Consider the following 72,089-nt stretch of genomic DNA (forward strand, 5'->3'; position numbering starts at 1 on the left):
GAAGATGAGGAAGAAAGAGTGGAAATAAAAAAGAAAATAATGATGGAAGACTTTAAAGTTATTTTAAAGTTTAAGGCTGGACAAGATATGATTGGGGTAAGTCCTATCAATCTATCAAATGGATTAAAGAAAGTCATCGGAGATGTAGAACTAGCTAAAGTTTTAAGAGATGGGAGCCTGCTTATTATTTGTAAGAATGCTGAACAAAAGAATAAGGCAGTAAAACTACAAATGGTATGCAAAAAAGAAGTATTAGAAAGAAAGGTAGTGGGGGAAGAAAGAGGGGTGAAAGGGGTAATATCAGGGATCCCTGTTGGAGAAAATTTGGAAGAGCTTAAGAAAGTAATGAAAGGAGGAGAGATTATAGGCATCAAACGATTGCAAGCTTTTAGGAATGGGGAGAAAATGGACAGTACATCTATTCTATTAGATTTCAAAGATAAAGTTCTGCCTGATAAGGTGATGGTTGGTTACATGAGTTTTAATGTAAGAGCCTATATTCCACCGCCTCTCAGATGCTATAAGTGTCAAAGATATGGTCATACTGCGAATGTTTGTAAAGGGAAACAGAGATGTGGTAGATGTGGAGGTGAACATTCGTATGGTGAGTGTGGAAGTAACCCAGTTAAATGTTGTAATTGTGGAGGAAATCATACTGCAGCATATGCAGGATGTATGGTTAGAAAAGAAGCAGCCGAAATTCAAAAAGTTAAAATTGATAGGAGAATTACATATGCTGAAGCAGTGAAAGAGGTGAAAAATATTGGAAATGATCCAAAAAAAATTATGGAAAGGAAGAAGGGATTAATAAAAATCAGGGTAATGTCACGTTAGAAAAACTAATTCCTTTTCTTGCGTATATCATTAATTGCTCAGAACAAGCAAGAACTAAGACTGAAAAAATAAAAATTATAGTAAAGGCAGCTACAAAGTTTTTTAATGTCAAAGATCTGTCATGGGAAAAAATTCATGATGAACTTAGACATGGGGAAGGATCATCTGAAAATGAGGCTTCTCTAATTGTTGCATAATTCAAATTCTACAATGGAACGCTCGAAGTTTAATAGCTAATGGACAGGAATTTAAAGGTTTCATAAACAATTTAAATACAAAACCAGACATAATATGTATTCAAGAAACATGGCTTAAATCATCACTGCAATTTAATATTCATGGTTACTCAGTTTTACGTAAAGATAGAGTAAATGGGAATGGAGGAGGATGTGCCATATTTATAAAAGAAAATATTAAATTCATTCAGCTTCAAATAATAACAGACCTAGAAATTATTGCTGTAGAAATTTGGACAAATAATGGAAATATCAAAATAATAAATTATTATAATCCTTGTAAAAAATTGGAAAAATTAAAACTTGAAACAATCCTAAGACATTGGAGAGGGAAGATAATTTGGTGTGGGGATTTTAATGCACACAGTACTTTATGGGGAGAGCAAGATGATTATAATGGAGGAGTTTTAGAAGAAGTGATTGAAGAAAAAGAATTGGTAGTGTTAAATAATGGTGTAGGCACTCGGGTGGATTTGATCAGAGGGAAAGAATCAGTTATTGATCTGACTTTGGTGTCGCAATCTTTTGCGGAAAATTGCAGCTGGAGAATATGCAAAAAAAGTACAATAGGAAGTGATCATTATCCAATTTTTGTTGAGGTAGAAATTGATATAGAGGAAAACCAGATAAAAAGTGAGGGAAAATGGAGATTTGGGGATGCAAATTGGGAAAAATTTAGAATAATAAATGAGATTAATATGGTAAATATAGATACAAGTAAACCAATAAATGAATTGAATTTAGAAATTAGTAAAAGCATTATTAACGCAGCAAAAATAGCCATTCCTAGAAGTAATGGTACAAAAAAAAAAAAAATAGTTCCTTGGTGGACGTCAGAATGTTCAGGAGCAATTAAAATGCGGAATAAGGCTTTTAAAATTCTTAAAAAAATTATTTGTTTCCAAAATTTAATAAATTACAAAAGGAGACAGGCAGAAGTCAGGAAAGTTATAAGAAATGCTAAAAGGGATTATTGGAGGAAATATTGTGAGTCCTTAGGGAGAAATACTGCATTAGATAAGGTTTGGAATACTATTAAAAAAATGTCCGGTAAATCAAGAGAATATTTCTTTCCAGTATTAAAAGAGGATGATAAAATTATAGTAGATAGTAAAAGTAAAGCAGAATTATTAGCAAGAGTATTTACAAAGATACATAGCACGGAAAATCTAAATAGTAAAGAAAAAAAAGGACGTGAAATTACATTGCAGAATCAAAATGAATTATTGTATAATGATGAAGATAATGAGGACCTTATTAATATAAATTTTTCTTTAATAGAGTTGAATAAAGCATTGAAGAATTCCAGTAAATCAACTCCTGGGAATGATCAAATTAGTTACAGTATGCTAAGTAATCTTAGTGAATTGAGTAAAAAAATATTATTAGAATTATATAATAAGGTATGGAAGGAAGGAATATTACCTGACAAGTGGAAAGAAGCAATTGTTATACCTATTTGTAAACCTGGTAAAGATCCTCACTCAGCTGAGAGTTACAGGCCAATAGCTTTAACATCATGTATTGGTAAGATTATGGAAAAAATGGTAAATAATAGATTAATTTATTATTTAGAGTTGAAAGAGAAGATTAAATCTTATCAATTTGGTTTTAGAAAAGGTAGAAGTACAATAGATTCTGCATTATGTCTGGAATATGAAATTAGACGGGCTCAGATTAATAAGGAGAGTCTAATAGCAATTTTTTTAGATATAGAAAAAGCTTATGATATGTTATGGAAAGAAGGATTGTTAATTAAAATAAAACAAATGGGGATAAGGGGCAGAATATATAGATGGATTAAAAATTTTTTAACGGAAAGAAATATAAAAGTAAAGGTAGGTGGCGTTTTAAGTTCAAGGCATCAAGTCGAAAATGGCACTCCCCAAGGTAGTATAATAAGTCCTATGCTATTTATTATAATGATTAATGATATTTTTAATAATATAGATAAATCTTTTGGTGTTTCATTATTTGCAGATGATGGCCTTATCTGGAAGAGGGGAAGAAATATTGAATTTGTAAATAGGAAACTACAAGAGGCATTACATAGTGTAGAAGATTGGGCTTTAGAATGGGGATTTAGAATCTCAATATCTAAATCTAAAGTTGTTGTTTTTACAAATAGAAAGTTAAATATTATTACAAATCTGAAATTATATGAGAATGTTATTGAAAGGATAGATCAAATAAAATATTTAGGATTCTGGTTTGATAAAAAACTTACATGGAAGACTCATGTTAATAAAATAGTTGAAAAAAGTAAAAAAATCTTAAATATAATGAGGTGTTTAAGAGGAAAAGAATGGGGAGCTGATAGGAAAGCTTTAAAAACAATTTACATTGGTCTAATCAGGTCAGTTTTTGATTATGGATGTATTTTATATAATTCAGCTTCAAATAGTTTACTTAAAACCATAGATAGAATACAATATCAAGCATTAAGGCTTTGTTGTGGAGCGATGAAAAGTACCCCAATTTCAGCTCTACAAGTTGAGATGGGTGAGATGCCGTTGGAGCTCAGAAGGAAACAATTAGCAATAACTTACTGGGCAAATATTAAAGGACATAAAGAAAGTTATCCTCCATATATTATGTTACAATCTTGTCAAGAAAAAGAAAAAAAGCAAATTAATAGTTTTGGATGGTTTATAAAAAATGAAATAAGAGATATAGGAATAAATCATAGTTTAATTAGTCCTGTGATTGTTCTTCCTGTTATCCCACCATGGATAATTGAGATAGCGGAAGTTGATTTAAGTTTACTGGAAAAAGGTAAACAATTAGAAAAGAAAGAGGTGGAAAATTATATTGGAAATGAATATGCGGAATATATACAAATATATACAGATGCCTCTAAAATGTCAAATAATAATATAGGAATAGCTTTTATAATTCCGGACTTAGATATTATGAGAAATAAAAGAATAACAGACAAATTGACAGTATACACAGGTGAACTAATGGCTATTTTAATGGCTCTAGAATGGGTTGAGGAAACAAGAGAGAGAGCGGTTGTAATCTGTTCAGATTCAAGTAGTGCATTAGTAAGTATTGTAGAACAAAATTCAGAATCAAGGCAAGATATTATAGCTGATATTAATCATTTAATGTTTAGGATTAAAAGTTATGGATCTCTGGTTAAATTAGTTTGGGTTCCTGCTCACATTGGAGTAATAGGGAATGAGCTGGCAGATAATTTTGCTAAGAATGCAGCAAAAAAGTGTATTGTTGATTTAAATATTAAAATGAGTAAAAATGAGGTTAAAAATATTAGTAAAATGTATATTAAGGATAAATGGCAGGAACAGTGGGATAAAGGAAGCAATGCCAGATTTTATTATAGCATCCAAAGAAAAGTTGGAGAATTTAGGAAATGTAGCAGGAATAAAAAAGAAGAAGATATTATATCTAGATTAAGGTTTGGACATACAGGTTTAAACAGTACTCTTAAAATAATTAATAAACATGATACAGGTTTCTGTAGTTATTGTGGGAAATTAGAAACAATACAACATTGTTTTTTAGAATGTAGTAAGTATGTTCGAGAAAGGGAGGAATTAATTAGAAATTTAAATAGGAATAAAAATAAATTAGATATTAGAAGTTTGCTTCAAAGATCATCGGGGGACGTAGTTTTTAATAGTATTTTTAATTTTCTAAGGAGAACAGGTATTATGGGAAGATTATAGTGACTTTACATCTGATCCATACTCCAGTCTAGAAGGTGGCGGTAATGCACCTAAAAGTTGTTTGCCAACCGCCATAAAAAAAAAACAAGAAGAAGAAGAAGAGGCTGGCGACCATGGAGGCGACCGCAAACCCAACGGTGAGTTTAATGCTTTCATATTTCTGTAGTATATTTTATTTTGCGCATGAAGTTTGATACATTATCTTAAAGCTTGATTTAAAACACGGTTTTGGGCCGTTGTTAATCTTACACCATGTAGTGCTGGCATATTACTTCTCGCTACCTCCTAGTTCCCCCTCCCCGCTCTCCCACACCCAATTTTTCCTGTTTTATTTCAAAAAGAAATACCACTTGCGCCAAGTCTAGAATCTTGAAAGAGAACTGATGGGTGGCGACTGTCTGGGTTGGTTGATGTTGTCTTAGGTGAGACTGAGACAGGCAGTCTTAGTAAAGTCGTAATTTTTCAGGAGATGCTACCGCTAATGTACTAAGCTAATATGGCTGCCTTGTATGCTTCAAGGAGGGGCTGTGATACCTCACAATTCAGTTTTAATCTTAGCTCAAAATTCAAACAGTTGAATTGCATGCATGTTTGTGTATTTTCTCTGTGTAGTCTAGCTCTATCTTAACATGTGGTTCCAGAACTGATGTGGATTTTAATAAAAAGTACAACTGTCTTGAATATTTCCAGTTACTTTAGTCTTACAAACATACTAAGTTATCCATATGTTGCGGATATATGGTATATTAGAATTGAAAATGTGAATGTGGCTTTGTTCTCTTCCAAAGCCACACCACCTGAACTGAAAGACATGATCAAATTCTGGACCGGATGGGAAAATCTGCCATCAAGTCTGTCTGTGGAGATTGTTCATGGAAACTACCCAACAGCTGCCACATGCTACGAAACGCTAAGAATTCCTTGTCACTACAGGAGTTACAAATCTTTCAGTGGTGAGTTTTTAGCATGCATTTCCTCTACGCAAACTGGCTTTGGCTTGCTTTGAATGATCGACCTGTAAAAAAAAAAAATCTACATTTAAGCTGTAGCAGTTCTTTGTTTGTGAAGCAGCTTTGTTCAAATGAAAATTTTGTTGAAATGTAGAATCAATTCAATTTTCTGATTTTGTCAGATGATTACATATAATCATATGTATTGAACAAGTGATTCAATACATATGAATGTATTGAATTCATATTCATTGAATGTAAATTCAATACATTCATATGTAATGAATTCATATGAACGTATTCATACGAACTTATTGATATGTATTGAATATGAATTCAATACATATGAATGTATGTAATACATATGATACATTGTAATCATATGTATTACTCATTAGAGTAACATGTTACTCTAGTTCCTCTAGTTTTGTCAAATTCAAAACTAGAGGAACTAGAATGACACAATGTTCAGAGTAGGTATTTAATTTCTCTGAGTTAGTACTGTTTGTACACGCAGTTTTAAATATGAAACTGAAATTGTTTTTTATGCAAAATTTTATTGAATGTACTTAGATGAGTTCATATATGCTGGTATTAGAAAATAAATTACATAAGACAAACAAAACTTTTTCTGATTCTTATAATGCAAGAAATTTAAAGTCCTAGAACAATGTACAAATGTACCTACTAGGTTCCTTTTGAGTAAAGAAAAAACAATCAAATTACAAATTTAGAACATTTTAGTTCTTAAACATGTCTACAATAAAGACACTAAAATTCACCTTTGTGGTAACATGATCAGTATTTTGCTTTACATTTCATAAATGGTGAATTTTGAAACTGGTACGGAAGCTTATTGCTATAATCCAGTGGAAAAAAATTGAGCGCTATCACGTTATAACGTCATACGTATCTTATTAAAACGTGATAGTTATCTTGTTAAAACATGATACGCATCTTGTATAAACGTGATAATTTTATGTCCAGGAAGTGGTGGTATTATGCCAGGCTAGTACTGTGGCTAACAGGACTTGGTCAAGTTTCCCTTCATGTTTAGTCTAAAACACGGAGATACAGATGCTGCTTTGCACTGTGGTTGAAACCAATAATAGCATGCACACTCTGAGCAGGATCCTAAACAGAACGGGACTGCACAGAAGGAAACGTCAGTCCGATCCTCTAGCTGTGGCGGCGATCCTAACTGATTCTGGATCGAAGCTGAAGTTGGCTTTCGATTGTAGCTCCTAAGTCCTCTGGCCTGCAGAAGGGCCTTTACCATTCGGTACCCACTGGGCCGGATTTTAGCAGGGGCTTACCGGGGCTGCAGCCCGGGGCCCCGGCATTTCGGGTGCCCCGAAGGATGTTTTATATTTTTGTGAATGGATAGTGTCAGAATTTAATCAATGACTACGATGATTTTGACAGCACCGATGAAAAATGTTCCAATTTGTTCTGGCAAACGTCCATCTTGAATGCTTGCTTGTTATTGGTCCACTTTTGACGCATCTTACGCATTGGGGAAGAGGAGCGTCAAGGGAATATTATTTTACAATGGCGGACAACAGAAAATATGACAGCGGAGCGCAGAAAAGAAGGAAGAGAAAAGAAAAAGAGCATCCCGCCAAAGAGGCGACAAACAAAATGCCTAAACTGACAGGCTTTTTTAAACCTGTTAGCGGAGATGGAGCAGAAACATCATTATTCCCCGCTCCTCAAACCCTTAGCTATGCTAACACCGGCACTAAGATCCCGCCAGAACCTTTAACTGTGACTGAGTCGGTGGCTGGACTGGCGTCTGTGGAGTCAGAGTCGGTGGAAGCGGGATCTTCTTCCGCAGATGGAAAGACGACTGTGGATCCGTACAGTACCGATCCGGTGCATTGGGAGGAAATTGACGAGTCCGTGCGAGCTTACTGGGCTGAGCGAGGACCGGAGAGCTGTCAAAATATGAATGTTGGCTTTCAAGCATCAAAAGCGTCACTTCTCCAAATCTCACTTTAAACGCAAAATAATTTGAAAACAAACTTGGTCTTTTTTAAAGTTTATCTGCTAATTTAAAGTAAAAATTTAAATGATTGTAGATACAAAACAAAGATTGTGCATGTCTGCATTATAAGACAGGCTCAAAGTTTCAAACTTTTCAGGGTTGAGTATTGTTGTCTTATTTGGTTTGCGTTTGAGTAAATGTAGGTCATGTTTGTGGTTCGAGTTCCTACAAAGAAGTTGAATGCAAAAGTGACATTAATAAATGGAAATCTGTATTTTGTTCTTCATATTTTTCAAGATGTTCTCTGTAAAAACCTTGATCTAGAAGATGAAAATTGTTCATTTGCACCCACCTCTGCTTTTATTGAGAACCGGGGGCTGTAAAAAATCCTTCAGAGGGCAGCACTTTGGACTTACCTGGGTCAGGATATTTTCTGAAAACTACAGTATCCGATTTCTTTTTTCCAGAAGATATTGTTGAAATCCATGTTCTGTCTGACTGGCAGAGAAGCACTTTTTTGACATTTATTTCCTCCACTATTTATCAAGAACTTTAAAACCAAAGAAAAAGTTTGAGTTTTGATGTATTCCACTTGTACTTATATGGACTTGTAAATGCTGGGGATATTTGTATAAATATTGTTTTACTCACTTTGCTTTGTAAAAGTATATTTGAGCATTGCACTTTCTTGCACTCAATCTGTTTTATAGTTTGTGTTGAAGTCCAGGCAACAATAACTATTCAGTGATTTTATTTTGTGATGGAAGCATCATATTCTAGTTTCAACCCCAACATGTGGTTTAGTCTTTCTAGAAAAGAGTTCAGAGTTGTTTGTAGTTTGTGACAACTGGCTTATTAAAGTTGTAAGTTGTCAAAACTTACTGTTCGGTCATTTTCTGCTCATCCTCTAAAACAAAACAAACACATACAAATATATATATATATATATATATATTTTTTTTTTTTTTTTTGACTCTAGCCCAGGGGCCCCCATCCTCCTAAATCCGGCCCTGGGTACCCAGAGTGAGGCTGCCTGGATTTAATGTCTCTCACACATTGGTCTAAGTCATCATCTGACATGGTGGTGTATAATGCCCTCACTGAAAGACCAGATTCTGCCATCCGTCGATATACAGTCCGACTAGATATACCCAAGAATTTGGCGATGCATGGGACAGGGAGATGGAGCTCTAAAAGACTGCAAAGGTAGTCTGAGGATACGACCATCCGTTGTCGCCCAGCTGGTCCTTGCTCAATATGCACAACAGTTGTTTGTTGTTCTTCACTTTGTTTTTCTAAATTAATTAGTCTGTGCAAATGAGCCGACGCATCCAAAATATTTGAAGGAACATCTATCTGACAAGACATGGCATTTAAAAAAACTAGTTCTTGAGTGCAGATAAAGTCCAGGAAATCCAGATCCAGGGGCATACGTTCAAGGACATGCTCCGAACGATCACGGAGTCTATCAAAAATATGATCCAGCAAAAGTTCCTTTTGCACAGATCCATATAGTGCATGAGGAGCTCACGGGCTCCCATCTGCATAAACACTGCCAGAAGCTCCTGATACTCTCCCAGAGGTGTGAGATACTGCAGGATGAGCCTCTGCTCAATCTCTGGGGTCAAAAGGGTCCAGATGGTAGTTGTTGCCAATTAACCCAGGGACTCATCTCTGACCAGCTGCTGTTGGAAAGCTCGCTTGAAAAGAGAGAGAAAAGAAACATGTCAAAAAAATTGTCAGTAAAATAAAAAAGTATTTTGAAATCAGTAGGTCAGTATTGAGAAATCACAGTAATATAAATTAAATTATGATATTTAATCTAAAATAAGTTAAAGGATATACTTACAAGCATATATTTTTCTTGAAAATGAGTTAAAATCAATTGAAAAAAACAAAGGGAGTTGTTTATAGTGTTGCTAGGTAACAGAACGAGGTTTCATACCGCAAAGTAAAAAGAATGTAAATTAATATTGTATATCAACATTTGTCAGATAAGAGAAGCAGTATTTTGAATGATGTTTAATTTCTTAATTAATTCATAAATGAAGTCACCTGAACAATACAGTAGCTGAACAGAATGGGGTTGTGGTTATAATTAATGTCGGTAGTGTTCACAGCCCCTCCTTGAAGCATACAAGGCATACAAGGTGTTTTAAATCATTAGCGGTAGCATCTCCTGAAAAATTACGACTTTACTAAGACTGCCTGTCTCAGTCTCACCTAAGACAACATACAAACAACCCAGAAAGTCGCCACCCATCAGTTCTCTTTCAAGATTCTAGACTTGGCGCAAGTGGTATTTCTTTTTGAAATAAAACAGGAAAAATTGGGTGTGGGAGAGCGGGGAGGGACTGGGGGAACTAGGAGGTAGCGAGAAGTAATATGCCAGCACTACATGGTGTAAGATTAACAACGGCCCAAAACCGTGTTTTAAATCAAGCTTTAAGATAATGTATCAAACTTCATGCGCAAAATAAAATATACTACAGAAATATGAAAGCATTAAACTCACCGTTGGGTTTGCGGTCGCCTCCATGGTCGCCAGCCTCGGTGACGCTGGTATTTCTTCAATATGACAGTTGCGTCACGTGATTAGCTGGGTCCTGGAATCTGACATCCATTGCTAATGTCTGTGACCTGAAGTAACCTTGCCATGTTTACAGCGAATTTTTAGACGTTGAATTTGAGACAGCAAATTTGAGCAAGTTGAATTGGAGGACACTGAAAATATTGCATTTGAATTTTGAAAAGTTGAATTCTTTTATATGCTGAATTTTTTAACTGTGAAAATTTAAACTGTGAAAAATATGTATATTGAAAATTTGATCACTTCGAAATAGGAATGTGAATTTTTTTAATAAATGAAAATTGCAACCATGTACAAATAATGACACTGAATTTTTTTTAGGTTAAAAATATATTCTGAATTTATTTTAACACTGAAAAGGTAAGCACTAATATACAACATTCAAATTTCAGAGGCATTTTTTATTCAAATTCTGATGGCACATATATACTTCCATAGAAGGCCTTGCAGGCCCTGACGGCCCACCACTGAATAAATCATATGAAAAAAAAATCTTGAAAATTGATCAAATGTCAATTGAATCTGAAAGTTCAATCGACATTTGTCTGGAAAATATTCACAACACTTCACTTTTCAAATTTTGGTATGCTACTGACAGATTTTAAATAGTATTAAATTAACCTCTCCTCAAACTTCTACACTTAAATACCCCATTTTGAAAATGTGGACATTTTTTAAATGTTTGCAAATTTATTAAAAAAAAGTAAACCAAGAAATTATTTATAGCTTTTGCCATGAAACTCAAAATTGATCTGGTTCCTCTGATCATCTTTTGAGCTAATGGTACATCTTCAATGGAGTCCAGTTGTACCGAGTTCAGTCTGTTGGATCTGAAGGCAGGCAAATATCTTTGGAAAATCTAGATAAGGGATGTGGACTTTCTGACAAATTGTGACCGCTGATTGGTCAGTGTGCTGACAAATGCCCTGGAATGATTGGGGGAGGATTGCTCCACATCTGCTTGGGGACAAAGCCGGCATCATGTCAATTGTTTCTGGAAGTGATAATGATAATACGCATAGAGAAAGTTCAAATCCTCTTGCATGATGTTTTTTAACTCAGTATATAATCATTTATTTTTATTTTGTGTCTTTTGATGAAAATGCCACAACAGCTACATACAAGTAATGTTAAATGAGATGAAAAAAAACAACGACAAACTAAATCTAATATTTTCTGGGGGTGCTATGACTTTTCCAGAGGGGGCTATAGCACCCCCTAGAACTCCCCTAGCGTAGTACTTGAAAAGTGTTCAAAGTACTCCTGGAGGTGAGATTTAAAGCTCCATCTCACTGGGGACTCTGGGTTCCCAGCAGACCCTCATAATAAGTTTGGGTCTGCCAGGTCTGACCAGCATCCTCCCCCACCATCAGAGCCAACTCGCCAATAGGCATGTGGAGAGGTGCAACTCTGCACCTCTCCACATGCGTATGTTGAATAAACATACGTGCTTATTCCCTTATGCGTAAGGGCAATCCATGGCAAGCACATAAGTCAATCAACTAATTGGCTCCAATCAGCCAATTAAAACCCGGAGACGTGGCGTTCCTTCAGCCCTCAGCAGTGACTGACAGGCAGACAGAACCTTCCAAACTTCCTGAGGAGCGCCAGACTGGACTTGATGTTGGAGAACCAGGCCAGAACCATCTTACACTCAGCTTACACTACAACTTACACTCAAAGAAATGAATCATTGACTAACTTTTTTTTTGTCAACAGGTTCCACATAATTGTATTATGTTAATTGAAAGCAAAACAGATATAATAATCTGACATTATGGCTTTATGTTTAACTAAGATAAAACTAATGAATGAACCCTACAAATTCAAGTCACTTCAGATTGACAAATTAGAAAAAAAGATAGGGTTTGAATGGCTGGCAGAATGTTCTAGTCGCGGTTTGAGCGTTTTTTTAAGCCAGATCAGATTAAAGACTCAAGGTTGTGAAAAATTGCCCTTTAGCCATTTACTGAATCGTTAGCTAAATTTAGAAGCCATTAGCTTCATATACAAAACAAAGTCAGCTTATAAGGTTTTCTGTGTCAATATTTCATGATCAAATTAATTGCATGCCACTATGGACGAGTTTACAAAAACGGGTCTCTATACACTCTGCCGGACAAAGAGAACTTCCGGGTCAGACCGCTTGTCAAAAATGAAATCATGAAAATCAAAATTGAGCACACGTTATCCATGTTTTCCATTTCAATTTTATGTTATAAATGGGAAATCGGATAACAAGCTGAGCTGAGTTTGTTTTTCGTTTGAAATGAAAAATGAAAAAACAAAAATGGACAAATTTTTTCGTTTTTCGTTTATCAAATCAAAATTGAATAACGGCTCGGCTCGTTATCCGATTTCTCATTTAGTGCACAAAATGGAAAAAAACAGATAACGAGCGCTCAATTTTATGATTAAATTTTTTGACAAGTGGTCTGACCCTGAAGTTCTCTAATGGGTCACTGTGTAGAGACCCATTAGTGGCATGCAATTAATTTGATCATGACACCTTCACACAGAAAGCCTTATACTCTGACTTTGTTTTGTATATGAAGCTATTGGCTTATAAATGCAGCTAACAATTCAGTAAATGGCTAAAGGGCTAATCTGCCCAATCTGCTGTTTTTAAAAGACACTCAAACCACAACTAAAACATTCTGCCACTCTTGTGAAACCCTACAGTTTTTGTTCCAAGTTTTTTCTTTCTGAATAGCATTCGCATACCAAAAATAATCCGTTATCATGAACAAGCATGCAGAATAGGTTGATTATCCAAAATATACAATAAAAATATTTCTACCAGGTAGGAAATGTTTGAAATAATGTGCCAAATAGATTATTAAAAGAGTAACTAAATGCTACGGAAGAGGATTTGGGCCACAGAAAGGTCATCATTGTGACTTTAATCTCAGAATTCGAACTTTAATCAAAAAAAAATAATCATGCACACTTAGAAAACTGTTATGGGATCCTATAATCCTCAAGGTTTACTACCTTATAATTCACAATTTTATAAGTGAGGTATGACTGTCCACTATGAAATGAAAACCTTTGTCCTCTTCATGAGACTATTTACGTATAACTTATTAGTGTCTACTGACTAAACATAATGAACAACTTTTGTGTTGATGCTTTCCATTATTCCTTTGCTCAGGATGTAGAAGCAACACATTTTAAAAGAATTATTTCATATTTAATTTGTACCAACCTGTATATAGCCAGACATTTAACTGGATGATTTATTTACGATGCTTACTGGCCATATTTAATCTTATCAGATTGTAAACTCAAATCTTACGAAATAAACAGAGACAAAATGTTTTCATAAAAATGTATTTATTACAACAACATACAAGCAGATATTCAGCTGATGTTTGGGGAATCATGAAAAAATATTCCTATAATTTAAGTATATAAATTATGAGGAGACAGTGAAGAAGTGACAAACATTTTGTCTCTGTTTATTTTGTAAGATTTGAGTTTACAATCTGATAAGATTAAATATGGCCAGTAAGCATCGTAAATAAATCATCCAGTTAAATGTCTGGCTATATACAGGTTGGTACAAATTAAATATGAAATAATTCTTTTAAAATGTCCTCCTGACAATAATAATAATGCCAGGAGGAAGAATAGAATCACTGGGAGATTCTGGGAAGCTGCATCCAAACCTGGAGCTGTGGCCTCTCCTGAACAGCTGCCTGCCTGAAACAATAAAAAAATAAATATTTTCAAAAAAGTTCACCCTGCAAGTAAGAAGCCAATCGAAGGGAAAAATATATTTCACGCACACACACAAAAAATTATTTTACAAACTAAAAAAAAAAAACTAAAAACAAAGTTCAGAAGATAATATCTTCAGATGTATTGAACTCTCTAGAGAATATTATATTTTGATAAACCATGCACACGGTACATATAGCCTACAAACACATTAAACTCTTCATATCACACTTTGAGCCACTATGAACCGATAACAGGCAGCGGAAAACAACAGTGACATGCCAAAATTATGCCGCTGTTAGCGGAGCTATGCTGCTCCAAAAACTCCGGAGCACATTTCAGGGAAGCCTAATTTTGGATGAACTAAGTTAATAGACAAAGTTATAAGGACTACTTTTTGTGGCAAATAGGGTACTTACGCAGTTGCGCAGTGTAAAGAAAGCCATCTTGCTGGTCCAGAGAAGAGGGAGTTATAGTTGCAGGAAAGGAACGCCCCCGCGCTCTAGCTTTTCAAAATAAAAACTCAGGCTAACCATTTTTCTCGGAGGCCAGATGTCCGGTATTGTTTGTTTCTCACAGGAGCATTACTTATACTGACTTGCTGTTGGCAGAAAATACTACAGCGTGAAACGATCAAGATTGTGTCTCTGCAGCCTGTATAAAGTCTATATATGATACGGACCCTGTGAAAGCCAGACATAGAGAACTTCTGGGTCAGACCAGACCGCTTGTCAAAAATGTTATCATGAAAATCTAAATCAAACGCTCGTTATCTGTTTTTTCCATTTCCGTTTTGTGCACTAAATGGGAAATCGGATAATGAGCCGATTTCCGATTTTGGTTTAATAAACAAAAAAAAGAGTCTATTTTTGTTTTCTCATTTTTTCATTTCAAACAAAAAAACAAACTGCCTGAAAATAAACGGACCAAGCCGTTATCCGATTTCCGATTTTGGTTTGATAAACAAAAAGCGACTCTATTTTTTTTTTCATTTTTCATTTTTAATTTCAAACAAAAAAAACAAACTGCCTGAAAATAGGGTCCGTGTATTTTCACTCTTCAAAATAAGGGTTACCCCCAGTGTATTATAAGCCTGGCAGCCCGTGATGCTTTACTAGCCCCCACGCCAGGCTAAGCGTTTCTTGTTTATGTTTTTAGGAAAATAATAATAATAAAAAAAATCGCTTTTTGTTTAAAGCCGGATTGCAAGCGTCTCTGTTGCTCTGAGCATTTCACTTGAGGAGCAGGTTTATTCTTAAAGGATAAGTTTATAATAGATAGGTTTATAGCTTATGCATTTAAACTGGACCGCGTGGACCAATAACACCGCTGGTGCCTCTGCGCTTTGCCTCGTGCACTGCCACTGCTTTACCTCACTTTACCTAAGTGTGCGTGTGCCTCCTTTCACTCAAACTGGACACAGGCTGACCTGTATGGATATTTACATCGACTTACTGTGAGGAATTATGTCTCTTTGGAGAAATCAAAAAACCTGCCACGTTAGCTCTGGTTGCGCAGCTCTATGTGAACCGCAGGAATAGTAGTAGCGAATACAGATGTGAGTTGAGAACAATTTATCTTTGTGAACAAAGACTTATATGCGGCGTTTACACGCTGCCCAGCGTGTGGCTCTGTCCTCCCTGCAAAGTTTATGCACGTGTTCCCGGTCGACCAGAGCGTTAGTGGTTAACAAACCAGGGTTAAACCTCATCATGTAGGTTCAGCCCGATGAGGAACTTTCGCGCTCTCCTCTTAGTCACGCATCATGCTGGTTTTATATTATTTTATTATTAGTAGTAGTATTATTTTTCCGGTTACATGGTGCATCTCTGTGCAGTGCAGCGGATTTAACTCATCCTGCAGGGCCGGTCCAAGGCTGTATGAGGCCTTGAGCAGAATCTGACTTAGGGGCCCCTCTTGCTGCTAAAAACATCAGCACCTCTAACAGCTTCTGTGTTAGGTTTAATCTGGGAAAGACTGAGTAGTTTAATTGGCCAATCTAAAAAGCAATCAATTATAATTGCAGTTTACTAATTTGTATTTGTGAATGAACAGAGCTCAAACTCAAAGATTATACTCACAGCATCAGATTGTTGCTATGGTAACAAACCAATCTAACTATGAATATTGTTCTTTGAAGTTTTACAAAGTAAACTTGCCAACTCCTTAAAATCTTACATTTAAATGTTAAACAATTTAAAACCTTTTAATTATGCATGCTGAAACCATTAAATTAAATTAAATTTAGCAGCATTGATATTCTCAATAAATAAATGTTGCATTTATGTATCTGTGGTCTGTGTTAAAATATTAGTATTTATGGGCCCCTGAAGCCCTGGGGGGCCTTATGGAACTGCTGGCTTAATTTGGATTAAACAGAAGTGCAAATAATTGATATTAATTTTAATTGGATTTTTTGATTTATTGTATTTATGACTAGTTGTCATGAATGTTGTCATGGGTTTAGATAGCATTGATAAATGGCGTTTCCTATAACCTAATTAGTAATAATTTTACATTTCCTGTCAACTTAACATCTTTTAATACAAAAACAAGGTGAACCGCCTTGGCGACCCGACCATCGGGCTCAGCAAGCTTTCTGGAGGAAACTCTGAAAATAAAAGCACTAAATTCCAAAACCGGAGTCAACTAACAAAATAAAGCTAACAAGCACTAAAAAAGAACACAACAAATAAGGAGCCTAAAAGCTGGTGTTATTTACATTCCCATCAAAATTATAAGTGTTTGTTTAAATCAAACATGAAAACAAGAATGAATAAATTTCTATACGCAGTAACCATTTGTAGTTATTAGATTATGAACATTCTAGTATCAGAATTAGCTTTTGCACTGGGCGCTCCACAACAGAATTCTTACAAGAGCGTTGACCTTCATCATTCAGTTTCTTATCTCCAAAGGAGATTTTTACTCTTCTTACTAGTTGAATGGGTTCCATGTGCTGCACATACCCTGAATTTAGTTGGTGTTAATAGTGTTAACTGCTGTTTTGAGACAGCTGATTTTTTCCAGTTTGTGCAAAACTTGTTTAACTTCTGCTCTAAGTCGACAGCAAGATGGTGACAGATGGACTGCAGCCTAATGCAAACAAGCACATTGAAACATTGAAGTCCCTTTCAAACACTAGATGGGCTGCATATGCAAATGCCATGCAGGCAGTGCATATTAACTATGCAAACATTAAAATTTTTTTGAAGAATATTGTAAATGACACAAACCAAAATACAGCAATAAGAAATGGAGCAAGATCACTTGATAAAAAATGGACAAGCTTGAAACAGCTTTTATGTGTACATTTTGGCATTGCATTTTGCAGCGCTTTGAAAAAGCAAGTGTAGCTTTGCAGTTTATGGAACTGGACTTGCGTAAAGCTGTGGATTTCGTAGGATCCTTGCGGGAGTACATTGGAGGTCTGAGAGATCAGTTTGATAGGTTTGAGTCTCAACCAAAGAAGTTGTCTCCAACAGTTTCACAGGTTTGCAGAGTTACTACTCAAAGACCAAAGACTCAAAAAAAAATTTTGGAGAGAGTGCCACAGCTGATAAGGTTGAGTTATCAGCTCAACAAAAGTTCTCCACCATTGTTTTTTTGGTGGTTGTTGACAGATTGCTCTCTGAAATTGCTCGCCAGTATGCTGCATAAAATAATCTTAACAACACTTTTGGCTTCCTGAACAATTTTTCTGATGTTACTGTCCCAGAGCTAAGAAACAAAGCATCTCATCTCCAAAGTAAATATTCAGCTGACTTGGAGATGGACTTTGTAGAGGAAATTGTCCAGTTTAAAGATTTTATTCATTATAAAGGCATCACATCTGGTCCATTGCTTTTACAATTCATTAGGGGAAAGAAACTGCAGGACATCTTTCCAAATGTGGATATGGCATTCAGGCTTTACCTGACATTTCCTGTCACAAATGCAAGTAGTGCACAATCATTCTCCAAGCTTAAAATAGTTAAGAATAGACTCAGATCCACAATGGGACAGGAAAGACTGAACCATTTGACTCCTGTGTCTATTGAGAGTGATCCAGTGATAAAGATGGACTTTAGTGATCTTGTCAAGGACTGTGCAGCAAAAAAAATCCAGAAAAGTGGGCATCTTTTCAAAGTTCTTATCAAACTAAGGCTTAAAAGTCTTCTAACCCTTTCACTCATTACTGAAAGGGCTTGGTATTACTGGTTAGGGCAGTGGTGTCCAAGTTTTTTTACATGAGGGCTAAAATTGTTATGTTGAAAGAACTTTGGGGCTGTGGAAGAAGTTGAAAACAAACTTGGTCTTTTTTCAGTTTATCTGCTAAAGTAAAGTAAAAATTTTAATGATTGTAGATACAAAACAAAGATTTTGCATGTCTGCATTATAAGACCGGCTCAAAGTTTCTAACTTTTCGGAGTTGATTATTGTTTTCTTATTTGAGTTACATGGTTTGTGTTTGAGTAAATGTAGGTCGATGTTTGTGGTTCTAGTTCCTCCAAAGCCAGGAATCCCTAATCCCTTATCAGGGATACACACCTCTAGTCCAATCAAGTCTCTCTTCTCTGACCAGAACCTATAAATGGAAGCCAGATCCACTCTTATTCAGAGTAGACTTGACAGACTCCGTTGACTCTATATTTCTGTTCTCAACTTGCAAGGTTTTAATAAATTTCTTATTTTCTTCTCATCCAGACTCTTGTTAAAGTAATTTTTTCCACAACATTGGCAAACAGCTAAAGCAAACATTATTACCACCAACTGGTAAGGCCGCCCTGTACATCAGTCAAGTGACGGGATGAATGATAGGCTGAGGTCTATTTTTTTTAATGTCATATGTTAAACTCAGAGGGATTTATGAGGGATTCAACAGAACATAAACTCTACAAAACATCAAGAGATTACATTATACTGTTCTTATTTACTGCTTTGTTCAGTGTTACAAACCTGATGGAACACTGAATGAGATATACTAAGATAAATAAAGCTTTCATAATAAAATATCAACAAGACAAGTTCAACAATTCAGTTTAATCTCAGAAGCTTCTTCTATGAGACAGGCTTTAGTGGTATCCACATCTTTTATGAGCTTGCTCAAAAATAAACAGTACGAATGAATCACAAAATGGAAATTTATTTGCTCTCCAGCAAAAGTACTTCTTCATGTCTAGTCTTAAATCTAACCTTTTCTGGACAGAGCCCTAGTTGACTGAAACTTTGCTGTATGTGATTTGAAAATGATAAACACAACAGTTCCCAGACATCCATTTAACAGCGGTGAAGAAAAGTCAACAGAGCATCATTAACATTCTCTAACACATGTTGTCATTAAGATATTTAGAGATTTTTCTGAAAATGGTGGCGCCCTGTATGGCTGCGGCTGCATGGGCTCTCGACAACTTGCGAGTATTTGAGCAAAATACGCCGCCTAAAACGCTACAAACTTTGCATCCACTCAGTAAGTTAGAATATGATCGCCAGCGTCTGCTGGAATTACGATCATCAAGTGATTTTGGACTCATAAATACGACTACTCTGGAGTGTTTACATGACCTCGGAGTGGTACGGAGGCAAGACCCAGCGGCCCACAGCGCAGCGGACTCGCCTAGCAGCACTAGTCGGAGGAGGAGAAAGCGAAGGCGGTGCGACCGGCAGCGGAAGCGCGGCTGTCGAAGTGGACTAACAGCTAAGTTAAACGCTAACCCCCACAGATCGCCGCTTCCGTCCATCTTCCTCTCCAACGTCCGCTCTCTGGACAACAAAATAGACCATCTACAACTGGAACTGTCTTCAAAGAGAGAGTTGGGGAACTGCTGCGCTCTTATTCTGATGGAGACATGGCTCAACTCGTCCATACCGGACAACGTTGTTAGCCTGGAGGGGCTCGCTACATTCCACGCAGACAGGAGCAGCGCTCTCAGCGGTAAAACCCGAGGAGGGGGGCTGTGTATTTACATCAACAACAACTGGTGTAAAAATGCCATGAATGCCACCAGTTACTGCTCCCTGGACATCGAGCTTCTGACTGTTAACTGCAGACCATTCTACCTGCCCAGGGAGTTTACTGTTGTTATCATCACTGCTGTGTATGTGCCCCCCAGTGCTAACACTAAAGAGGCTATGAGTGTTCTCTACCGGACCATCAGTGAGTTGCAGTCCTCACACACAGAGGGCGTTGTCATCATTGCCTGGGATTTTAACCAGGCCAACATGAAGACTGTTCTCCCTCACTTCAACCAGTATGTGGATTTTCCAACCAGGGGAGTGAATACTCTAGACTTGGCCTACACCAACATCAAAGAAGCATTCAGAGCAGCCCCCCGCCCTCACCTTGGCTCTTCAGACCACCTATCTGTCATGCTAATTCCTGCATACAAGCCCCTGCTGATCAGAACAAAACCTACAGTGAAGCAGGTGAGGGTGTGGACTGAGGGGGGCATGGAGGCACTTCAGGACTGTTTTGAGTGCTCTGACTGGGAGATGTTCAAGGCAGCAGCCACTTACAACGACCAGATCAACATTGATGAGTACGCCATGACTGTGTCAGCCTACATCAACAAGTGCACAGAGGACGTCAGCATCACTAAGAACATTATCACCCGGGCCAACCAAAAACCCTGGATGACTAAGGAGGTACTGGAAATGCTAAAAGCACGGAACTCAGCCTTCAAGTCTGGTGACACGGAGGCACTGAGGACAGCGAGAGCCAACTTGAACCGTGCTATCAGGTTAGCAAAGCGAACCCACAGTCAGAAAATACAGGAGTTCTTCCACGACACCAGCAACACCAGGAGTATGTGGCAAGGCATACGGGCGATAACAGATTACAATCCATCCTCCCCCCAGTGGGCGAAGTTGATGCTGACCTTCTCAATGGACTCAATAACTTCTTTGGGAGGTTCGAGGCACTGAACAGTACTCCGGCAAAGAAAACTGTTCCCCACCAGGAAGAGGAGGCACTCTGCCTGGACACAGCCAATGTGTTGAAGACTCTGAAAAGAGTCAACCCATGGAGGCCCCAGGCCCCGACAACATACCTGGGCGGGTGTTCAGGGAATGCGCAGGTCAGCTGGCTGGTGTCCTAACAGACATTTTTAACACTTTACTGGACCAAGCCACAGTGCCAGCCTGTCTCAAAACTGCCTCCATCATTCCGGTGCCAAAGAAACCTCAAGTCACCTCTTTCAATGATTACCGGCCTGTGGCACTGACTCCCATCATGATGAAGTGCTTTGAAAGGCTGGTAAAAGAACACATCGTCTCCAGACTCCCCTCCACATTCGACCTGTTCCAGTTTGCCTACCGCCGAAACCGCTCCACTGAGGACGCCATCTCCTCCGCCCTACACCTGAGCCTGGCTCACCTGGAGGAGAAGAACACTCATGTGCGGATGTTGTTCCTGGACTTCAGCTCAGCGTTCAACACAATCATCCCACAGCATCTGGCAGGAAAACTGGGACAGCTTCAGCACCCCCCTGCGCAACTGGCTGCTAGACTTCTTCACCGACAGACCTCAGTCAGTCCGGATCGGACAACACACCTCCGATGTCATCACCCTCAGCACAGGCTCCCCTCAGGGCTGCGTCCTGAGCCCTCTGCTGTTCACTCTGATGACACACGACTGCGTCCCCAGGTTCGCCACCAACCACATTGTGAAGTTCACGGATGACACAACGGTGGTGGGCCTCATCAGAGACGACAACGACCTGGACTACAGAGAGGAGGTGGAGCAGCTGGTGGACTGGTGCAGAGACAACAGCCTGATCCTGAACGTTGACAAGACGAAGGAGATGATCGTTGACTTCAGGAAGAACCGGCCCAGCCACGCTCCGCTGCTCATCAACAGCTCGGCTGTGGAGGTGGTCAGCAGCACCAAATTCCTGGGGGTGCACATCACAAACGACCTCACCTGGACTGTGAACACCAAATCTCTGGTCAAGAGGGCACAGAAACGCTTGTATTTCCTGCGGAGGATGAGAAGAGCACACCTGCCCCTGCCCATCCTCAAGACGTTCTACAGAAGCACCATAGAGAGCATTCTGACCAGCTGCCTCTCTGTGTGGTGTGGAGGCAGCAGCGCCTCCGACTGGAAGAACATGAGGAGAGTGGTGTGGACAGCAGAGAGGATCATCGGGGCCCCCCTTCCCTCCATTCAGAACATTTCATCCCAGCGCTGCGTGTCCCGAGGCCAAAACATCGTCAGTGACCCCTCACACCCCCACCATGGACTGTTCTCCTTGCTGCCCTCTGGAAAGAGGTTCCGCAGCATCCGGTGCAGCTCCACCAGGTTCTGAAACAGCTTTTTTCCACTTGCCATCAGACTGCTGAACTCTTAACTGGACTGCACTCAAAAACTGGTCTCCACTTCATACCATGCACATGTACATAGCTAAATAACTTCTATTTTACTGTCATTCCTGCACTTTATATTTTATATTTATATTTATATTTATGTTCCGGAGTAACCTCATAACATTGGAACCTCAAAACATTGTTCTGAGCCGTATGCAACGAAATTTCGTTCTGTATACACCCTGTGCATGCAAAATGATAATAATGTCAGTCTAAGTCTAAGATGAGTCATTTGACATGGCAGTCGTTGCTGTGAAGGACACATACCGTACTCTGGTGTCCCAGAAGTTATCATTCAGCTCATGGAAGTCCATCAGCTCCTCTTGTTCAGTGATTCTTTTGTTGATTCGCAGGGCATTGATTATCGTTAACTCAGTGGAAAGAACAGACTTGCCACTGGCTCTTCAGCATCTGCTTATTGTGGATTGCATTGTCACTCTGCAGCAGAGATGAGATGACTGATTTGAAGTCAGAGCTGTTGTCAATCTTCTTACATCAAACAGTGATCCGTTACTGTAATGCTGCTCGTCTGTAAGAGGTAAGTCCTCACTGATGGGGCACCATGCTGTAAAAAGCACACTACAGAATATTAAACTAGTTGATCATGAACTTGTTCTCTGCAGATAATCATGGTGGAGGAAAAGTTTCACTGGTCTTCACAGTTTTACTCGTGCTGCACAGCACAGTTATGTTGTGCACATAATCTAATGTGAAATACCACTTTGTGAACCTTTATGAATGTTTTAAGATTTATGCTAACAGAAGAGGGCTCATACGGTAAACTGCTGTAAAACTGAAATACAGTAAGGCTTTTCGGTTTATTATGCATGAGATGGAAGTCTGTGAATGTTCCACCTTTCAGCCTTGGAGCTAATTCTGGGTTTGAGCTGCAAACTGATAGAAACAGCATGTCTTCTGCATCAAAACCTACTTTTCAGACTATGTGACTGTTGATAAGATGGAGGTAGACCTAGAAATGTACACAACATAGTACTTTTATAGAAAATTATGCTTGCCTAATATTAACAATTCTTCTAAAGCCCCTAAAAGTGATGATGTGAATACTCGTACAAACAACTAAGTAGAACATTGTGATGGCATAGATTGCTCCACTAATGACGTCTCTCCAAGCTGCCTGCAGTGACATACTGCTATGCACCATGAAGCAGGATTTGCTGTAGTTGGCTTCATGTGAATTTATAAAAAGACAGCAGCTGAACTTGTACTTTGCATGCCTGTCACGATAACAAATTTTGCTGAGCAATTAATTGTCTCAAAAATTATTGCGATAAACGATATTATTGTTTGAAGACCATTTTAAACTGATGTAATGATAATGACATAATAATGGAAGAGATATCCTGCCAAAAATAAATGCACTTTATTTTCAAAAGAACTGGAACTGGTAAATAACATAAAACCAAAGTGGAAATAAAAACTACATTCAACCAAAAGAGAATAATCTGTAGATTATGAAGTCTGTATACTATATTGCCCTTCAATAATCATTAGATTTAGATAGAGAAGATGGGCATATCTGGCTACCTGATGCAGTAGTTCACACTACATGTTGTTTTCCCCTTACATCAATCTTAGAACGGCCAACGTTTTAAGTTGACCTGCTATAATCGCAACCGATCATCCTGTAGTGGGTGGTGTGTTCCGGCTGATCGGGTCCAGTCGGTAGAACGTCGTGGCCGCTCCGATCTAAATCAGGCATTTTCAACATGTTGGATTGTCTTGGCCAGTTTATCACTGCAGTGTGTGGGGTTTTCCCCGACTGGGAGTGAGAACGCAGCCTGTTGAATGTGACAGGTAGCCACATTCAAGGGGAATCCATGCTTTCTGAAGGGAAAGCACGGAAGGGAATCCCAAACAGCTGACAAGGCACAACCCAAAGTCCAGCGGACATCGGAAATGATATGTGGAAACAACATTAATGTTTATTCAACATTTTGTGCAAAGAATATCACAGAAATGACAATCAGAGGAGTTGGAGCGAAATTGTTACCGCAGTTGATAAACCTGGTAACTTTTCAACTGTTCATTGTAAATATGACATAAATAGATTATAATGATTTTCATTCAGTCAGGACTTTATTGTTAGAAAAATTATCTAAGTTCATTTACTTGTGAGTTTATTTGAAAGGTTATGTTTTCATATTATTATTCTGTTTGTTTACTTGACTTCTCTCTTTTGTAGTACATTATTAACTATTTTTAGGATGTTTGCCTGGAGGCTAGAGACGTTTACACATTCCTGTGTTAACAGCTTTCTGTGAAACTGATTGGTTGCGGTCAGCCTCGTACCCTTATAAGGGCATGTCCACAGAAGGTTCCAGAACATCCTGTAGTAAAGGTCATTGGTCAATTCTTTGTGTGACTGTGTGAAAAAGCCCAACCTCCTTCTTAGTTTTTTTCTAATAAAAGGCAGTTGGGAACAAAGAGCCAATAGAGTTGATCCCAGACAGTGTTTGATGGCGGCTCTCTGCGTCTGGTTTCTGCTCTCCTCTTCTGCAGAAAAGTAATTTGTGTCTCTGGTTGATTCTTTGCAGGTTAGGACCTAAAATAAACCTATCATTTATGCTGACACTAGCCACATGCCTTGCAGGTAGACTGTATTAAAACAACGATTAATGCCTGGTTTTAAAATTAGTTAACTGGACTTGTAGAGATTATTTTGTGGCCGTTGTTGTACACCATATGGCATGGGTGAACCCGTTATATCTCCGATTTCTGTCGTCTAGTGTGTGGTCCGAGAATCAGCTGACAATTCCAAAATCATGTAGTGTGAACTGGGCATTACGCTAAGGAAATGAGGCAGGGAAGGGTAAGTGGAGAGCACCGGAGTTGAGCCTTTTTTCATCCAGCGTCATCAGTAGGAAGAGAAAAAGACAGCAAGAAACGATAAAGCCGATAAATTAAAATGAGGTTGATAATTTTAATTTATCGTCCGATTAATTGATTTATTGTTTATCGCGACAGGCCTAGTGCTTTGTCTGATTGTCACTATTAATGTAAATACCTATTTGTACTGATGAGGTGAAAACAGAGAAGGTTAATGGAACATAACTATTTTTGGCCTTTTTTCTTTTTCTTTGTTTTTTCATGTACTGAGCTTGTTTTGTTTAGGAAGAAGGACATTGTGTTGGAATCGCAAGGAAGCATTTTGAGCTGGGAAGGTGTATATTATTTGAGAGAGAGTTTCATAACAAAAATAAATTATCAAAGAAAGCCAAGTGTTCGTTACTCTGTTTTCTGCGTGTACCTGGGAAGATCTCACAACCCTATGCCAGTTTTCACGACACAAGTCTTTCATCGAATTTGATGTGCTTGGACATGGCTTTAATGAGGTTAAACTATTTTCTGTAATGTAATTCAAGCAGAAGTTTCAGAAATTATACTCCACAAATTTTCATGGGACTCAGGGGCCCTTGGGACATTTTTCTCAGTAGAACTGTTCTGTAAGAGGATAAAAATTTCTTTTTAGAAAAAGAAAATTGCATCATTAGGAAGTCAGATTGTACTTTATTTCCCAGCTTTGCATCTCTATGTCTTGTTGTTCTGAAGTCCAAAAGGTTTAAGAATTAAAGTGATGAGTTGCTTAATCTCCATAAAATTTTGCCTGATGATCATTAATCATTCGAACAGCTGGTACAGAAACTTGACATCTACAAATCACAGTTATTTAGGTATTTGCAATTAAGACATTTTGTAATGTCAGACTAAGTGTTTTCATCTATGTCCTTTCACATAGATGAAAGGACATATCTATGAAGGCTCTAGATAAGATCTAGAATCTTATCTCTAGGTAAAATTCTAGAGTGTAAGTCTGACACAAAATGTTCTATGAGTAGTGTTTATTCATTGCTCAGTTCATACAATGACACCAATTTGGATCCTCTGAAATTCAAGTTGGAGATGGACTAGAAAGAATCCATAACAGACTCAGTTTGGCAAAAGGTCATTCAAAAATATTTATTCCTCCTCAATATGTCTGAGGCATACAATAGTTCAATTCAAGGTAATACACAGTCTACATTGGTCTAAAGATAAATTGTACGAGTTTAAAAAGGACTTGGACCTGACATGATTGTGGCAGAAAAATTTCAGCCACACTTTTACACACATTCTGGACTTGTCCAAAGGTGCACGGGTTCTGGCAATCTATCTTTTACACTTTTCAGGAAGCACTGAATCTTTTTTGGGTCACCCTCTCTCATTTGGGTGACCCCAGCAGATGCTTCCCTCGGCAAGCATCAGAGGATTATGTTAGGTTTCTGTTTTCTACTGGCCTGTAAACTCATTGTTTGTAAATGGAAGGATCCGGGGTGCTGTGGTGGCTCAGGGGCAAAGCACAACTCACGTATTGAGGCCTTAGTCCTCGTGCCGGTGGTCGCAGGTTCGACTATAGACATAAGAACAGACGCCTCATGGACCGCTCTCGCCTATTGTCGCTGATGAGATTTAAGGCAGCCATCTTGGAGCGGTTGACCGCTCCACTCAACTTTCTATGTTTGGCAGGCGCAATGACATATCAGCGCATTTAATCGATCATAACATGCTTTTTTGTTACTGGAAACCTTATTCAAACAGCTGTCAAAGCTACATTTATAAAGAATTGCATTTTGTAAGTATTTTTTAAATTGTATTGATACATAGTTCAGCATATTTAATTATGCTTAGTGAAGATAACAATAGAATAGGAATAGAATATTCTGATATTGATGTACTGTGTGATGTGCATTTTACAAAGCACACAGCCATTCATAATTTATTTAATAAATTATTTAGTAATATCATACATATTTATATAAATATACAAACACAAATAAATAATGATTAATAATGACACAAATAAATAATGATTAATACTGAATATATATTATTCATCAGCTGTTTTCCAGCCAACGAGTTCTACTTTAAGAGTGATTCAGCAGCTGAGTTTGAGTCCAATATCCGATGAGAGTATCATCCATGCGGTGCAGTGAATCTTTCTCTCTTTAAAGTTATTTCCCACTTCTTTCTCCAATAAAGGTCAAAAAGGCACCGGCCCATCCCTCACCACGTTAACTTAAATAATATAAATAAATAAATCTTAATTGTGTAAGATTTTATTGTTAGTGATGAGTAATGTTTCAGTCATGAATGTTCTCTGATTGGTTACATATTTCTGCCTTCAAAACATTTTCCCATAGACTGTGCAGTAGCTGTGCACACTCAATATAAGCGATAGGATCAGTCTGGTCCCACCTCTCAAGGATGTACAGTAAGCTTTAAACAGACTTATTTTTACCTCATCAGTGCGCATATGAAATTTCCTCCCCAGAATGTTTGCCTGGGTGTACAACATGCAACACTGCCGATAAATGTCATCATCATCACAGGGCTGGTCTGTGATGTAGTGACCCAGATATTTAGTTTTGGAATAAACATTTAACTTTTGCCCTGACAGAAAAAAAGCAGGGAAACAAAGTTTGTCTGCTTTATTCCTACATACTAGCACAAACAGTCTGTTTTCATATGATATACTGATAAGTCATCTGCAGTGACATGCGGTCAGGGGAGGCAGGTGAGGCAGTGCCTCACCAGCCATCATGGAAAGAAAGAAAATATATAATCATAAAGTAATTTAAATTGTTATATTCATCCGGTGGTTTGTACTAAAAAATATTTATTTTTCATGTAGCTTCACCAATTTCAATTTTTATTTGTTCAACATCGCTGAATTTTCTTATTTTCCCATTCAAATGCTTGGAAGCGATGCCGGTGAGGCAGCAGCGAGCTCTGCCTCACCTTGGATTGCGCAACCCCTGGCTCTGCGCTGGCTGCTAAGCGGAGAGAGCATGTTGCTGTATGGCGTCAATAAAATGGTTTAAACAAATTTAATATGTGAACTTATTTCCAATAATTTAGCTTATGTATATAATGTACAGTGCTTTTTGTCACCAACTGTGTTTGTGTAACGTGTTTCGTGTAATGAGCGATTATAAACGGCAGAGAACAGGTTCGAGGTGAGGCAGGCAGTTCTCTTGCCTCATGGCAGGGGGCGCTCAAGATCCCAGACGTTCATCTTGTTCACTCCTCAACTGCCGAGTAAGTGACAGCGAGCTAGGCTAAACGATTCGGGAAGCAAGTCAAGTGCAGCGATAGATTTTGTGAGCTACAGTTTGTATGTGTAAGGATGCAGAAGTGAAACATAACCTGTAAACTGCTGTCAATCTATACATCTATTTGCAAATCTGATTCTGCTGACGTCAGTGCCTCACCAGCTATGAACCTCACCGCACGTCATTGGTCATCTGTAGAAAGTCTGAACCATTGTGGGGGCACTATTTACCCCCCATATAAACTCTGGAAGACTTTTAATATCCAGCATCATTAAAAGTCAAACATGATCTGACACAGAATACTCAAATAAGATTTCTATTGATTTTACAACAGCATGGGCATCAGCAGAGCTAAAGCAATGGTCAAGCCATGACGTTGTATGCCAAGCTTCACTTATAGCGAGGGTATAGTGAACCCTCGCTATATCGCGGTTCACCTTTCACGGTCTCGCTGCTTCACGGATTTGCATTGTGCATTGTGTTCTGCATTCTGATTGGCTAAACAGTCTCTCCGCTTCTTCTCTACCTGTGTGTCAATAACGTTGCGGTTTAATATGTACACGTACGTAAAACTACGGTGGCCCTGGCCACCGTACTAAACAGCTTCCCAGATTTAAGTTAGCAAATTCTCTTGCAATTTCAAGAATCTTTTTGCGCAGAAGAAAAAAAAGCGACAACTACCGATAACTATGTTCTTCTCTCGAAAAAAACACACCTGCACCGCGGGCTTTAGAAGAAAAAAACGCTACAGAGCGGAATCAGGATGCAGCGGCTCAGTCAGAAGAGCAGTGAAATACACGTGAGTCACTATTTGTCCTACTGTACTTTATATTTTTTTTCATAATAATTTTTCATTTTCTCCGGTTCTAATCCAATGACTCGGGTCGCGGTGGGGCGGTGCGGATCTCCGCAATTTGAAGCCTTCAGTTCATATTGATGATTAAAATGATTATTTTACAGTACAGTAGTTATTTGTAAAACAAACAAAAAACGTTTACACAATACTTTTATTTGTTAAAGAAATGCTGGGGCCTGTAAAAAGGTTTTATTCTTTGGTTTCAATGTATTATGGAGTATTTCATTGTATAATAATTGAAAAAAAAAAGGTTATTACATCAGGGATTTCGCCTATCACAGGTTCTTTTTGGAACGTAAACCCCGCGAAAAACGAGGGTTCACTGTAGAATAGAATAGAATAGAATTCAACTTTATTGTCATTGCACTGTCACAAGTACAAGCAAGGAGATGTAGTTTGCATCTATCCAGAAGTGCTCTACGAGATATAAATATTTATTTACAGATGTACAAGACTATGTATGTATGGACTATAAGGGGTTATAGCAAAGAGATATACTGTAGATATTGTGTATAAATATAAATATGGGAGCTGTATGCACAGATTATACAGAATATACAAGAATGTTAGGGAATGGGTTATATATGTATATAATATAATACAAGATAAATAATGGAAATAAAATTTACAGGTTGTATGTGTGTGTGAAGAAAACAGTCCGTGATGTGTGTGTGTGAGGATAGTCCATGTGTTATTGTTGTATGAGAGGATAGGGGAGTACAGTCCTTATAGTTTATGTTTTAGGTCAGGAGGCGTTCAAAAGCGTGACAGCTGTGGGAAAGAAGCTGTTCCGGTGCCTGGTGGTTCTGGTCCGTAGGCTTCTGTAACGCCTCCCAGAGGGCAGGAGGGAAAAGAGTGTGTGTGCTGGGTGAGGGGAGTCCTTTGTGATTTTCCCGGCGCTTTTCAAACAACGCTTCCTGTAGATGTCCTTGATGGCAGGGAGCGGTGCCCCGGCGATATACTGGGCAGTTTTCACCACCCTCTGCAGCGCATGCCGGTCGGAGACAGAGCAGTTCCCGTACCAAGCTGTAATACAGTTGGTGAGGATGCTCTCAATGGTGCAGCGGTAGAAGTTCATGAGGATCTCTGAGGACAGGTGGTTCTTCCTCAGGGTCCTCATGAAGAAGAGGCGCTGATGCGCCTTCTTAATGAGTTTGGAGCAGCTGGCCGTCCAAGTCAGGTCCTCGGAGATGTGGACTCCCAGGAACTTAAAGGTGTCCACACGTTCCACCACTGTCCCCTTAATGTGGATGGGTGGATGTAGGTCAGCCTGCATCCAGTCCTGAAGTCCACGATAAGCTCCTTGGTCTTCTCGGTGTTCAGCTGCAGGTTGTTTTTGTCGCACCACTCAGCCAGACGGTCTACCTCCTCCCTGTAAGCGGCCTCGTCATTATCTTTGATGAGGCCGATCACCGTGGTGACGTCTGCGAACTTGATGATGGCGTTAGAGCCATGGACAGGTCTGCAGTCGTAGGTGAAGAGGGAGTAGAGGAAGGGACTCATCACACAGCCTTGTGGCACTCCGGTGTTTATGATGATGGTGGATGAGAAGTGGTTGTCCAGCCGGACATGTTGAGGTCGACTGGTCAGGAAGTCGAGCAACCAGTTACACATGAGTGAACTGATGCCGAGGTCTGTGAGTTTGGTAATGAGTTGTGATGGGATGACAGTGTTGAATGCTGAACTAAAATCTAAGAACAGCAGTCTGGCGTAAGTGTTCTTACTGTCCAGGTGAGAAAGGACAGAGTGCAGCGCTATAGAGACTGCATCCTCTGTGCTCCTCTTCTGCCTGTATGCAAATTGGTGGGGGTCTAGTGTGGGGGGGAGACAGGATCTGAGGTGTGCTAGGACCAGCCGCTCCAAGCACTTGGTAATGATGGGGGTAAGGGCTACTGGGCGGTAGTCATTGAGTCTGGTTGGGTTGGGATTCTTGGGGATTCTGACGATGGAGGTAGACTTGAAGCAGGTCGGTACCACAGCCAGAGACAGGTTGAAGATGTCTGTCAGCACTCCTGCCAGCTCCCTAGAGCACGTTCTGAGGACACGTCCAGGTATGCCATCAGGACCCGCAGCCTTGTGGGATTTAATCCTGCTCAGAGAGTATAACTATTTGCAGGTAGCAGGAGTTGACTGGACAATATGAAATTGTTATCATCACAAAACTGACGCATATGTTTGGCAAATGAAGAATATTTATCAGATATATCTGCATTCATATCTCCTATTACATACACAGAGGTAAAATAATGGTCATCAATAAAAGAGTTTAAGAAAGCAAGTCTATTCAATAGAATAGAATAGAAGTACTTTATTCATCCCAGCAGGGAAATTACTTCGCAGTTACAGCATAGAGACAAGACACAATAACAACTACCACTGAGTAGTAGTTGTAGATAAAATAAAAAATAAAATATAAAATGCTATAAATTGTAAAAATATAAAATGCTGTTAATATAAAAAGCAATTTAAAAAATAAATTTTTTTTAGAATAGAATTTTTTTAGAGTAGAATAAATGTCTTCATTCTGAGGACACTCATATGGTGTTCATATGGTGTGTAGATATTAATAATGACTAATTCTTTGTTTTCAACTTTTAAATGTACAGCAATACACCAGTCAACACCGGTTCTGGTGACATTTAGAACTGGATCCAGCTTTTTGTGCCACAAAATGGCTACTCCTCCTGCGATTCGAACCCTCACTATACCCATAGAAGAATCCACAGTAGATTCACCAGCGCCACAGAAACAGTCATTAATACAGTTCAAACTTCCCAAATCCTGTTTTGATAAAAAAGTTTCTTGTAAACAAAGGATATCACATTATTGCAGCAGTGTATCCACAACCAGACGTCATGCTTTATCTCCATCTGTATTACCATCACACAGTCCCCAGCAATTGTAATAAATAACACTCATTAATTGGTCTATGAAGAATTCACTGCAGCCATTCCATCCAACCCTCTGGCATCACTGGAAGTGGTCACCCCAGGCCCTTTAGACGTTGTAGGTTGTGGCGCATAGTAACGGCGCACAACCAAACCCTCTGGCCACAGCTCTGGGTTATACACTTCTGCAACATTCTCACACTCCACACTGACTTTAAAAGAACTATATCTGGTGTTCCCAGTGACAATACGCCTGTGTTCTGACTATCAGTCCTACCTCGTCAGATTTTCCTACCATAGCACGGATAAGCTAAGTCTATCTGTTAGTGCTACGCGTCCAAAACTGCTACCTTCATGTTTACAAACAGAAAACTATAGCGGGTTGTGTTAATGTTAAATACATTGGATAACATTATTTGAGTGACGGGACTGAAGTGGAAGCTTAGGAGTTATGCTTAGCTTAGCATTAAACAATTTATATACATGACAAAACCAATCCGACTTGGAAGTAAAGAGTAACATGACGGTTTTGTAGAAATGTAGTGAAGTAGAAAGTACACTTGCTGTAAAATGTAGTAGAGTAAAAATCGAAAGTAACCATTATTAAATTTACTTAAGTACAGTAACGAAGTACTTGTACTTGGTTACTTCCAACCACTGGTCTTATTTACCAATTTAGCTGACCTTAATATTTCCTGTGTTTTATTTTGGTCATTATTGTTACACTTAATGTTGATATGTGTGTGATAGGCGTGTCTATCGGACATTTATAGAAATACGGAACAAATCGCGTCCCATATCGGTTCAATATGGGACGCAACATTTAACAGGCAAATATGGGACAATTCCTTATTTTACGGGATGGGTGGCAACTCTATCTAGAGGACTCAATCCACTCAAAGTTGAATGTGTTTGATGCATGCAGCACAAGCTCTTCCTGGCACATAGTCTTGATTTTGACCACAAGAAAGTTTAAAAACTCATCCTCTACCTTAAGCTTTCCGTCAATAGTCTTGCAGATCTGTGGTTTGGTTCGGGGGCAACTGGAGAAGGGAGCTCCCATGCCTGACTCCGCACCATCTGTCATCTTTATCTCAAGTACATACAGTAGATTTCCTTTCAGACAAAGATGTGTGTATCTCCGTCTTCATTTCACATCTTCAAGCAAGAAAAAACAACAACAACTCTCTTGCTTCTGTTATGTAAAGTCTAACAGATTGTTTGGCTGTCTGCCATGGACAGGACATGGCAAAATACAAAAAAAGTGTTGAACAGTGAAAGCAAAGAAAACAGTGAAAGCAAAAGAAAAGCAAGTGTTATTTTCAGTATTTCATTAAGTATTATGTTGGCTGAAGACACCAAGCTGTCAAAAGTCAGTACAGGCAGCTTTCTCCTGTCAGCTCAGTGTCCTTTTGGCTTTTCCAAGACATTATTCTTCCTCTTCCTGATATTGGAACCCAGCAATTTCAAATACACCATGTCATATTTGGTGGATGGTGTATACACCAAATATGATATCATATTTTAATGATCAGAGCTCTCCTTGTTAATTTTAACTGGACGGACTTGTCTTGTAGGTTTACATGTTAGCCAATCTCTTTCCATCCATCCATCCATCCATCCATCCATCCATCCATCCATCCATCCATCCATCCATCCATCCATCCATCCATCCATCCATCTTCTTCCGCTTATCCGAGGTCGGGTCGTTGGGGTAGCAGCTTCAGAAGGGAGGCCCAGACTTCCCTCTCCAGCCACTTGTTCCAGCTCCTCCGGGGAAATCCCCAGGTGTTCCCAGGCCAGCCTAGAGACATAGTCCCTCCAGCGTGTCCTGGATCTTCCCCGGGGCCTCCTCCCGGTGGAACGTGCCCAGAATACCTCACCAGGGAGGAGTCCATGAGGCATCCTGACCAGATGCCTGAGCCACCTCAACTAGCTCCTCTCGAAGTGAAGGAGCAGCGGCTCTACTCTGAGTCCCTCCCAGATGACTGAGCTTCTCACCCTATCTCTAAGGGAGAGCCCAGACACCCTATGGAGAAAACCCATTTCGGCCGCTTGTATCCGTGATCTCGTTCTTTTGGTCATGACCCAAAGCTCATGAGGGTGGGAACGTAGATCGACCGGTAAATCGAGAGCTTTGCTTTTTGGCTCAGCTCTCTCTTCACCACGACAGACCGGTACAGCGCCTGCTTCACAGCAGACGCTGCGCCAATCCGCCTGTCAATCTCCCGCACCCTTCTTTCCTCATTCGTGAACAAGATCCCGAGATACTTGAACTCCTCCACTTGGGGCAGGACCCGCCCTCCCCAACTTGAGATGTTCAAAGCTTGTGAAATCCTAATTGTGCTTTAAACTTCTCCACAGCTCCTCCCTGACCTGTCTGCTGTGTTCTTTGGACGTCATAATCCTGTTGAATTTATGAGGCATCACAGAGCGTGCTGTGGTAGCGAAGGGGTTAGCACGCCCCACATTTGGAGGCCTTAGACCCATGGACGTCGCGGGTTCGACTCCTGGTCCCAACGACCTTTGCCGCATGTCCTCCTTCAAAAAATGGTGCCGGCTCAGCTGGCTGCCTGCAGACACAGCTCCTGTCGTGTGCTGTAACTGCGAAATAATTTCCCTGCTGGGATGAATAAAGTAAAAATTATTATTATTATTAGAGCAGCTGGATTTCTACTGACATTACATCACACACATCTGGACTCTGTTTAGTGATTAGCAAGCATCAGGAAACTTCTGAAGGAAACTGATTGCACTCAGAACAGTGGGGGCTGAACACTTTTGCACACCGCACTTTTCAGTGTTTTTAAAAAAGTGTTTTGAATCATGTATCAGTTTCTATGTACTCATGTTCATGGTTGTAATGTGATAAATATGCAAGCTGTAATCATGTCCTGTATTTTATTGCAATGATTTGATTTGATGATGGGTTGCTTTCATAATGACCATACTGGGTATATCACTCAATTAAATGACTATGACTTAACACAGGCAGACCATCACTGCCCCTGTTCTGGACATGCTCCAGTTTGTCTACAGAGTCAACAGGTTTATAATGCTATCAATTTATTCTTTCATGCATACTTGTGACTCAACCTACTTATTTTTACAGATGTACAAAAAACAGAACTGACTATCAGCATAATTCTGTTTAGCTTAATTTTTTTTTATGTTCACCTTGTCGATTAAAATACAAAAGAAATAAGAAAATAAATCTTTTTATTTGCAGCAACTCTATAATGACACACAAGGTTTGTTTTGCAGACATGAAGCAGGCACTGTTATTCCTGCAGCCATTTCTGCTCTGCAGTGGGAGAGAGGCTCAGGTTGTATCTTTCTACACATTTATTACAGCCTTTCTAACAAAGAGTTCACAGCACACTGCACTGAAGCCAAATGTTGGAATTAGATGTGAATACATCATGGATAACAATAATTCACATAATTACTGAAGAAAATGCATTTGATATGCACAAAAATCTCAGAACATTTATTTTCAAAGGTACCTCTTGAATCTCTTTTGATGACGCCCTGTCATGCACAGTGAGGAGTTTACGTATCCAGCTGAAGTAGAACTCATTCTTTGTGCTTACACAACTAAAAATTTGCTGCGTCACTGCCCTGGTGCAGAGGAGACGTTTCAATACATCTTTGTCTGCCCAAGTTATTCTTCAGTTTGATAAGTCTTTCCTTTTTTCACTTCAAGTCCAGTGCCGGGGTCTCTGTTGCTCAGTCATAGACCCCTTATTGTTCTGTCCCTTTTGAAAAGTGATGCTGAAGTGCAGTGATAAATGGCAGAAATTTAGCTGCATTCCTTACAGTGCAGATGGAAAAACTATATCAGAACTAGAACATTTTTGACAATCAAACTAAGTATTTTTGTTTGATTCCAGTCAGGAACTCAGCTATATACTCAGTTTTTATTTGTGTACTGGAATAATTTAATGCTATTATGTCGTGACATACACATACACAACCATTTCCATCATTTGCTGAGATTTTTTTAATTAAGAAAGGAGAACTAAACAAGCTTGCAGTAGTGTACTTTTCTGTTGTGATTGCTGGGAAGAGTATTTTTTCTACTTTAAAAAGTAATACCATGCTGAAAGCTTTTGAAAAGTCTGATTCCAAAGTAAATCTAATGCTTTCAAAGAGTAGAGCTTTCATTCTTCACTTGGTAGCATGCCTCTGTGCTCAACTGTGCATGGTGACATTCTCAGTAAAAGAGACGGCAGCAGCCAGCCAGCAGCTTCAGCATTAACAGACAGACACAAGTGGAACTACAGGCTGCATGTTTGTGAATTTTTCATCAGTACATTCAATCCAACTCTCTGAAACGTATGTGTAATTTGAATCAAAGCATGCCTGTTCACTTTCCATTTCACAATTTTAGATCTTTTTTCCAAATGCCAACTTCTTACTATTTCAACTGCTCTCAGTATGCAATATGTATGACAGAGGGATTGTGATGGAGTGCCACTTTAGTTAATATTAAATAAATAAATATTTCAACAAAGATGGTCATAAAAAATACAAAAGGATGTAGATATGTATAGATGGGATGGAGACATTGACTTCACTTAAAATATTCTAAATGTATGTTTATGTTTTTTTCCTTTCTTATTTTTCATTTATGTGTTGTCTTGTTTCTTTTTATTACTTTCTTCTATTACTTTTATTACTAGATCACAGTCTTGCATCAAATTAACTTTGATGATGAAAATATTCATACAATATATATTATATTATTTACACAACCTTACAAGTTGTTGTCTCTAGAACTAGTCTCTTCAGTTAACAACCGGAAGTTGAAAGGTTTTCTGTTTCTCTTAGAAAGAGATGCAGAAAAATGGGAAGGAATAAATGCAAGAAAAAAAAGAGATTTCCTGAATAAAAAAACATTTACTTTGAGGATTTTGCTGATCCAAAAGTAATCAATCCCTGGCAACCAAATTCAAGATCAGATGTCTTAAACCTTATATCCAAAAGAAAATTCAGACCAAAACAACTTAAAATGAAAGAAAGTATAAAAAATTAAATGGAAATCTACAAAAAAATTACAAAAAATGTAACAAGTCAGTAATTGTACTATCACAATGTTTACATGTTCCAGGTTAGGTACTGAGGCTTTTAGAGATTCCTGTATCTAAAAATGATGCAGCATAAACTGTTTTACAATTTATACATGAATGAATAACATGGTGAAAATATGACTTCAAATCAACCCCCATTTTTTCTCTTGTGGCAAGTTAAATAACCCTGATTATTGCTGCTATTTTTTGACTGCATAACTTTTCAACCCCATATAGATCTGTATCATTTTATATGTCTGCCACTGTGCTACTGATAAACACATATTTCCAACACAAGGTAAAAGTAAGAATTATTCTGTTTTAAGCACAAAAAGTATTTTATAGAGCAAACAATGATCAGGTCCAAATAAATGTATTAAGAATGAGCCCTGTTCAGACTGTTTTCCTTCATTAACAGAAGGATCTCAATAATTCTGTCCACATGTAGAATGACAGTTTAACCCTGATCAGAAACCTCAATGAGTACAGCACTTTGTAGTCAAATTAAGGCCAAAGAATTGTAAATAAATCAGCGATGTAAAGGTTCATATAAAGGTGGGCAAAGTTTTAATTTTTAATATTTTATTTAGAAACCTGTTCTATGTAAGTGAAATATAAAACAGAATCTTGCTGTAAATAGAGACACTAAATAGTCCCCTGCCATATTTATTAAAGTGTGTCAGCAATATTTGAATCAACTAGACAGTTACTGAAGCTCTGATAAGCTGGAGGACTGCAGGACCCATAGGTTTCCTAGAGCACTCTGCAATGTATGTCAGGAGGCTGGGTTCATTTTTTTTTTTTTGACAAAATAGATTCATCTTTGTCACAATTTTTTTCTGTAAAAATGTACAGTTTATTGAATAGTCATTTTAATATCAATATGTTTGCCACAATTGCAACAGACTTCTTGGATGCAATATTTGGAAGGATATTTCAATTTATTCCCAAGCAAGTAAAATTGCATGCCACTATTAGTCTAACATTCTTTCAATTTCTACAATTGACTTTTTTCCCTTTTTTGTGGTGATTATACTAAAGACTGATTAGACATTGTGATGAAAGGAATGAAAAAAATAATATTTTGAAAAAAGTGATGAGGCAAGACAAATCTATGTTAAAATAGTAATTTTAAGCACATCATTTTAAGACAGGTTAAAAATGAAACAATAAAGCAATCTTTGGCCCTAATCAATCCAAAGTTTCCAACCAGGGCTGCTGCTACCTGGTGGTGAGTTTGCTCTGGTGGTGGGGGAGGATGCCAGTCAGACCTGGCAGGCCTAAATGTGTTGGGAGGGCCTGCTGGGAACATCTGCCGGAGTCCCCTGTGAGACGGAACTTTAACTCCCATCTCCGGCAGAAGATGGGAGACATTGAGTCTGAGTGGACCATGTTTCGTACCTCCATTGTTGAGGCGGCTTATCGGAGCTGTGGCTGCAAGGTTGTCGGTGCCTTTCACGGCTGCAACCCTCTAACCCGTTGGTGGACACCTTGGGTGAGGGATGCTGTCAGGCTGAAGAAAGAGTCCTATTGGGCCTTTTTGGCCTGTGGGACTCCAGAAGCAGCTGATGGGTACCGGCATCAGCTGGTACCCATCAGCAAAGCGGCATGCGGCTCCGGTGGATGCTGAGGCAAAAACTCGGGTGTGGGAGGAGTTTGGAGAGGCCACGGAGAAAGACTTCCGCACAGCTGCAAGGTGATTCTGGTCCACCATCCGGCATCTCAGGAGGGGGAAGCAGTGCAGCAACAACACTGTTTATAGTGGGGATGGTGTGCTGCTGACCTCGAGTCGGATGTTGTGGGCCGGTGGGCAGAATACTTCGAAGACCTCCTCAATCCCACCAACATGTCTTCCATTGAGGAAGCTGAGCCTGTGGACTCTGTACCGGGCTCTCCAATCTCTGGGGACGAGGTCGCCGAGGTGGTTACAAAGCTCCTCAGTGGCAGGGCCCTGGGAGAGGATGAGATTTGTTCTGGGTTCCTTAAGGCTCTGGATGTTATAGGGTTGTGTTGGCTGACACGACTCTACAATATTGCATGGACATCAGGGGCAATTTCCCTGAATTGGCAGACTGGGGTGGTGGTCCCCCTGTTCAAAAAGGGGGACCGGAGGGTGTGCTCCAATTACAGGGGGTCACACTCTTAAACCTCCCTAGTAAGGTCTATTCAGGGGTCCTGGAGAGGAGGTCCATCAGATAGTCGAACCTCGGATTAAGGAAGAGCAGTGTGGTTTTTGTCCTGGTCGTGGAACACTGGACCAGCTCTACACCCTCAACAGGTTTCTGTAGTGTGTGTGGGAGTTTGTCCAACCGGTCTTCATGTGTTTTGTGGACTTGGAGAAGGCGTTTGACCGTGTCCCTCGGGGAGCCCTTTGATACATGCTATCAGGTCCCTGTATGACTGGTGTCAGAGTCTGGGTCCTGCCACAAGTGGAAGAGTTTAAGTATCTCAGGATCTTGTTCATAAATGAGGGAAGAAGGGAGCGGGAAATCGACAGGTGGATTGGAGCAGTGTCTGCAGTGAAGCGGACGCTGTACCGGTCCGTTGTGGTGAAGGGAGTGCTGAGTCAAAAAGCAAAGCTCTCGATTTACCGATCAATCTACATTCCTACCCTCATCTATGGTCATGAGCTTTAGGTCATGACCGAAAGAACGAGATCACAGATACAAACGGCCTAAATGGGTTTTCTCCATAGGGTGTCTGGGCTCTCCCTTAGAGATAGGGTGAGAAGCTAAAGTCATCCCGGAGGGACTGAGAGTAGAGTCGCTGCTCCTTCACATCAAGAGGAGCCAGTTGAGGTGGCTCGGGCATCTGGTGAGGATGCCTCCTGGACGCCTCCCTGGTGAGGTGTTCCAGACACGTCCCATCTGGAGGAGGCCCCGGGGAAGACCCAGGACATGCTGGAGAGACTATGTTTCTCGGCTGGCCTGGGAACTCCTTGGGATTTCCCCGGAAGAGATGGAACAAGTGGCTGGAGAGGGAAGTCTGGGCCTCCCTTCTTAAGCTGCTACCTCCGCGACAACGACCCCGGATAAGCGGAAGAGGATGGATGGATGTTTGTGCATAATGTGCAAAATGTGTTGACATAGAAACATCTAGAAGCAGTAGAACGGTCCACCTCCCCCCCATTTACACTGGTGTTCCAACCACACAGCCTCTTTGCTGCTGGCTTGTTTGCCACTGGCGTCTGAATTTAATTCTACTCTGAGCACTTTGTCAGTTAGTTTGGTGATATTACTTTTATCTTATTTGTGTTTATTGAAAATAACTGCATTGTTTTGTTCCTATGCTGCAGCTTGATAAGTAAATGTGTGATTATATATGTAGACTAACATTCTCAATATTTACAAATATTGATTAGCATGCCCTTATTAATTTAACTGAGTGTAGAAGTGGAACCGTACTGTTTCTCTGTTTGTTCTCAGACCCATAACAGTACATTATTTAATATTTCAATGTGTTTCAAAACTTTTCAAATGTTATTTTTCTAACCAGCCCAAACCAGCACCTTTCTCACTCTTTTTGTTGTGTTTTTCAGCTGCTGCTGGCAGTTTGACCTAAATCTGACTGACCAGGACTGCAGCAAAACTGTAAAGAAATGGCTTTGTTATGCCTCAGAGTGGGAGGACGGCATCAAGGAACCAAAGTGACACCAACCAGACTCAAACTTGGGTTACCCCAACACATACTGTTTTCCCTGGTTCATACAGTATAAGGCTTAACCTCATGGACACTGTTCTTCCATGGACAACAGACTGTTGTTCTGACAGTCAAAGAGGAGTCAAATATGTTTACAGATCTATGCCTGTTTTCCTAAATAAAATGTAATATTAATGCCATGTTGTCATTAAGTTTGCGTACACACATTTTTGGAAGTATGATAACGTAAGTTAATCTTGAATGACTTAATACACCACGTCTGCCACTGTAATAGTTTCTTCACTAGTGTGAAGAAACAATTAATGGAAACTATTAATGGAAACTATAAACTATTATAAATAAACTATTATGATGTAGATCTGTCAGATCAAAAACATGTACATGAATCAATATTAATTCCTTAACTTTGATTCAACATAAAATCAACATAGATGTGCATGTAGATCCACATTCAGATGATGGTTGAATCAACAATGATATAGTGTTAGTTATGGTAGAAACCCTAATATTGATTCAATAGTGGTCACTGACATCTTTCAATATCATTTCAATGTCAGGCTTCAACATAGATTCAATGTTGTTCACATTTTACATATATTTTTCTATACAAGTGGAAACCACTTAGATGAAATGAATCTCTCATTAGACATTTACACCTCTACAAAGAATCACATGCGTTGCAGGGGAAGCTATATTTTCTTTGGTGAAAAATACTCTATCACCTTCATGCACATGTGAAGCAGGTCTATACACAATGTGATTTGCAACTAAGCCACGCCTCCATCCATCCATTACCTTTACATGCTTATCCTTAGTGGATGCCTATCATAGCTGTCAATGGGCGAGAGGCGGGGTCACCCTCGCCCGTGCTTCGCAGGGCAAGACAGAGACAGACAGGACAAACAACCATACACACACACACACACATACCTAAGGAGAATTTAGAGAGACCACTCAACCATTCAGTCATGTTTTTGAACTGTGGGAAGAAACTGGAGTACCTGGAATACTCAGAAAGACCATGGATTTTATCTGCTTGAGTTTTTTCTCTTTCTGAGAGTATCCTGAAAATAAAGCAGCAGTCTTGCAATAACTTAAAAATATTATGTATCAGACAGATTTACCCATTTACAAGTGATTCAGTTCTTCTGAGCAGGATAGTTTTCAACATACAAATCTATAGAATAAAAATGAGTTTTTGAAGATCCACCATATGAGTTGCCTGAGGCAGTGAAATGTACCTGCAGTTGGCGACAAATGGTTCCACTCCATCACTTTCTCACAAAGCACAGCTGCTCAAATGTCAATCTTTATGGTGCCTTGTGGCAGAAAATGACAAAAGTTATATGCCACCCCCTTAATAGATAGACTTCAATATGTTGGATTAATTATGAAAGAAATCCCACAACCATAATCATTGAGAAAATATTGTCAAAACCAAAGCTGATGGCATGGTTTTTTTCTTGAATTTTTAGGAGTAAAAACGTGTCCTTTGTCCCTTGTGGCATAAGATGAAGCCCTGGCAGACAATGGAAGAGATGACTGCATCATTATCTAGTCATGCCTTTCCTTTTAAGCAAGACATCTATCTGGACAAGCAGGTGATAATTTAATTCAAGGGATAGAATAATTGAATGTAAGCGAGTGAGTGAAGCATGTCAGTGAACTAATCTGATTTTTTTACACATCATTAGGAAGGTGTCCACCCATGCTAACAGAAGCTCTCCCTGTAGATCTGATGGACCAACTTTATAGATGTTCTGGAATCAGCAAATCTAATCTCTGGGACACACAATTTTTTTTTACATCAGATCTTGGATCAAAATAAATTTAACCCACTGACATACGGACTAAAGGATATAATGTGTATTTAAATACTTCAAAGGTTGGCTTTCTGTGAAGTTATGGTAATTGTACCAGATAAGTTGTTATTAATTAACCATGAAATTCTGTGTTAAATTGACTCCTATGAAATTAGCTCAGATTTCTTTCACATGTGCAGCACCAAATTATAAATATATATTGTAAAGCATTGGGTAGCTTCCAAAATGTGAGAATTAGAGAAGGCAGCAGAATGACAGGGTAGTTGATGTTATCTCAGGCTGGGAATTAATCTAACTGCAGATGTGGATAAGACCTTCACATGTTCTCAGACACACACTCCTGGGCTTGTACGGGCTGCTTCTTGCCTAAATTTTATTGATTGGTACTGTTCCACAGGCAGGTACCAATTTAGTACTGCAGTACCACCTTCATTTAGTCATATGACTAAATGAAGGTGAAAAGTAACAAATCTTTTGACCTCAAAGACCAAAAATGTCCAAGTGAACATTACTGGTGGAAAAGCAGGTACACAGTTAAAAACACCAAGCATTCAAGTAAATGAAATGAAAGCTGCTTTAGTTCAAGAAGAAAGTAAGTGCTTAGCAGTAAAGATGTTACTGCTGTTGTGCTTTAGTAGGAGTCAAGTTTTGGCTTTGAATTATTATAATAACTGCTTAAGGCAAAGTTACATGCAGTGGTGACTGCATCAATGTTTCCCCATTTCAGGTTGCTGCTCAGCTACTGCAGCTTAAGCGGGCACAGCTGGTTCCACTATGCCTCGTAATGAGCAGAGTATAAACCTGGGGGCTTAGAGCTGATCTCCCGGCCTGCAGTCTAGGGTAGCTTGGGTGCTGCAGAGTTTTGGTGGTTTGATGACAGTTTGTGTGATGCAGGAACATGGGTACTTGGTGTGTATGGTGCCCTTTCCCAGGGAAGCTGTGCACACATAGGGTTTGCTCTCCACATTTTTGTTGATAGGTGTTGTTGAGAACCAGCTGATTGTTCCTCCTTTGTGTTCCAGCTGTAGCTGAGTGGGGTCTTGTATTTGAAGATGGGAGGTCCAGTGTCAAGTTGTATGGTGCTGGCAGATATTTTATTATAAACTCTGGATGTTTATTTACACTCACTTTTTTCCCTTCAGGTTCATCCCCACCCCCTCTTCAGCCCTAAGATTCTTCTCCTTATTTATTTATTTTTTTAAATGAACCATTAATCATGTGTTTTTCTTTTTTTGTGTGTGTGTTAGCTTTTCTGTCTCTTAATCCCTTGGACATTTTTTGTTCCACCCTCATCTGTAGCGATAGACTGTCTTGGAGATGTAATAGGCAATTATTTGTGAAAGAAGTAATTTCCATCAAAATTTGCAAGTGAGGGCACCACTTGGTTTTAGAATAATGGATAAAGGCATATTTCCTAGCACTAGTGTTATCTGCACAGCAAGAATGAATAATTTCCCTCAAATGTACAAGTTTTATTAAGAAGATTCCACCTCACAATCAACAAATTTGCTGCGCTGGTAACATACAACTAAAATGGTGAAAAAGATAAAATTACAAAACTAAAACTACTAAAGGTATAAATGTAAATGATTTCACAGTTCCATATGAATTGTTAAAAATGAGAATCAAAGTTTATTTCAAGAGGAATTTTGCATCTCTTAATTAGTTTTAACTAATTTAGATTTGTTTACATCAAAATATGCTGTGTATTCTTCACATATGGAATGAAAACACATGAAATCCATATAGAATGATCTATAGTAATATCACTGTCCATTATGAACATGTACACTTAAAAACCAACAAATATTGAAAAGTTTTGTCAATTGGCTCTAAGTTAGATTAAGCATTAGTTTAGGCAAATGGACAAACCACTCAAGAAAGCATGCAACTCTGATGTGTTCAGAGGTGGAGAGGAGGCAGCAGACAATTAGGACAGTCAAAAATAAACACTTTTCACCAACCTTACAAAGTTTAATGGTTGCTGTACTATCAAACATGAAATAAGCACAGTCCAAACAACCTGCAAAATTACTAAGCAACCTGTAGGGTTGCTAAGAGTTGGGGAGATAAAACATAAGACCGTTGTCAGTCCATGCATCTGCGATACGTTTCTCATGTTCTCTACAGGTGAGCAGTTGTGCATACTTGTGACATCACAACAATACCTCAGGCTGTCTTAACGCCATACAATGCAAACACAAAACATCCTTTTGAAGAAGTGTCTTTAAATTTTGAATGAAATGGAAATTAATAACCCTTCAAAGAATTTATTCTGAATCTAGTTATCAGTTCTGACATTGATGATATAATACATAGTTCTCATGTGGCATCACACATCCGGTAACTTTGTAATGCTGGCAATGCTGGTTGGCTGAATAGCGTCTTGGTTAAGGAAGTTTGACTATCAAGGAACGTTTTTTATGTTTTATTCAAAGCTTGGAATAATTATTTGATACTGGGGAAAAGTATGTTCCAACTGTGCAGATGGATTAATAAAGCAGAGTTTTCACCATATTTTATAAATCATCAGCCTCAGTATGAGGTGCCCACCTTTTCTGCAGGTCTAAACACTTTCAGAATCATTAAAATATATATACAACCTAAGACAGTTAAATGTTCTTGATTTACTTTCAATAGTCTAATCTATATATTAGATTAGACTAATCTAATCTGTATTATATATACAGGTGTACTATTTATACACTAGTGTATATATAATACAGGTGTAACAGTAGGCTCAAACTGCATTCCTTGAGGGCCAGAGTCCTGCAACTTTTTGATGTGTCCCTTGACCTACACATCCTGATAAAATGGCTGAAGTATCTCCTCAGTATGCAGTTAAGTTATCCAGAGTCCTGCTAATGATCTCATTTGACTCAGGTGTTGAAGCAGAGATATATCTAAAAGTTATAGGACACAAGCCCCTGAGATCTGGAGTAGCCCACCCCTGGTAACTAAGGCTAGTTTATCCAGAGGACAGTGTTAGAATGTTATAGTGTTTCACATTTATTTATACTTAACACTTGTCCCCATTCAAATAAAGAAAAAAAGTAATAAGAATATATTTCCAATTATTCTGTGATATAGCAAATAGAAATAATTTTGAATTGCTAACTGGTTTGAAAAAGGAAATGTTTAGTCTCATGTTTTCAGAAGGTCATTTGTCTTTAAATAGTGTATGTAAGAACCTCAGACGATATTGTATCTGTACAGTTTCACATCTGTTGAGACTGTGCGCTTTCCTGTGTTTGTGTGTGTGTATGCGTTTGTGTATGGACGGTTGGGGGGATTGACTGGCTGGCAGGCACAGATTGTGAGCTGTTGCTCATCAGTAGGGAGCTTAAAAGAATTGGCAGAACCTCTTGTATGGCAAAAATGAATAGGACTTGGCTCAAATTTACAAAGTTGCCCCAATAAAAATGTTTTTGAACTACTTGTGGTGAAAGAAGATATTTTCTTTGAATGGCAACATGAGACATCATGCAAAACCTGTAAGCGAGGAAGGGTCCATTACTGACTGAACAAGTCAATGAAACATGGAATATGAGTTGTGGAGACAAAACCAAAAATAACAACTTTGATGTCTGGTTCTGGTGTTTCCTGAAGAGCTCCCAACGTCTCTGGCCATATTTTAGTGTTTGCTCTGACAGCAGGATGAAAAAACAAATCTGGACTTTTTAATCATTTACACTTTGTCTCACAGAGAAGAAAGTCATTGTCAAGGGAACAAAAAATGAGATTCTGTTTTAGATGGAGATGAGAGGATGCTGAGGCCTGCTCAGAAAACAAGGATAAGTTGTAGTATTATCCTAATAACTACAGTAATAAAAACTCATCATTAGAACCCAAAATCTTGGAATGAATTAACAATAACAACATAAATAATAGAAACCATCAAACAAATATTGAACACACTTATTACCACTAAATTCACATCAATGAATTGGAAGGAAAAGGTGTTCCATGTGTCCATTCCTCCAGCAGTCTTGGCTTGTAGCAAAACCAGGCTGATGTTACTCCTGGTGTTTTTATGTGTGTGTTTAAGTTTGCAAGCTATAGGTAAAATGTTAGATAAAGATAGTGAAATAATGATTGATAAGCTGCAACATTTCAACTGTTGCCTGCATTATAGTGCTAATTCATGACAGAATTTCGGCAAGTTGGCCCAACCATGCAGGGCCCTTAAAGTAACCTCTTCTTGTCACAACTCACATTTCTCACCCCCCTCTCGTGCAAAACCTTTGTGTGATTGGTCAGAATTTAACGGTTGTGTTTTTTATGCAGGAAACAACCCCAATTTCCTGTAGTCTGTTTTTCAGCCGAACAGGGTGGGTAGTTGTGAGGAGCAGTTTTCTGAGGGCATGAGGAAGTGGGAGCAAAACACTAAGCTCCTCCTGTTCAGTTCTGGTCTGATGCAGCCTGCGAATATCCCACAAACGTCAACAAGATGTTGCAGCTCATCTATATTTTCCTGCTGCTCCAAGTTTATGAACTGGTAAGAGTTGTATATCTATGCCAGGGGTGGGCAATCCTGGTCCTCGAGGGCCGGTGTCCTGCAACTCTTAGATGTCTCCCTGGTCCAACACACTTGAATCCAATAGCTGAATCACCTCCTAAGTGCAGTCAAGTTGTTCAGAGTCCCGCTAATGACCTCATTATTTGACTCAGATGTGTTGGAGTAGAGATCCATCTAAAAAAACTCTGAACTGTTAAAACTCAGCAACTGTTAAAAGTTGCAGGAGACCGGTTCTCGAGGCCTGGAGTTGCCCACCCTTAATCTATGCAATGATTGTTGTGTTTATTGTGCTGTTGTAAACCACACATATGACAAAATAACATAAAGGATCGGCTTGGTGTGTCACGCAACCATGTGACCATGTCAACTGTTCAGTTCAGTTTATTTAATGTTAATTCACATAAATGTCATCTCGAGGAACTCAACAAAAAAAATCTGATCCATTTGATCCTAGATGGCCTAAATTCAGTCCAACCATATTTGGTCCCTAAGATGAATCTTAAGAATGAATGCCATATCTCTGCAGCAATGTGCCTGATATAACACATGATGAACAACAAATATTAAGCAAGGAATGTTTACAACGTTCCATGACATCTTGACAAAGATGTCCCAAGGGGTTTGGAGTTTGCTTTTGTAGTGAGGAATGATTGTTTACACCACACGCAATTTCTGGTAAGCTTCATAGCGTAGCATCCCTCAGGATCAAACTGGTAGTTTACATGTGTCTCAGCCAGACATCAGAGATTGGTTTTCCACAGATGGTCATGTGTCAAATGATTTGTCACAAAAGATATATTTATTTATTATTTTACATTTTAGAAACAGATAATACTACCTTCTTTATCTGTTTGGGACAGGGATGTTTAGTCTCACTACCTTTTTTCATAGGTTTCTAACATAGAGTAGTTGAATTCAGAAATTTGATGCATGTGGGACACCAAATCCTGCGGCAGCCTCAGTAAGCCAGAGCTGATGATGACCCAGGCCAACAATGAGCTTATGAATGTCATCCAGTGAGGTCAAGGCAGTCCCAGTGTATCTATCATAGCTGCCAGGCAGGTCAGCCAGTCAGATCCCTGTGGTGAGCTGCCTTCCAGAATCATAGGGGATGCTCTATTGCCTCTCTGACTTCACCTCTTCAAAACCTGAAGGACAGGCAACACAGATTATCTATACAAATAAAGAAATCTACTTCCTTTATCATTCAAACTTCCCATACTTTTTATTTGGGAACTAATTTTCTGAAAGTATTAAACATTTAAGAAAATGGTGTGTAAAAAGCCTCATAGTTTCACAACATACAGAAATGCAGCTACAGCTGCATTTCTAAACTTCTGAATGTTCCAGTGAGCACCATTGGAGTCATAGTTGTGAAAAAGAGCATTTTGCAATAAGCCAGCCACAGTCGGGTGCCCTTGGAAATAATTCTGACAGAGGAGTCAAAAGAATAATCAAGAGTTTAAAAAACCAAAAAGTACTCTGAGATCTCCTAAGGGTCCTGAAAATAGCAATTATGGCCTCTATGAACACTCTTTGCACAAAATTTCTCTTTTAAAGAAAAATCATGTAGAAGCTTAAAGTCTTTCTCCAGAATGTTGGTACAAACCAATGAAATACTGAGAAATAGTCTAGTCAGAAGAGACCAAAGCAGAGTTCACTTGATGTCAATACACGCAGGATGTTTGGATGAAGAATGGTTCTGTACATCAACCTAAAAATAAGTTAAAGTTAAGGGTAATATAGGCAGAGACCTTCTAAGTTATAAGCATAAGTCATTTGCACATTGCAGTAAATATTTTATCCACATTTTATATTCATTTGAGATACTCTAAAATTTTTATATTTTTAATCTTAACATGCTTGTTCAGTATAGATGTCAATGTATGTGGAACATATGGAACAGAGTATTATGAATTAATCTGCAGTCAAGCATGTGTTTTGATGCGTTGAAGTGCACTCCATGTCCATGTTTTGTTTGTTTGTTTTTAATCGTGAAACTGTGTAGTTGCTGAGCAGCATGCTCAATTCATCAGCAAAAGTAGCATTTTTTTCAGAAACATATTAAAGATATTTTGGTATTTTTCTTGGCTCAAGTTTCCTTGCTGACTCTGACTCTCCAACAAGCATTATCTATGGAATAGAAAACTGTGCATGAATGACTTTCTCAGTGGCTTTGTCCAGAAAAGAGATAAGGTGAAACAGAATGACGTCATAGTTTATAAAACAATAATTGTGTTTTGTTCCTTTTCAATCTGTTCATGATAACAGATTTCTGGTTGGGTAGTATAAAGGTTATTCAAGATACTCAGGAAAATGGTTAGATTTTGCTTTAGATAATGATGTAGACCAGACAGAAATATTTCACAATATTTATCTGCTGATAAATGTGTTGTTTGGGATTTGTTCAGGCTACATTATATTAACAGGGTTTACAGCTCTCTTTATAGATTTCTACACAGTTCAGCATTGTTTGATCATATTTCTCTACTTGTCTATCATGATGCTATATGCAGCTTCTCTCATTTAAAAACATTAGTTACTACAACTTCTACATCAACTTTTACATCAGAAAAAGTTCATATTTAAAGTTAAAGTTTATATTTTTCCAATTTCCAAATGTTTTTCAAAATAAAATCCTACAACTGCTCTAGCTCTAAAAATACAACACCTAGACACTGCAAAGAAGACTATTCCATCGTACTGACTAAATAATTTGAGCAGAATGAAAAGAAAAGTCAAAATTGGCAAGTTTGTGTTACTAGAAGACCTAGTTTAAACCATAAAAATTTCAAACTTGTAAAAATTTTTATTTTGCAGCTTTTCTCTATTTTAGAAATTTGTATGTCAATTTATTTCTGGTCAAAGTTGCGCGAGAAGCTCTTTTCTCTCATTGCAAGACAGTTATGAATCAGTTGAATTAGGGGTGCACAGAGTTATCGGTGCCAATTTCCTTAATTTTGGGAGATTGGTGATCGACTTTTACACGTGAAGCCGATCTTATTAACCCATGTTATCAACCTCAACAAAGGTCTAAAAATCAACCACTGTGCTTTTCTTTTCTCCCGTGAGAGAGGTTTGACTGACAAACCGGCTGACCAGATCATGTCTGCACATTTACCGTTAACAATAATCACCATTGTTGCCAATTCAGCAACTTTCTTGATATATTGAGCAACATTTCAGAGAAAAAAATGGTATTGGCCAAAATCGGAATCAGTAATTGAGGCATTTTAAAAGATCGGTAATCGGCCAGAAAACTGCAATTGGTGCATTCCTAACTTGAATTATTTTTCTGTTATACATGATTATTTATGGATGCTTATATTGCGTCAGTCAGTTTAATTCTCTTACCTCTTCTCTATTTGGCCATGCTCAATTTGTTTCACTGTCTAAGCCCTGGTTAGTGCTTTTGTGTTTTCCAGTGTGCATTTAAGATAAGATAAGATAAGATAAGATAAGATAAATCTTTATTGTCATTGTCACAAGGACAACGAAATTCAAAGGGTGCCATCAGTCGGTGCACATGCCCAAAAACAAAAAATAACCGTCTCACAATTCACACACAACGCAAGAATCAACAAACAACTGGCAAAAAATTTAAAATAAGAACAGCCACATTCTCGCATACATCATTTATGATGATTAATGGTTGTTTTTGATTGCATTTAGTTTTGTTATTGCTATCGGGTAGAAACTGTCTCTGAGACGGTTGGTTCTTGTTCTGGTTGCTCTGTATCTTCTGCCTGAAGGCAGCAGTGTGAGGGATGCCTGCATTACATTCAACACTGACTGACTGTAGACTTCTCATATGGTACTCATACTCTACCACTACGCTACCTTTCCAAATATTTTTTCTGACTTTACTCTGTTTTATTGACCCTGAATGCATGCTGCCGTTTTCTACCGTCACCACCTGCAAGTCCAGGAGGATTGAATGCTGCAAGTCAATGAATCGATGCAATGTACTGGGTTTCCCTAGGAATAAACTTTGTATAATACTAAATGATAACCATGCATGCACTTCTGTGCATGCATGGTTATCATTAACAGTACACAACTTCAATAATGAATAAAATTAAAGGCACACACCTGTCTTTGTAAGTATTGCACATACTGTCATTTAAAAAAATTGACACCCTAGTTTTTTTCCCCCAACTTTCGTCTTCATTTTAACGTCCGGTACAATTATTTTCCATGTTTTCATGACTGTAGGTATCCAACCTTAAAATATAATGTGAACCAGACAGATATAGCTGCACACTTCTCACCTTAACAGCGTCTCTGTACAGCAGCAGTGTTGAATGTGCGGCTGTGGATGTCAGGGTGATGGAAAGATGGCCCCCGATGCAGATCTCCAAGGCTTGCCATTCTCATTTTCTCAGCTTAACAAATACAACTCATTCTTTGATGCCCCACAGAGTTGCCTTTGAATATTACAGTTCCCTTATGATGGACAGAAAAGCCTGAATCTCATCGCGATCTTCCACCACAGTCGGAGGACTCCCGAAACATCAATCAAAAGCCAACTTCAGCGGCCGCTTCATCCAAACTTTGAAAACTCTGATGGTGAATCTCTTGAATTTGAGAGCTGCTACCTGAAATCAATCAATCAATCAATCAATCGAATTTTATTTGTATAGCACATTTCAGCAGCGAGGCATTTCAAAGTGCCATCATAACAAACACAAAAGCACAGTAATGCAACGTAGAATCGACAATCAAAACATTGCATTAAGTCAAGTGCCATCATTAAATTTGTAATTGATTACGTTTCAAATACAACTGTAAACAGGTGGGTTTTTAGTCAAGATTTAAGGGAAGTCAGTGTTTCAGCTGTTTTACAGTTTTCTGGAAGTTTGTTCCAGATTTGTGGTGCATGGTATCTGAATGCTGCTTCTCCTTGTTTGGTTCTGGGGATGCAGAGCAGACCAGAGCCAGAAGACCTGAGGGGTCTGGAAGGTTGATGCAACAACAGTAGATCTTTAATGTATTGTGGTGCTAAGCCGTTCAGTGATTTATAAAATAACAACAGTATTTTAAAGTCTACTCTCTGAGCTACAGGGAGCCAGTGGAGGGACTTTAAAACTGGTGTTATGTGCTCTATCTTCCTGGTTTTAGTGAGAAAGCAAGCAGCAGCATTCTGGATCAGCTGCAGCTGTTTGATTAATTTGTTGGACAGACCTGCGAAGACGCTGTTGCAGTAATCAATTCGACTAAAGATAAACACATGGATGAGTTTCTCTAGATCTCGCTGAGACATTAGTCCTCTAATCCTGGAGATGTTCTTCAGGTGATAGAAGGCCGACTTTGTAACTCTTTATGTGGCTCTGAAGGTTCAGGACAGAGTCCATCACTATTCCCAAGTTTCAGACCTGATTGCTAGGTTTTAGTTGCAATAACTGAAGCTGTGCATTGACTCTAGATCATTCCTCTTTAGGTCCAAAAATAACAACTTCAGTTTTGTTTCTGTTCACCTGGAGAAATTTTTGGCACATTCACACATTTATCTGTTCTAAGCATTTATTCAGTGATTGGGTGGGTTCAGAGTCACCTTGTGACATTGTACTGTAAAGCTGTGTATCATACTAATGGTAATAATAATAATAATACATTTTATTTGTAACGCACCTTACATTTCAAAGAAATCTCAAAGTGCTACAGAGACGAAAATAGATTATAAAACTTACAATAAAACATACAATAATACATCTCACACCAAATGGTAAATTAAAACTTACAATTTAAAAAAGCTAACAGATCTAAAAAGCCTGTTTAAAAAGGTGTGTCTTAAGACCTTTTTTGAAGGCCTCCACACCTTGTGGGGCTCTCAGAGACTCTGGGAGGACATTCCAAAGCCGCGGAGCTACTGCCTGAAAGGCCCTGTCTCCCATGGTGGCAAGCTTGGTCTTTGGTTGATGCAGGCGGTGAGAGGTGGAACGAAGGCTTCGAGAGGTGGCATGTGGTATGAGGAGTTAATTGAGGTAAGCAGGGGCAGTGCCGTGGATGCATTGATAGGTGAGCAAACAGAGTTTGTAATGAATTCTTTGTCTGATCGGTAGCCAGTGGAGTGCTTTGAGGACAGGAGTGATATGGTCATATTTATGCCTCCTCATCAGTACCCGGGCAGCACAGTTCTGGATGTGCTGTAGCTTTTTTAGGTTTTTTCCAGGAATCCCGACAAGGAGGGCATTACAATAATCCAACCTGGAGGAGATAAAGGCATGGATCAACCTTTCAGCATCTGGTTGGGAGAGGGAGGAGCGGAGTCTGGCGATGTTTTTAAGATGAAGAAAGGAAACTTTACAAAGGTGACAGATATGGGTATTAAAGGTGAAGTTAGAATCATGCCTAACTCCAAGGTTTGTAACGGAGGTGGAAAGGGGGATGTTATGGCCAAATATTGAGATACTGCTGAGAGGTGAAGACTGGGTTTAATGAGGGGTGCCAAAAAGGATTGCATCCATTTTATTGCTGTTGAATTGAAGAGAGTTGTCAATCATCCAAGCCTTTATCTCCTCCAGACAAAGCTGAAGTGAGGACGGGAGAACTGTGGGGGAAGTGGAGTCCATTTTCATGTACAGTTGTGTGTCATCGGCGTAACAGTGGAAGGAAACCTTGTGTTTATTGATTATTTGACCAAGGGGGAGCATGTAGATGGTAAAAAGGATAGGTGTTGGAGGCTGGAGGTCTAGTCTTGTGGGGAGCTGTCTTTTTCCACCAGGAGGAGACATGAGGTCGTGGTTTGTTGGAGGGCGGCTCCCTCGCACCGGTGCGTAATGGGCAATCCTCGCCCGCATAAGAAGAGCGGACGACGGGTTCGCCAGCGCCAGAGTGTTATACCAGTAATGGTACCCAGAGCCCCTGAGTGATTTTCTATGAGCTTCGTCCGAGAATCCTACTCTTAGTAATCATTCCTTGTTTTCCTGTTTTCAGGTGCATCTTTGTGACGCTGAGTAGTCGGCTTGTGAGAACCCAGTTCTGGCCTTGTATTCCCTCCTTCGTGACGCCAGTACTCCCCTGTCTGCCCTCTACGTCTCTCCCTTCCGCGACCTCGGAAAATCCACCCAACCTCCGGATCCCGGACCGGACTCCTCCACCCTAAACCCAGCCTTCAAGACTCCATATCCACCTGGGGGTGGATATGGAGACAAATTAAAGACAAATTACTTGTAAGTTTGTAATTATAAGTTTTAGACCAATGCAAACATACAGCCATGGATAAAATATGCTCTTAAAGTGAGCCTGTCCTTTTTCTCTTCATTAAATTTCTTTGTATTTTGTTGGGTAAAGCAGTAGGGCCTGAGCCTAAGAAATGGATTGAAGGATCATCTTCATGAAGGAATATAGCACCTTTGACAACAAGGCTTCTATAAGCTAATAACACTGTTCTACATCACAAAAACTGTGGATTCTAGCTGTTCTCATTCCTCTGACTTTTTTCACCCTAAAGGAAATCACGACCGTGTTGACCTTTTTGGAGAACAGCTTGAATTTATTGTATTGCAGTATTTTAAAGATGAAATAATTAGAGTTTTGGTCAAATTTAATTATTTGACAAAACTAATATTCAAAAGCAAAATTATTTGAAAATGGCCATTGATGCTGTTTTAGATATTTTGATGAAGACCTTGGTGACATTTGACTATGACAAATGTCACCATATATGTTTGAGTTATTTCAGTGTAAATGATCGACTGTAAGACTTGACTTAAATGCTTATATATTTGTAGGTAGTCATGCTGTACTTATTTTTTATTTATTTTTTCATACAAATCTGTGCAATAAGCAGGTTGTGTAGGACAATGTTGATATTTCTGGAAAATTTAATGGCTCTATCCTTTTTTATTACTTCATGTAGGTGACATTATAAATTATTTAAAAAATGTCCTCACTCAACAAACATGATGAAAGAACAGAAATGTTCTTTCATCATGTTGCTGTTGAATTCAGTTTAGAACAGGTCAAGCATATTTTGCATTCATTCCCAGGTGTTGTTGGGACAGGAAGCCATAACACCTCGCAGTCTACAAATCCCTCATGGGTAAAATACAGAAGATAATGGGGCAAATTCTGCTTGCACTGTTTTGTTCCCCCCTAGGAAAAAGTGTTTTTTTTCTTTTTTTATATTTTTCCTTAATTATTCAGTTCTATTTCTTTTGGCTTGCTGTGTCTCTGCGTGTTTCAGTAAACCCATGAATGATTAACAGTGATAAATTAATTATAGTGTTCTACATTTAGATTTCCAGTCAGTCATTCCACTGAGATGCTTGCAAGGTTATCTCAGTTTCATTACATCTCAGTGGAAATAAATATGATGCTATTTTACACTGGGATTGACATGGCAACCAGAACATGGTCATTTTGCTGAATTGACTGATTTAAGTACAGATCCAGTTATGAACCTACTTTGGAACTGTGTCCATAGAGTGCAAGATGACTGAGGACATTCAGCCTCCATCCTCTATCTTGTCCAGTAAAGGTTTGCATGGGGATGAGTATTGATTTGAATTGTGTGTGTCAGTGTGAGTGTGTTGCATTTACATTCCCCTGTACCCTTGTGGATAAAACCAATTGCATTTTGTGGGGTGAAAACACAAAAGACCTTCCACCTAAACACAGATACACATTTTCAAGCATTTTCAAGGTCTTTACACAAGGCAAAATCAAATACTAAATTTTTGTCTAAAGGTCATGTTGACGTTCTTTTTGTGACTCTAGTTCTCCGTAATGCACCTTAAGCTGTGTGACAGAATCATTTAATGGAAACTACCTTGTGTCTTACTTTGTCTTGAAGCATAATTCCTTCACAATTATAGTTCAAATTGACCTAATGCTTTACATCTTGCCTCTCCATCAGCAACCATTTTACTGTGCAAACAAATCTTTAACCGAGTCATGTCTCATGGGAGAGGATCATCCTGGAGCTCAAAACTGTTCAGGTTGAAGGGGATACTTTTGTCTGTCTAAGGTCTGGTTATCACAGATTGTCTCCCTGCTAACAATGATGCTTAAGGCTTTCATCTTAAGTATTATTCAACAATTCATTCATGAACTTTAAAGATGCAGTATTATATATTTTCCTTGTGTAACACTCACGATATGTTTACAGTTTATAGAACAGACAATCAGACCAGTGCTAGGTTCGGCTACGGGAGTAGAGAAATGTGCAGGTGTATTAATGACCACAGACCAGAAAATAAGTTTAAACTGCCGGCTTATTATTTGTTGAAAAGAAAAGAAACAACAACATTACAAACAATTGATGTACAATGACACAAAATTAAATCCAAAATAGTTTCCCTGTTTCTTTCAGAATATTGTATTTATCCCTGCTTGAAATTTTAAACCTAATGTTGGGTATTAAAGGATACTATTTATAGTTCCATGTTAGTTCAAGTTGATACTGTTAATCTATTTAATTTACAGTTTGGTTGTTTTAATCTTTTAAATCTAATTTTAATTATTTAGAGTTCTTTTAAGAAGTTAAGGTTTCTTAATTTCCTGTTTTAACCATTTCTTGTTTCTATTATAACCAACAGACAATTTCACATTAAACACTAACAATGGATATTGAATGTGGTTCAAGAAAAGAAAAAACAATAAAACACAACAAAAACAATCCAGCAAAAGACCGAATAACTTGTGCTTTAAATCTTTCTGATGATCCTGAAGGGTTAATCCCGTTTCTCTGAATCCAGTGCTATTTCAGCAGGAAAACATGGGCAGGTCATACCAGTTTGGATGAATTGCAATGTCCAGCAGAGGGCGTAGCTCCTGCTAGACAGCGGTTACAGGGCTCCTGGGTTACGGCTCGTCATCTTGTTTCTCACTAGCGGAATCCAACTCAGCAATGGACTCGGAATTTCCCAGTCCAATTTCCAGCAGAACCTTAAAAGGCCTGGTTTGATAACCAACAAAGCATAACAAAAGTTCTTTTAGCTTTACTTTGTACTGAATAAAATAACATACTCGCCGATTTGGTGGCTGAACATCGTGTGTGTGGAAGAAACATGCTTCACCCACACCAGCTCATGTTACTTCCACGGCTTTTGAACATAAAACAACATAAATGTGCTACTTTAGCTTTCCGTTTCAATGAAATAAAATTGTCTTACAAATACATCCTTCACAGAAAATAAAATACACTTTTTAACTCACCAAGTCCAGTTCTGTAACATATAGGGTGATCAGACGTCCTCTTTTTCCCGGACATGTCTTACTTTTCAGACCATTAAAAGATGTCCGGGGGGAATTTAAAAATCGTCCGGGATTTTGGTCAACTGCCTCAAAACTACGGTGGCCGACAGGTGCAAATACGCAGCAAAAGAGAAAACATGCAAACAAAAAAAAAAACACGCGCACAAATTAAATGAGGCAAGCAAAAAGCAAATAAAATGCAGCAAACAAAAAGTGAGACGCAAACAAAAAAGAAGACACCCCCGAATGAAATGCAGCAAACAAAAAGTGTTGAAAACGGAAGTGCTCCAGACCACTAGGGGGAGTCAAAGAAAATAGTATTCATTTCTATGGGACCAGATGCAAGATTCAGAGAAAGAAATTTGAAAGAAAGTAAAGGTACGTATAAATAAGAAATATAGTAATACGTACCTTTACTTTCTTTCAAATTTCTTTCTCTGAATCTTGCATCTGGTCCCATAGAAATGAATACTATTTTCTTTGACTCCCCCTAGTGGTCTGGAGCACTTCCGTTTTCAACACTTTTTGTTTGCTGCATTTCATTCGGGGGTGTCTTCTTTTTTGTTTGCTGCATTTCATTCGGGGGTGTCTTCTTTTTTGTTTGCGTCTCTCTTTTTGTTTGCTGCATTTCATTCGGGGGTGTCTTCTTTTTTGTTTGCTGCATTTTATTCGCTTTTTGCTTGCCGCATTTAATTTGTGCGCGTGTTTTTTTTTGTTTGCATGTTTTCTCTTTTGCTGCGCATTTGCACCTGTCGGCCACCGTACAAAACACATTACATAGCTTACAGTGCATTGTAGGGCACTGCGCACGGCGCTGCGTGTCACGTAATCCCTGAGCCGCGTCAGTGCGGGCAGCCCTGTTCTTAATCAGAAGATGGCTGTCAGTACGCCAACAACGTGCGAAAGCGCAAATGTATGTAGTTTTCCCCGCTCCAAGGCGCTCTGGTTTCCTCAATCCCCCCCTCCGCTGCAGGTTGTCCGGGTTTTCCCACAGTAAAATATGGTCACCCTAGTAACATATAACACTCCGAACGCAGTCAGTAAAAAAATGCGGAAGGCTCCTCCTCCGAAGAATGGAAAAGGTTTCCAGTCAACAGGTAGACTTTTTAATCGTCTATTTTCTCTTATCTCTCTCTCTTTCACAGCACAACTCTTAGCTTCTTCGTTCTCTCTCCTTCTTCTTCGCTCTTTTTGCTTCTTCTTTGAGCGCCAGAGAACGTAGCAACCCGGTTGGCTGGAGCAAGTCACATGGGCTACACATCAATGTGACCCTTCAGAATAAGAGATTTTACTCAACTTGACGGTTTTAGCTGCTGACAAAATAATACTCTTTGTTATACAAATTTTTAACCAAATAAAATATCATAACATGAAATACAGCATTCTTAATGTTTGTAATTATTACTTTTTATATTTTTAACTATTTTAGGACCTATTTATTCTCTATTTATTTATTTCCTATTTATACATTTTATAGCTAGTTTCTATGGAAAGGCTTATTTTTAATGAGACTATATTAACCTGGACATGATGCCATTTTATATAACAATCAATAAACTATTTTACCTTCAGTTGTTATAGAAATGCTACATATCAAATACAACTTCAAAGAAATGTGACATCAGAATTTAATGCCTTGAAATTGGGTCTCTGTCTTTAAAAACTCCTGCTCTTTATGAAACTTTGCCTTTAGGAAGCCATCACAACATTTCTTCACAATAAACCCTATAACAAATGACTTGAAAGTTCCACTAAGAAGTATAATGAGCTCAGCAGACGCACAGTCCACCAGGTGTTTTCTAATTGCTGCTGGCTAGGCTGAAGGAGCTGAGTCAGGGAATACTTCTTCATCACTCCATCTAGCTTCTTCTGCCAAAACTGCAGATAAAAATATGAATACAATGCCCTTATCCCTACATGCATACCTATAGTCAAGGAAATACTAAAAATAATTAAAAAACACTTTAAACCTGTTTGTTAAAAATACTGTTTGAGTAAGGTTTGATGTACATAAATTCAAAAATGAAGTACCAACACTATCCCAATTTCCCCCCATTTGGGGCAGTATGACATTTTAACCAGGTAGGACAGACATGGGTTTTACAACATGGCATGCTAAAGGTCTATGCAAAGTCTCAGATTTATTTGATAAAAACATTGTGATGAGTTTTGATGATTTGAAATGGAAATTTGACATTCCAACTAAATATTTGTTTAAGTCTCTTCAAATCGGAAATTTGTTTTAGGTCAAAAGTCTCTAACACTACTTACTCTCCCTTGTTGGAAGACTGGGCAATAAATTATCATTTGAAGAAGGGCCTATTATCCCGCTTATGACAATATCATTAAAGTCAGTTCCCAAACATTCTCAGAAAACAAAAGAATGGCAATGAAGATTTGAATTGCAATATATCAATAGAGGAATGGCAGAGGGCCTGTCTGAAACAATCTATTAACACTCAATTTAAATGAATCCAATACAAAGTTTTAGATAAAATTCCACACATCATAGGTACTAAACTGAATCCATGCCTTAAAGCAGGGGTGTCAAACTCAATTTCACCAAGGGCCACTTCAGCATATTGGCCACCCTCAAAGGGCCACATTGACGGTATAAATCAGGAATGCCCAAGTGCAGTCCTCCAGACTGCAACTTTTGCGCCCCTGCTAAAACATACCCCAGACAAAAAGTTGACTTCCCTCATTAGCAGCAACTCAGTTCTGTAGAGGCCTATGAATGAGTTTATGATCCAGGTGTGTTAGAGAAAGAATGCATCTAAAGTTGCAGAGTGATAGGTCTGGAAAACTAGACTTGGGCAACCCTAGCATAAATGTATTAAAATACAATGTTAAAAATAAATTAAACAACACCTCATATTGTTAAATGACTGATTTTATGTATTCAAGTTTTAAATATTACATTTGCATGGATGCAAAATTACTGCTCAGTTTAAAAATATGCTCAGTATTTTTAAACTGCTCAGCTAAACTTCGCTCTTTAGCTTGTTGATGTTTCAGTTTTATTCCCTGGGAAAATTAATCTTTGTCTGCTTTAAAGATAAGCAGACAAAGAATAAAAACAAGTTTTGATATTAACTCTCAATGTGTTCATTCACAAAACTTTTTCGTTATTTCTTACACAACGAACATGTATGTCACATAAGAACAAAACAATGAGGTGATGTTGCCTGTCCTTGAACACAAAGCTGATCCTCTTCACCCTGTCACCAACTCACACACATCCTCATTGTGTTGTGTTGTGTAAATAAACACAAAACAAGCAAAATCAATAAACTATATGCATATTCCAGTATACTGAGTTTTGGTTTTACATTCATTCTATTTAAATTTGGTTTGTTCATGCTTACCAATGTTTTCCCCTGGTCAGTTCGTCGATGTCTGGTTTTAGTTCTATTCTGTGGAAATCCGCAAAATGGCGTGTAGGTTTTCGTCAGTAATGCGCGATCTGGTCTTGGTCTTGTTTAAATTCATTATTGAAAACATCTGTTCGCACAGATAGGTGCTTCCAAACATGGACAAAACACAAGCTGCATGGAGTCGAAGCTGTGGCATCAAATCAGGGGGCAGGAGACGGTAAAAGTCCTCGATTGAAACGTCACGGAACTTCGCTCTTTAGCTTGTTAGCTTGTCGATGTTTCAGTTTTATTCGCTGGGAAAATTAATAATCAGCTTGAGGTGACTCTGCTGCACTCTAGTGGCGAGAAGCCGTAATGTTGGCTGGTAAGAATCTGAAGCCATTATGAGAGATGTAGTTTGTAGTCAATTCTTGCTCAAAACCTATTTTAAGTCAATCAATAGGGCTGTAAAACGGTGGTGGGGGGGAGAGGGCCACATAAAATGACGTAGTGGGCCACATGTGGCCCGCGGGCCTTGAGTTTGACACATGTGCCCTAAAGTATGTATTTTAGGAATTTTTCCATTGGAAGTTGATTAAGCAAGGCAGACCAAGAATTCATAATTTATTGTTTGGTACAGGCAAAATACAGAATAGCCAACTTCTGGAAATCTATTGCTAGACCCAGCTGAAAACCCACTTGTCTATGTTGTTGAGTTCTCTTGCCCTGGAGAAACTCACTTTTATGAATTAATTCTGTGTTCAAAAAGATGTGTACACTTTATTTTTTTTTGCTACTTTTGAAAAGTGTAAATATTTGTAATGAATGTAATCAAAGTGAATGTAATTGGCTAATTTTATTTTTATTCTTATAGTGGCTATAAGTCTGTTAACTACATGTCAACTCCAAGTGTACTCAACTGTATGAAAAATGTTCAAAACTGAATCACTTATGTCTATGTGCCTTGTTCCAGGAGGGACGATCCAACCATTTTACCTGACACCTAGTGGATTATTATTGGGACAGTCTTAGGCTCAGCCCTGAGAAAACAAACTTACGGTACATTTTATTATCTCACTGCAATTTACATCTTTTTGTCACCTTGAAGGTTCATGTTTGTTTGTTTTTTGTTATTGTTGTTGATTTCTCTTGGTATTTTATACTTGGAATTTATAGTAGTCTATGGGAAATATTTATTATTTAAAACAATTTTGTGTACACAGAATGAAAGCACAGTCTTCCATCTTTTTAAGACATGTAAGTGGTTTTGTCATGGCAGTGACACTTTAAAGTAACAAATACATGGATGATTTTATCACCATAAGCAAATAAAATGTATTTTAAATAAGTTGCGAAGTGCTGGTCATAATGTCCAATGAATGTTCAAATCCATCATAAATTCATCCCCTTTCACTGCTGACTGTTGAATGTTCTAGTAACGGTATATCTCCACTGGTGATGCTGCTCGTGCCCTCTGGTGCCAATTCTAGACTTACCAGCTTCTTCCAAATCAAATCACTGACAAGCCCATCATTGGACTACTTTTGTTCCAAATTATAGTCAAATCAGTCTATTCTCTGTGGGTGCTGAAGTGCTCTGACAGTGAGTATATATCATGTGCTTTGTTTTTTTTACTGTGTCCGTTGAAGCACTGATTTTCACCAGTCATGTGAATGTGTTTCTTCCATGGAGCTGTTAAAGACGTAAAACACTGTCCATTTGTGCTTTATTGGTTTCACAGCAGAATTGTTCCTTTTCTGGAGCACTTTCATTTTATTTCACTAATTCACATGTGTTATTAATGAACCGAATAAGTTATTTCACAGATTGCTGAAGTTTAAATCTTTCATTAATCAAAAACACAGCTGCCTGTTGGGCACTTCGTTCTCTTTCATCTTAAAGCAGAGTGCAGCCCAGCTCTGCTCTGTGTCTTAAACAGCTGCTGTGCTGTTCTGAGAGGCTTCGCTGTGGGTTGCCTCCTGATGTAAATCACATCACTGCTTGGCTCGTTATTATAATAAGCGTCTCTCAAGTGTGAACATTTCTGCTACAGGCATAGTTTTGTTCCATCCTTAAGCTGCAGAACCTACATCAGCTGTGAATGTGTTTTATGTGATGATTGTTCAGCTTCACTGATGTTTCAGTCTCATAAGACGCTGCATCAAACACTAATGTAGGTCTTAATTCATCCACCAGAATGCCTTCCATAACACAGCTGGTCAGTTATTGTTTTGATTGAGCCATATTTTACTTTAAAAGCTTAGGGATAAATGTTAGAGTCTCTGGGATTTTAAAGCAAGACTTGCAAGTGAAAAAGAAACAGCTGGATTTGTTCTTATTTTCAGACTATACCTTCAGCATAATGGAACAAACAACAGAAAACATCATCACCACCTCTTATTTCTTTATGTTTGAAAAACTGAATCAAAACAAAAACATTACAATTTAAACGCACACATTTTTACACATAATAATTGTCTTTTTAGGGTTAATTTACTGCCAATTTTTATTGGAATAACTAACAGACATAAATTGTTGTGCATAATTGTTTACCTACATGATTCAAAGAGATAAAATGTGCTTCCTTTGTAATGTAATGGTCACTTTGTTGAACAGCAAGTGAATAACAAATTATAACCACATCTATTGTTATTTACCTAAAAGGATATATTTTTTAAGAACCTTTGCTACTCAATGCACTTACTGTCGTATTACTCATATCAACTGCTAATAATTGGATAAGGTAAAAGAAATGCTTACAGCGTTGTGTGTCTTCCCCTGTGTGTGATCCACACAAAATGAGGACACAGATAAATCATAGTTCGGTGGAACTTTTGGAGGACAAACTCACTGTAGATGACTTTGTTATAATTTTTTTTGTATAGTCCCTGGTTGGTTTGGAAAGCAATATTATACTGCAAACAATCTGGTGCAACTCGCCCCTCCCCCTAATGTATTACACATTAGCACAGAAACTTATCAATAAAATGTGGATTGACTGAGTTCCATGGTAAAACACATTATTGCATAAACCACTGTATAGACATGCTGTGAGTTTTACGTTTGAGGTGGAATCTTAAACAATGTATTAAATTCAAAATAAATTACCATCAAAGCAAAGCTATGGGTATCTCACTTTTAGTTTCTGTGGTGCACTGTTTGCACTGTTTGCATTCTCAACTGTTTATAATGAACAAAATGCTGTGACAAGTGTGATGGGCAGGCTGCATAGGCTATCCGTTTGCAGATTGACCAGGTCAAAAATCGATATACAATATTAGTCTAGGAGATCAAGCCCAGACTGTGCTGGAAGCGAGAACTTATTTCAAGCAGAATTGCACAGGAAGGCAATGGCCTGGCTAATACTACACTCTTATAAGTTATGTTGGAGTCGGACCTGGTGATGGGAAGTTTGGCTCTTTTAAGAGAGCTGGTTCTTTTGGCTTGGCTTCCAAAGAAGAGTCAGCTCTTTCAACTCCAAAACGCCTTTTCTTAATTTTGTGTAATATTTTCATCAAACTTTTAAATTTTATTTTGCAAAAAAACAAGTGAGCAAAACAATACTAGCTACTGAACAGAACCCATAATAGTAACAGCAATACCCATCACTAGTTGGACCTGATCAAAAGAGTCTGGATTTGTGGGAGCCCAGGTGTAACAACAGAAGTACAAAGTTTATAGAAAAGTGGTAGAATTTACTGATTTGAATATTATAGATTCATGTTTACATAATACTACAATAAACAACTGTGTGCTTTCTTTTATAAAACAATTAACAAAACAGTCTTATAGTCAAAGGCCTTTATAAAATGTCTGTCAAATATTCATTCAATGTGTCATTTATAGTGATCAATCAGACCACAATGTAGCAGTTCACTGGATTCTTTTTCTTTTGATCCAGAAAAGTGGTTCTGGATCACTTTGTTGTTTGAACCATGTTGTTCAGAGCCATGGATTTATGGAAAAATACTCCAGTCTTCTCTGCAGCACTGTTGGATCTTGAACAAAAGAAACTGACCTAGAAGCCAGCAAAAAAATAAATAAAATAGCTTAATAACTACATACACTGGATATGCTTAATGATAAATGTCGAGAAAATAGGCACAAAATTTAATTTCACAATTTGCAGTTTAGTTGTTAAAGACTGACATTTCAACCTCGAAAAAAAAAAAAAAGTCTGGAAATGTAAATGTTGGATATATTCTGGACCAGAAAAAAACTTCAAATATTTGTCTTGTTCTGTTATGTTTTGTTGCAGCTTTTTTATCTTTGTACTTATAGTTTTGAGTGTTGTTTTGCACTGCAAGAGTAAAGTCCACTTAAAAACTCTGCTATGTTTCAACCTACTTTAACAAGCTGAAAGTGTCGCCTCACAGGGCTGAGAACCCTGTCACTCTTCTTTTGCAGTGATAAATGGGGACAGGGACCAGCACACCATCTGTGCTGCATTAGCTGCAGAGGCTGTCATGATTGACAAAACTGGTAACAGCGACACCCATTCCAAACTCCTGTCTGGCTCTGGGTCGCTACAGATGAAAAGTGATGGTCTGCCACACGGGTTCTTAGTATATGACTTGGGGATGGCTTCAGCCTGGAAAAAAACAAGCTCATCTCTGGTGTGGATAAGGATGACAGTGTGCCACATGCCTGATAATAGCTCCCTCAACTTAGGGAATAAACAGAGGGATGTTTATAATGAGATTGCGCTGTAGGGCCTCTGATGGTCCCAAGCTCCCACAGTCTGCACACACCATTTAGTTTGCAGGCTTGTTCTATAATACACAGTACTGGGTTCTGTTAAAGTTATTTGTGCATCTGCAGAGGGTGGAATTACATGGAGATGGGAGAAATTATCAGGGGACAGCATCAATCATGCTTTGAAGGTAAACAAAGACACGTGTTTGTAAGAAGTGAATGATGAATGAAGAAGCTCCGCTTGTGCATTCAAACTGCAAAACAATGCTTAAATGTATATAAACAAAGATTAATTAGAGAGGTGAGGGGAAGCATTTTTACTGCATCAGCATTAGACACATTACCGGTTTCAAGATGTTATGTTGATGGACCCAAAGGCAACAGGAAAAGGTGAGGAGAAAAAAATCACAGAGAACATAGGGAGGCATAGCAGAAACAAAAAAACAAAAGAACCAGGAACAACAAGCCAGCAGCATGAAACAGGGAAGTAATGGGATTTAATGGGAGGAACCAGCAAGGAGCTGCTGAGAACTAGAAACAGGTTGCAGATGTGGTCAGTCGAAGTAATAATTCAGTTCTGTTTAGTTATTTATTTTAATTTTTTTTCCTGAAGGGAACAGAATATGTACCAGTCAGGACTCGCAGGTTCATCGCAGCAGGTACAGCACCTTACAAGGAATAGCATTTTACATCAACATCAAGCTAGCAGACACATGTTAATGAGTTGCATTAGCATACCATATGCAACTCATTAACACTCTGGTTGACCTAAATACAGTTAGATCAACCAGATCTATATCCTTTATATAAAATCTCATTTTATATAAAGGATATAAAATGATGATACACAACATTTTACTAGAATGAACCTGCCTCGTGCTTGTCTCTCATGAACTTTCAACAAGATTCCTGTGTCTACTACACATAATGATTCACCCATTATGCATAAACCCAAATAAAAAGTAATGACAGTTGGAATCCTATACCATATTAATGCTGTTACACTAGCTCTGAAAATTCAGGCAAGGCCAGCAAACTGGCTCTGGCAGCAACAGTTCAGGGTGAAGATCAGCAAGATTTCAGCAAACATTTTAGAATTAGAATTTATTCTTTGTCACTGGATACACATCACATACAGTGACATATGTACCTGTGATTGTAGGTTGGTAACATGTACAGTTGACTTACTAATAATTTATAAAGTATAAGACCTATATCGTCTTTAATTAGTTTTACCTGCTTTCGTTGTGATGCTTTTGTTTTGAAAGAACAATTTCTTCTTTTTAACTGTTAGCACAAAGGGCTAACTAACTATCAAAAGAAAAAGGATGATTTGTATTGAAGCTTATAAAATGTATCCTATTAGCAGGCAGAATAGAGACAAAGTGGAAGTTTATAATGTAAATATACTTGTTTTAAGTGTTGTGTGATTTAAACTGCATTTGTTTAATTATATGCCAAAAACAAAGATAATTTACATTGTGAACTCTATTTTAAGTTGAATTACAATTCATTAAAGTATGTTACAACTAATATGGCTTGACTTGATTACAATACCTATGAAGCAGTCCATTATACGCCTTTCTGTCAAACTAGAACAGTGGTCTTCAAAATCACAATCAAACAGTAACATAGTCCACATGGATCATTTTAAAATTGATCAGTGTCCGAGTGGTATTTTCTACCATCGCAATGTTAAGATAATAATAATAATACTTGACTGAATACCTAAATTAATTCATTCCTAGCTTGTTTTTTTCTTTTCAATTTGCCACGTCACTTTTATGCTTATATAAAGCACCACACATATTAACTTAATCTGTAAAAATCCTCCACCTAGTTTGCAATCTGTAAAGTGTCTGATGATGACATTGGTGATGAGTTTTACCCAAAATGCACTTGGTGACAATGATCCACTTATAAATGTCAACACAGGTAATTAACACAGCGTCTATTGATAATGTATGCTGAACCTACTAAAATTCATGACTAAGGAGAAAAAAACTCTCAGAGTTTCTGATGTAATATACTTTTCCAGTCCAGGACTTGTGTTTTCCTCCCAAATGAAGCAGTAGTTCATGATGCAACTGAAATCTGTTTCATAGGTCAACAAATCATTGATCCTGATGAGCAGCAGCTACACCTGGTTGAGCTGACAGTTTCGATGTGGCACACTCCTAGTAGGTTTGCACTTGCAAAGCTGGAGAGAAGCAGGTAGACCTTCACCCACCTCTTTCTTGTCTACATCTGGAGCTCTGTTCTGATGCAGTTCGATCACTGTGGCCTCATGTAGGTAGGTGATGAAGACTTCTCACTGGATTGATTTTTACAGCTTTGGCCACAGGTTTTAGGATGTTCCCAAGTGTTCTTAGCTCATCACAGCAGTGAGCTCTGAGCAACGTGAAATAAAGTGACGAAAACATCAGAAGTACTCACATGTTGGTGGACCATAACCAGGTTGTATATAGAGATTCAAAACACAAAAAGAAGAGAGTAGTAAGTTATCAAACAAATAAAACAGGCAAGTAATTGCACACTTAATTTGAACTTTAAAATATTGTGCATCAGATGATCAAATCTTAAATACAATATCCCCAAAAGTACAACTCTATGCATAAGTATATCTTTTATGTCATTTTCTGTCAGCCACTAAGCCTGCCACAACCCCCTGATGGTAAAAGCAAAAAGTCTTTGTCTTTGAACCTGGCAGAACTGTTAACCTGCACAAGCAAGGCCTCTAGCAAAAATCTGTTACTGCAGAGGTTACATGCAATAAGACAACAAACACTGATAAAACATCCTGAGGGTTACAGGACCAAAATGCATTTTTTCACTGGTGTCTAAGTGAAAAGTCAGGTGGACTTGAACAAGCAAACTACAGTTCACACAAAAAAGTCTATTTTGTCTCAGTTTGGACTTTGCAAGGAAATGCCAAACATCATATAACAAAGACAGCTTTGATCTGAGCAGCCCTGAGTTATCATTTACAAAAGACCGTGTAGGATTCATAATAAAAGTGTATATACACCAGTGACGTGCAGTCAGGGGAGGCATCATGGAAAAATAATATATAATGATAAAATAATTTATATTACAAACCACAGGGTGAAAATTCACCCTGTGGTTTGTACTATAAAGTACCGATTTTTCATTTAGCTTAGTCAATTCTGATTATTTGTTCTTCAAAAATCGCTTAATTTTCGCATTTTCCCATTCAAATGATCAGAAGCGCAGCCGGTGAAGCAGCAGTGAGCTCAGCCTCACCTGGGCTTGCGCAATCTCTCGCTAACAGCACTGGCTGCCATTCTATGAGAGCATGTTCCTCCTGTCTGTACGTCGAAAGAAAATAGCTGAAAGAATTTTTTATGTATTTACTGATTTTCCATAATTTAGCTGATGTACATATATAACGCACAGTGTTTTTTGCCACCAACTGTGTGTGTAACGTGTTTTGTGTGCTGAGGAGCGATCATAAACGGCAGAGAACAGATTCGAGGTGAGGCAGGGAGTTCTCTTGCCTCATGGCAGGGGGCGCTCATGATCCCAGACATTGTTACTCCACAACTGCAAAGTAAGAGACAGTAACAGTGAGCTAGCCACACAGTAAAGTGCAGCGATATATTTATAGTTTTCTCCTTGTACCACAGCAATCACTAATAATCTCAAAATTAATATTAAGCCTAAAACGATACTACTACAACAGACTGAATGTTCTGCTCTTTGTGTGGGAAATATTTGAGTGTTTTTTTTTTTGGGGGGGGGGTGGCGTTGTCAGTTGCTATGACAACAAGTCTGCATAGCTGTGTGGATACAGAGAGCGAGAAAGACGTGGCTTTGAGTTGTACTTTAACGGGTTTTCCTTTGCTGTGGAGCACAGCACAAAATTAATAATATCTACATGTCCAAGTTTGTCTGAGTTAACCGAATTATTCTACGGTGGTAGCACGGCTATGCGTGACATGTAGAAGAATACACCGTGTTCCAAATTATGCAAGTGATATATTCCAGATTTTCTTAAATGGTCAATGCAAATGATGGTCACTATAATTTTCAAGTCATGAAGTATAAATCAAATTTTACTGAACAAAGCTCCCCATGAGAACAGTATTTTTTCAAAAATAAAAAACTCAAAATGCACTGTTCCAAATTATTATGCACAGCAGATTTTCTAAACATTTTATGGATTATAAAGAACTGCAAACGGTCATTCTTTGAATGTGCAGCATTAAGTGGTCACATGTACTAAAATCAAAAGCTATTTCAATCAAAAACATCTTAACAGACCGAGTTAACATAGGACCCCTTCTTTGATATCACCTGCACAATTCTTGATCCATTGAACTTGTGAGTTTGTGGAGTTTCTGCTTAAATTTCTTTGCAGGATGTTAGAATATCTTCCCAGAGCTGCTGTTTTGATATGAACTGCATTCCACCCTCAGATCTTCTGCTTGAGGAAACTCCAAAGGTTCTCAATAGGGTTGAGGTCAGAGGAGGATGGTGACCACACCATGAGTTTCTCCCCTTTTATGCCCATAGCAGCCAATGACACAGTGGTATTCCTTGCAGCATGAGATGGTGCAAAAATTATCTAAAGTTAATTATTAGAAAAATTATCTAAGTTCATTTGCTAATGAGTTTATTTGAAAGCCTATGTTTTCATATTATTATTCTGTTTGTTGTTTACTTAGCTCCTTTCTCTTGTGGTACATTATTAACTGTTTTTCAGATACTTGCCTGGAGGCTAGAAGCATTTACACATTCCTGTGCTAACAGTTTCCTGATGAAGCTGATTTGTAATGGTCAGCCTCGTGCCCTTGTAAGGGTATGTCCATAGAAGGTCCCAGAACATCTTGTGGTAAAGGTCTTTGATCAATTGTTTGTGTGACTGTGTGAAAAAGCCCAACTTCTTTTCTTGTAATCATAATAAAAGGCAGTTGGGGACTGAGAGTAAGCAGAGTTGATTCCAGACAGTGTTTAATGGCGGATCTCTGCATCTGGCCTCAGCTTCCCTCTTCTGCAGAAAAGCAATTTGTGTTTTTGGTTGATTCCTTGCAGGTTAGGAACTAAAATAGACCCAACACATTGTGATGCATGAAGATGATTTTGCTATGGAAGCTACGGCTCTTCTTTTTGAACCATGAAAGAAAGTGATCAGTCAGAAAGTCCATCTACTTTGCTGAGGTCATTTTCACACCTTCAGGGACTCTGAAGGAGCTGACCAGCTCTCTCTCTCCCTCCCCAGGATTTCAGCCCAACAAATGAATGATTGGTGGCCATCTACCACCAATCCACTACTGCGTCCATCTGGACCATCCAGGGTTGCACAGCAGTCGTCAGTGAACAAGTATGTTTGAAAATTAATCTTCATGTTCGGCTGGGCCCACTGCGACCGTTTCTGCTTGTGAGCTTTGGTTAGGGGGGCCAAATAGTAAGTTCATACACTGCAAGCCTCTGGAGGATCCTCCACCTTGAGGTTCCAGAGGCTCCAGCAGCTTCAAATAACTGTTTGCTGCTTTGCATTTTAACAGCTGCTCTCTTAATCCGATGAATTTGTCTAACAGAAACCTTCCTTATTATGCCTTTATCTGTACAAATCTATCTTTGTTCTGAATCAGTCACAAATCTCTTCACAGTACAATAACGCTTCAGTTTTCATTAAATATCTAGTTTTCATACCTTGTCATACGGCACTACACTATCTGATGATTTGCGTCAGAGAGATCCTTTCTGTTTCCCATATTGCTTGAAACCTGTGGCCTGCTTAATAATGTGGAACATCCTTCTTAAGTAGATTTCCTTTAATTGAGTTCACCAGACAAACTAATAAACCAGCTCTCTGAAATTAATTATAATGATTCAAAGAGCCCTGACACACAATACCATACCATACCATACCATAAATTTAATAGCACAAAAAAAAATTTAATCTTTGACACTTAAATCCAATTTGCATAATAATTTGAAACAGGGTGTAGTTATTTTAGGGGCATATTGATATTAACAGTATATTTCATCAAACCATGAAAAGACATCTCACAGAGTGTTCTTTCAAAGACAAAAAGGCATCAAAGTTCACAAAAAAGAATCATGCTTCCATCTAAAGAAATCACACAGTAGGTCTAATAATGTGTCATTCAATCATAAAATTATATTTTAAGAACTCTTGTTTTATAGCTCCGGTTTCTTCTTTTTACATTTGAATCTCTGTATACATCCTGGTTCAGATCCAGGAGGGTAAAATATGAATGTCAGTCATCTTTCAGAAGTGTTTTTCTTTGCAGAAAAAAATCTGCTTTTTCCTCTGACACTTTTTTTTCCAACAAACATTTCAAACCTAAAGATGTTGTATTTATATGAATGGTTTCTTGGAGAGGAAAAGGGTATCTAGGCTTATTTAAGAAATAAAGAAAACATTGTTTCTAATAACATTCCCATATTTGACCCCCTAAGGCTGCTCTGCAAGGGTAGTATCTTGTGTTCTCTCCCGCGGGTATCAGATTTCTGCTGTTTTAGAAAAAACAGATTTGTTTCTGTGTTTGTATAGCAGAGCTCCAC

General features: G+C 38.5%; 1 protein-coding gene across 1 annotated transcript; it reads left to right on the forward strand.

Moving 5' to 3' along the window:
* The first annotated feature begins 3,230 nt into the window (after positions 1-3,230).
* LOC111609311 lies at positions 3,231-54,268 on the forward strand. The gene is made up of 3 exons (XM_023336908.1): positions 3,231-4,899; positions 5,551-5,715; positions 54,220-54,268. The coding sequence occupies exon 1, from the start codon at positions 3,353-3,355 to the stop codon at positions 4,760-4,762; it is 1,410 nt and encodes a 469-aa protein (XP_023192676.1). The 5' UTR covers positions 3,231-3,352; the 3' UTR covers positions 4,763-4,899; positions 5,551-5,715; positions 54,220-54,268.
* The last annotated feature ends 17,821 nt before the right edge of the window (positions 54,269-72,089 follow it).

The sequence above is a fragment of the Xiphophorus maculatus genome, chromosome 7 (assembly GCF_002775205.1).
Source record: "Xiphophorus maculatus strain JP 163 A chromosome 7, X_maculatus-5.0-male, whole genome shotgun sequence".
NCBI lineage: Eukaryota > Metazoa > Chordata > Actinopteri > Cyprinodontiformes > Poeciliidae > Xiphophorus > Xiphophorus maculatus.

Coding starts and splice junctions, on each gene's coding strand:
- LOC111609311 (XM_023336908.1), top strand. CDS start 3,353: ATGAGGTGTTTAAGAGGAAAAGAATGGGGAGCTGATAGGAAAGCTTTA.